The 72089-nt window shown below is 45.8% G+C and overlaps 1 protein-coding gene across 1 annotated transcript; it reads right to left on the minus strand.

The window, feature by feature from the left end:
- Nucleotides 1–8097: 8097 nt before the first annotated feature.
- LOC143219534 (uncharacterized) lies at nt 8098–23523 on the minus strand. The gene is made up of 6 exons (XM_076445470.1): nt 23379–23523; nt 9443–9719; nt 8865–9123; nt 8603–8665; nt 8317–8520; nt 8098–8211 (listed from the first exon to the last, which is right to left on the minus strand). Exons 1-6 carry the CDS (start codon nt 23521–23523, stop codon nt 8098–8100), a joined length of 1062 nt encoding a protein of 353 aa, XP_076301585.1.
- Nucleotides 23524–72089: the final 48566 nt, after the last annotated feature.

Genomic DNA, 72089 nt, shown 5'->3' on the forward strand with positions numbered 1-72089 from the left:
ATTCTATGAGGTAGCTTTAAAATTATCAATATATATTTACCTGCCAATGCACTGATTTGATTGATTTTAAAAATTGTGTCTTTATGATGAAATATATTTAAAAACTCCTCTAGAGATAATCTACAAAATCATATAAATTTATAAACATATATACAATAAAAATAATTATAAATAGAAAGAATGTTAACCTTCCAGTATCAAATTCAGCTTGAGCTTTAGCAATTTTTTTCCTTCGACTAATATTTTCACGAGTACGTGGTTTTCGAGACGCTACACCATTTTGTAGCCGATTCAAATCTAATTCTTGATCCATAAGCAAATCTCTTATTTTTTCTAAAATTTAATAACATTTAACTACATACTGCCGCATATTTAGAGTAACATGACAATGATGTAAGTATATAGTTATTAAATTATAAATAAATTGATTGCAAAAAATTAAATAATACTATACCTAGAAATGCCCAAACGTTTATGTTCTGTTTTCCTAATTTTTGACCAGCAACATTATGGAAAGACTCTGCAATATTGTTAGTGCGCACCGGACAATTGTATACGCTTACTTGCGATGCCATTTTTAACCAATTAATTCGCATGTAAGTCATAAATAAAAGAACATTGGGGAAATTACTTGCTATGTTGTCTGCCTCTTTTTGTATAATTAATAAGGCTGTAATGATTATATAAGACACGAGACATCTCTCTCATACACCAGCCGTGAGCGCGCCACGCGAAACCGCGAAGCGCGACTTCCCGCGGCGGCCGCGAGGTGGCTACCGCGACGCCGCGGATTCTCGCGAGTAAATAGATCGCGACAGGCGTATAAGTAGGGCGGCGGAGGCCGTATCAAATCGGTTCGGGCTACGATCTGGCTAATAGAGAGGATTCTCGAATGCTACGACTGTATCACGAACTATCCCAACCTTTTCCTGCGGACCACGCCAAGGCCCCAAGTGTCATACAACACGGGGAGACCCTTCCTGCGAGAGACATAAATCTCCGCCGTCCGAAGTGGCACGCACCACCGGGCATCCTCGACCCAAGTGTCACACGGCACGGGACTCTTCGCCTCAAGTGTCACGCGGCACGAGGAATCCCTAAACGCTCAGGCGGCACAAACTGCGAGCATCTCGTTCCCGAATACCTGTACCATGCGAAGCATTGTAAGGCCATAAAATGGTCACTGCGGTAACCCCGCTGCGTCGAGGTCGTTCTCGAAATCGTTAGGGAGCCGTCGAGTCACGATCGTCCGCGTTTGGACCCATGCATTATCGAGTACACTGTCTCATGTACTATCCGCTCTACTGTTCGCCGTCATACGATTAGCGCCGTTAGCTTTAAGTTGCGACCATCCGCTCCGCGTTCATCTTGCGTTCAGATTACTTTCGCGCTCCGTCATCGCGCTCACCTTGCGTTGCGATTATTTTTCGCGCTCCGATCATCCGCTCCGTCATCGCGCTCATCTTGCGTCGCGTTCCGATTATTTCGCGCTCCGATCATCCGCTCCGTCATCGCGCTCATCTTGCGTCGCGTGCCGATTATTTCGCGCTCCGATCATCCGCTCCGTCATCGCGCTCATCTTGCGTCGCGTGCCGATTATTTCGCGCTCCGATCATCCGCTCCGCGTTTCACTGTCATCGCGCTCATCTTGCGTCGCGTGCCGATTATTTCGCGCTCCGATCATCCGCTCCGCGTTTCACTGTCATCGCGCTCATCTCGCGTCCGCGACTTTAGGTTTAACTTGCGTTTTGTATTATATTAATTCACGTCGCCGATCGACGTACGTACTGTGATGAAGGACCTCGGTCCCTAATAAAGAGATCTGTTTAACCCGTATCTGCGTTGTTCATTCGTGGCTCAGAACAACCCTGGACAGCCGAGTGAGCTGGCACATTCTCCCTACGTTCGAATGTTACAAAATGGCGTCCGAACAGGTTCTATAACAGGGAGAACCACGAATGAGCACCAGCTGGATATACCGCCTACGTAAAAACGAATTAATAGAGGAAGCCCACCGACGGGGCTTAGAACAGGACGGTACTGTAGACGAATTGCGAGCAAGGATCTCCAACCACGTCCGTGCAGAGATGGACAACGCCAAGAAGGAGGACCCAACCCCACCCAATTCCCCCCCCCCCCTCCCTTTGCCAAGCACAGCCGATAATGGAGAGGGTCCGCCGTTGGGGAACACACTACGATGGTGGGAAAGGCGCAGAGGACTTCCTGGACCGCCTAAAAGACCTCCACAGAGGATTCAAAGTCAAATCAGAAGACATCTTGCCATGCCTGGCAGAAGTCTTCCGTGGCGAGGCGTTACAATGGTATTGGAATAGATCTCTAGAGTGGAAGACCTGGGACGATTTTCTCAGGGCCTTCCACAAGAACTTCCTGCCACGTAACCGACTCATCGACCTAGAGGACAATATCCGAGACAGGATACAAAAGCCAGGAGAAAAAACCCGGGCGTACGTTAGAGACCTAGAAACGATGATGCGTCGCCATGGTGGTTTCAACGAAGAACAGAAACTAGAAAGGGCATTCCGAAACCTACGAGCGGAGCTGAAAAAGTTCATTCGGAGAACAGAGGTCGACACACTAGACGACCTTTTAGAACGAGCGGAAGAACTAGAGGAAACTATAGCGGAGGAACGGAAACAGCAGCGGGCGGCGATTACAAGAGAGCCACCACTGAATACAAACAGTGCTGCCGAAATTTCCAGCTCGTACAATCGAGCGACATGCTGCTGGAGATGTGGCCAGAGAGGCCACCAGCGAACGGAGTGCCGCAGGACGCCGAAAACATTTTGCTCGTACTGCGGCACCGTTGGCATAACCACGTTCCGATGCACTTGCAACCCGGTGACGGGAAACGAGAACAGGGTCGGCGGCCGGGGCACCGTCCGACCAAACAACATGACGCCGCCGCAGAACTAGAACAAGACACGCGAATATTTATTCCCGTGACAATGTACGGCCAGCAGTTCCGGGCCCTACTCGACACAGGAGCAACACGCTCATACCTCCGCCAGGACATTGCCGAGTGGTGCCAGCAACAGGGAGCCAAAACGATTCCGAAGGAAACAACAGTCCGCGTGGCGAATGGCACCGTCGTCGAAATTCACAATGAGGTAGAAATCATGATCAACCTCTGTGGAGACACACTGGTACTCGCTTGCCCAGTACTATCAACACTATCCCAGGGAATACTAATAGGGGTAGATGCATTAACCGTTCTAGGTACCTCCATAGCCGTCGGGGAGAATACATGGAAACTCCAGGAGGAAATCAGCACCGTCGAGAGAACAGAGGGGCTCGCAGAATGTACACCGGAGCAAAAGCAACAGTTACGGGAACTGTTGGACACCGAGATACCGAAATTCCAGAAACTACAGGATACAACGCATTTGGCCACGCACCAGATTCGGCTAAAAACCAATGAGCCGATTAAACAGCGGTACACGCCGCGAAATCCAGCGACACAGCAGATAATCGACGAAGAGGTCGATCTAATGCTACAGGACGGAGTCATAGAGCCGTCTACCAGTCCATGGAGCTCGCCGGTGGTAATCGTGCGGAAGGCGAATGGCAAGCCTCGGTTCTGTATCGACTTTAGGAAAGTCAACGGTGTGACCGAAAAAGACGCATATCCGCTCCCACAGGTACAGGCCACACTGGAAAAATTACGGGGAGCGAAATACATCTCCACCATAGATCTGGCAAATGGATATTGGCAGGTACCCCTACACCCGGACAGCCGACCAATCACGGCATTTACAGTACCGGGGAGAGGCCTTTTCCAATTTAAAGTCATGCCATTCGGCCTCCATTCCGCACCAGCGACCTTCCAGCGCCTCCTCGACACGGTCATCGGGCCACAGCTAGAACCGAGGGCTTTCGCCTACCTCGACGATATAATCGTGCTGGGGAAAACGTTCGAGGAACATCTGGATAATCTGCGAGAGGTACTACAGCGGCTACAACAGGCGCGCCTCCGTATTAACAAGTGCCACTTCGGCCAAACCGAACTCCGATACCTGGGCCATCGGGTTACGAACGAGGGCGTACACACCGATCCCGAGAAGGTACAAGCAATAAGGAGCATACCAGCTCCTACATGCTTAAAAGAGCTACGTCGGTTCCTGGGAATGGTATCCTGGTACCGCCGGTACATCCCCTACTTCGCAGACACAGCCGAGCCGCTACATCGACTCCTACAAAAACGGCGAGGATGGAGTTGGGGAGAAGCCGAAAACGGTGCGTTCGAAACGTTACGCGCACAACTGGCGCAAGCTCCGGTACTGGCCTGCCCTGACTTCGACAAACCATTCGTATTACAAACCGACGCCAGCGGCCACGGCCTGGGAGTAGTCCTTACACAGGATATCAAGGGCGAAGAAAGAGTAATCGCCTACGCAAGCCGCACGTTAAACAGCGCAGAAAGAAACTACTCGGTAACGGAACAGGAATGTCTGGCGGTCGTGTGGGGCATTCGAAAAATGCGCCCATACCTAGAGGGATACCGTTTTACCGTTGTAACCGATCACCAGGCGCTACAGTGGTTGCAGAGAATAGAAAACCCGTCGGGAAGACTCGCTCGCTGGGGACTGGAACTGCAACAATACGATTTCACAGTCCAGTACCGGCGCGGCGAGCAAAACTTCGTAGCCGACGCCCTCTCACGACAACCAGATGACCTGGGGCTCCTAGAACAGCCACAAGACGCCTGGGTCCAGAAAATACAAGAAGGCATGAAACGAAATCCCGAGAAGTACCCGGAATACAAACAACACCAGGGACAACTATACCGCCGCATACCGGACACCACGGGACTACACCCAGACTGGGAATGGAAGAGATGCGTTCCATCCGCCGAGAGAGCCGAAACCCTGCGACGCATGCATGACGACCCGACCGCTGGCCACCTAGGCACCGCGAAAACAATAGCACGGCTCTCGCAACGCTTCTATTGACCGAGAATGCGGCAAGAAGCAGCAAAACATGTGCGACGCTGTTACAGCTGCCTGCAGTACAAGGCAATGCAACAAGCACCAGCGGGAAACATGTTTACCACCCCCGCCATGGGACCATGGGACGTTGCCACCGCCGATCTCGTAGGACCTCTGCCCCGCACTAACCAGGGCTACACAACACTACTGGTGCTGCAAGATAAATTCAGCAAATGGGCAGAAATACGACCACTACGACAGGCAACCGCAACAGCCGTCGCCCGGGCATTTGAGGAATTAATAATCCTCCGCCACGGATGTCCACGACTGGTAATTACGGACAACGGTCGACAATTTGAAAGCCGCGAGTTCCGAAACCTTCTGCAGCAATACAAGATCGGGCACCGGAAAACACCGCCATACACACCCCAGTGTAATCCGGTGGAACGTACAAATCGAGTACTAAAAACGATGATCGCACAGTTCGCCACCGACAACCATCGGGCCTGGGACAAAACCATAGCTGCGGCAGTATTCGCATACAACACCGCGAAACACGGGGCAACAGGAATGACACCTGCCTATCTGATATACGGTCGAGAACTCGCGACCGAGGGCACGGACCGACCCCCTGGAGACAACACAGGAGAAGAAGCAACAACGGAGGACATGCAGCATCGCAGGGCCGAAATCGCTCGCAACACGGATGCACAACAGCTCGCCCGAAACGCCCAGGGACAGGCAACGGAAACACAACGAAGGTACTACAACCTCCGCCGACGCCAATGGAAACCAAGAATCGGGGAGGAGGTTATGCGCAGAGAACACCCGTTGTCAAAAGCCACCGAGGGGTTCTGTGCCAAGCTAGCACCGAAATTCTCAGGGCCGTTCAAAATCAGTAAGATTCTCGGCCCCACCGTAGTAGAGATACAGGCCGACAGAGGGCAACGCCACCATGTACACATACAGGACCTAAAGCCCTGTGAAGAAGGAGTGGGAGAAAAAGAAGATGGCGAACCGGACGCCTATTTAAGCGACGACGAACAGAGGGCAAGCGACAGTTGTGCAAACGATGCGGAAACGACAACAGCACTCAAGCACGAGGAAAGAAGCGGTTCCACTGAGAGCAGAACACGCCAAACGACCGATGGAGGCCAGGACGAAGCCCAGCCCAACAGGCAGCCAAACAGGAGGGCCAACACCGGTACGCGGTCCACCAGCCAAGGTGCGACCCCCGCGACCGAGGCCACTGGACGAAGTGGCACCAGCAGGCCCATCCGTCACCGTGGAAGGCCACGTCGCGCGAAAAGCGACGACGTTGGAGAAGATGGAGGAGACTGTGCAGAGGAGACAAGAGCCCGGCAGCTCTCAGAAGCCGTCACAATCTTCGGCACCACCAACTACGACGTCCGTACCACAGTTCAGTGTGGAGGACGAAATGCGGGCCCTAGACGAACTGCTGGCCAACCTCGACCAGTCGAGGGCAATACAGCAGCCACTACCGCCATCACCACCGACCCAGATGGAGGTCGAGACAATCCGGGCACCGACGGAAAAGGGTCCGCAACCGATGGTGACCAGTCCGGAGCCGCCCAAACCCCCACCAGGGTCATCCGCAACAGGACCTACGCCGAAGCCCTCAAAAGCGAGGGACACAGCCACGGTGACAAAACGGCCGTACAAACGACCGTCGGCCAAACAACGGCCGGCGCCTCAAACAACGACACGACCGACACCAGGACCAGCACCGCCAAGACCATCCGAGGCGCAACCTACAGCGAGACCCTCCCTGCCAGGAGCATCACGGCCCCCCACGGCGACCTGGCTCGGATCAGGACCACCGTCGCAGCCATGGCCCGCCCCACCCTCCCACCCCAATCTCGCCAACCCTGTAATGCCGGCAGACGAGCCGGATGCCTTCCTGCTGAGATACGACAGGATGCGAGAAAGGCACCTCTACCGCCTCCCAGTAACCGGAGGTTACGTTACGATGCGGAGAAACAAGGGCGGGACGATCCACGTGCGATACCGGCCAAAGCCGCAAGAATAATTATAAGGTAACTTTAAGGCTAGGTATAAGTTGTACAGTAGCAAGTAAGGACAGTACATTGTAAGAAGTATGGTTAAGTTAGGTATAAAATTAGGTTAAGTCGATAAATCGTCAATACAGCAGGTAGAAGTCTCGTGCCTCGAAGTAGGAGGGGGATGTAATGATTATATAAGACACGAGACATCTCCCTCATACACCAGCCGCGAGCGCGCCACGCGAAACCGCGAAGCGCGACTTCCCGCGGCGGCCGCGAGGTGGCTACCGCGACGCCGCGGATTCTCGCGAGTAAATAGATCGCGACAGGCGTATAAGTAGGGCGGCGGAGGCCGTATCAAATCGGTTCGGGCTACGATCTGGCTAATAGAGAGGATTCTCGAATGCTACGACTGTATCACGAACTATCCCAACCTTTTCCTACGGACCACGCCAAGGCCCCAAGTGTCATACAACACGGGGAGACCCTTCCTGCGAGAGACATAAATCTCCGCCGTCCGAAGTGGCACGCACCACCGGGCATCCTCGACCCAAGTGTCACACGGCACGGGACTCTTCGCCTCAAGTGTCACGCGGCACGAGGAATCCCTAAACGCTCAGGCGGCACAAACTGCGAGCATCTCGTTCCCGAATACCTGTACCATGCGAAGCATTGTAAGGCCATAAAATGGTCACTGCGGTAACCCCGCTGCGTCGAGGTCGTTCTCGAAATCGTTAGGGAGCCGTCGAGTCACGATCGTCCGCGTTTGGACCCATGCATTATCGAGTACACTGTCTCATGTACTATCCGCTCTACTGTTCGCCGTCATACGATTAGCGCCGTTAGCTTTAAGTTGCGACCATCCGCTCCGCGTTCATCTTGCGTCGCGTTCCGATTATTTCGCGCTCCGATCATCCGCTCCGCGTTCATCTCGCGTCCGCGACTTTAGGTTTAACTTGCGTTTTGTATTATATTAATTCACGTCGCCGATCGACGTACGTACTGTGATGAAGGACCTCGGTCCCTAATAAAGAGATCTGTTTAACCCGTATCTGCGTTGTTCATTCGTGGCTCAGAACAACCCTGGACAGCCGAGTGAGCTGGCACATTCTCCCTACGTTCGAATGTTACAAGGCTTCTTGAAATTTTGTTTCAGGTACTAAAGCCAAAGACATTGACATACGCAGAACAGTATTAGGTACATTAGTCAAACCAAGTTTGCGCCACTTTCGCAGAATAGCCTGCGATATATCGTACATATATGTATGACAAAAAATGTAGCTTTCTATACATAGACAAAATTGTAATTTATATGATAATATATAACTTCAAACAGTATCACCAACCTGACAATAGTGAAACCAGCAACCATGTATATGCGCATTAGGGAATAACTCATTTAGAGTTGTAACAGCAGCTGCTTCATAATCACTCATTATGAATCTTATATTATTTGGTAATTCGGGTATTAAAGTAAATATTTGTTTCCATATGGCAGTATACATCGCAGCCGTCCGTGTTTCGCACAGTACAAGTATAGTTGCAATACCCTGCAGAGAAGCAATTCTTTATGTTTGTGAAGGAGCATTGGATACAATTTAAGAAGTAAATCCAATATAAATTATGTTTTACATTATCCATGTAGCGTATATGGATGGTGTAGACCTGTCCCATGTGTGGCTTCTTGGGTAAAACCTAAAATTACAGACGACTATTATTATCTACTATTATTATTATTATCTATTATTATCATATATACACAGTAAGTTTACTTTGAAAAGTCTGATATTCTTGATATAAACATTTAAGTTAAATAGCTTCTGTAATATATAGAGTTTAAGTTAATTAAATTGTTAAACAAAAACATTATATCTAAGAGTTTTATGCTACTTACTGCAAATGTTCCATCAACGAATATTTCTTTTGAATTCTTTAATCCTTCTAGCAAGCCGTCAGTTGTAATTATAACAGCAAATTCGTCTTTTAATGACTTCACAACAGATATTTTTAGTTTTTCCAATGGTTGATAAGTTTTCATCTGATCATACAAAATTTCTAAGGATTGCGGAATTGTGGGTTTGAAATTAGCTCTCTGTCTGTGCAACGTTGTTCTTAATTTTGAAAATGAACAGTAAGCTGCAGCATCTGGATGTCTTTAAATAAATATTTGTATAACATTTCAGTGAATTTATATGTATGTGACACTGTCAACAATTAATTTCAGTGATTTCTTAATATGTTTTAAAAACCCCCACACACTCTAAAAATTTAACACAAACTAACTCCATATGGTTGTTCTTTCCTGTGTACATCTGCTATTCCAAATCAATTCTACAACATATTAAAAAATCTTTGAAATCTGTAAGAGTGTCACATATCGATAGATAGATAAATATTTGTTCAAAATATTTGGAGAAAATATAAAAAAAAGTTGATAAAAGAAACACATAAGAAAAGTAAGCATAAACATACTTTCTACAAACATCATCAAATATTTGTTTAAATGGGATCAATGTCTCCCGACTCAGCTTCATCATTTCCTCTATCATAAAATGCTGCGTAGCAATATATTCTTGCCCAGGGTGGTTATGGGGTTTTAATAGCGTAATAGTCCCATCGCTGAGAACCATCACAGCCCCACAACATCGTGTGGTGCGTCGTGTGTTGCAACGATAAATATTTTCACTGCGATGATCTTTATTGTACACGTAATCGTTGTGTACAAAGACAAAAGAACCTTTCACATTACCTGCGATTTTTTCCATCTATTAACAGTATGATTACTTTGAGAGAAACAAAATATTATCGGCAATACAATGAATTTTAAACAGCCATAATTCAACATATGTAAAAAAATTGGTAAAACATTGACGACACGGTAAAATTACGATTACACATTTTATAGAACGAATATGAAAATACGATCATTACCTAGAATATAATTGATTCTAACAATATTGTATTGTAATATTCGTTAGCTACGCGTTGCGTGCGTCAGATGAAATAACAAATGGTGGTCGCTGACTAAACAAATGATTCTGAAGAACATAAAAATGAAAATATGGTCGATGATATTATCGCTGACAAAGATAGAAACTTTCCGTAAAATTAGTTCTAACAAAGAATGTTGTTAAAAATTTGTTTGAATGCTGCACCGCTCGATACACAGCATACGACGACCGAACACAGCAGGTTGGATCCTGACATTTTACTATAACTCTTGAACCATCAGAGATATCGGGATGAAATTTGCACTAAAATTTATTAAAAAATGTTTCTTATCTACTGATAATTATTATTTATTCTTCATATTATGAATATTTCAAGACATACAAAGAATAGAAAGTTAAATTATCAATGCCTTTTACCGTTAGAACATTGTCATTGCAATAATCAGGATCTGACCGTGTGTTCCAATTAAAATAGTTCAGCTAGTAATTCTGCTTCGTACACCACATGTAAAAGAAAAATATAAAAAATCACAAAGTATTGTATTCATTACTCAGAAAAATGATTATATTTTATAGGCAAAAAATACTTATCTAAATTATCTTTTTCACACAGAATTATTCCGGAGCTGTGAAAGCAATTCTACATATTCGTGTAATTTTTCAGTCCTTCGCTCTTCGTTGTCACTATTTTAATTCGCAATCACATTAATTTCAAAAATTTAATAATCCACGAATTCCGTTGCATGTCTTATATTTACATTTAATTGATGTACTCTTCTTTCATAAACTTATATATTTTAACAGAACTGTTTAGAGTTGAGATTACTATATTCCCATTTTTTATTGTTATAGAAACTTATGTACGTATCTACATATTATAATTCTACAAATACATTTGAATTCTACCCAGCACTGCTTATTTAATCTTTCCTTTAATTATTACATACAAGCTTTCTTACTTTCTATATCTACTTACTTTCCTTTACTTATTTCATACATTGGCACGCACAAATTACGGAGCGTTTATGATAATTTAAAATACAAGAATTAAAACTCAACCGCAAGGTTTACTTCTCACATTATATTATGTAGTTAAAATGACAAGTAAAAGGGATTATATATCTATATCAAAGAAGGTACATCTGATTGGGGAAATTCAGTATACATTTACAGTTATCATTCTAAACGCTGCTGTGACATTACACGCTGACTAACTGGTTTAAAACAGATTGTATAAAGCACGATCATATATGTCGCGTATAAACTTCAATTATTAATGCTTTCTATCTAAGAATATGATGGTTTTCAAGATCACAAGTTACATATTACTCACCGTGAGAACATTTTCCTTGCAATAATCAGGATCTGACCGTGCGTTCCAATTAAAATAGATCAGCTAGTAGATCTGCTTCGTACACCACATGTAAAAGAAAAATGTAAAAAATCACAAAGTATCTTATCCATTACTCAGAAAAATGATTATATTTTATAGGCAAAAAATACTTATCTAAATTATCTTTTTCACACAGAATTATTCGGGAGCTGTGAAATCAATTCTATACATTCGTGTAATTTTTCAGTCCTTCGCTCTTCGTTGTCAATATTTTAATTCACATCACATTAATATTAAAAATCGAACAATCTACTCATTTTTCCGTGGCACGTGTTATATATACATATAATTAATGTACTCTTCCTGCACAAATTTACTATCGAAACCATATATCGAGTAAAAACATTATAACCTAAAATTTATTGCACACTCCAAAAACCATTCATTTCTACACTTCAAACATTAATTGGTACCGGTACATGCGACAGACCCATCACAAGAATTCCTAACAAACATTTGGCACTTCAGATCAAGCACAGATAACACGACATTATGACAACGTGGTTGCAATTCCACGTATGTCAAACTTACAAAGACCAAAGCTTACACCACATTCGAAATCCACGAACCAGATTGTTTACTTTATAAACAAGTATTTATAAATGAAAAAAAACAGAACTGTTAAGAGTCGAGTTTTCAATATTCCCATTTTTTATTGTTATAGAAACTTATGTACGTATCTACATATTATAATTCTACAAATACCCAGACAACCAGGGCTGCACCGGGCAGCAATGTCGCGTTTTGGATCCCTGCTGCCGCGAGGCTGCACGGAAAACGGTGGGGGATTTTGCCTCACCGTAAGAGGGCAACACAGTCGCGCCAATGTTTCGAATGCCGTACGCAGCGCCATACAGGCACGTACAGGCCTTGTACTAGGGAGCAGGGGGTCTCTCGCCCCGGTAAGGTGATACAGAGCTGGTCGCGCTGATGTGGATCTTCCACATTAAGATGTCGGTAAAGTAAATGTCTATTGTACAAATGTGTAGCAGCAGCAGCAGCAGTCTTTCTTTTTACTGACAAAAATTAATATTTTTATTTAAATTACATACTACATACTATCAGGTCGTTCGGAAAGTAATTTTGTTTATCGTGTAGGGATGGCAATGCTTCTGTTTGTCATTACTAGACTGCGGATCTTTCTGCAAAATAAAAAATGTCAGCGTCGATTACAGGAAATAGAAACTAAATTGAATTGAATTATTTCTTCAGCAAAGGAGAAAACGAAATGACTTTCCGAACGAGCTAATACATTAACATATTACAATAGGAGAGCTGCATAAAGTCTAAATAAAATCCATCTCATCATTTTCATACAAAGAAACATTTACCAGTTACTTTTAAGGTTCGGTAGGTGTAGAGGGTTGAAACGTCTTCGTGCAAAAAAAAATGTGTCGTAGAAGGGAAAAGAAACTTAATTTATAATTTTCGGCTCGAGCGCGTTTCCAGCTACCCGAGTGCATCGGGCTGCCCGGGAGTGTCTCGATCTCGTCGGGCGGGTTCGGAAAGAATCGGACAAGTTCGGGCGAGCGAGTTTTCGCGCTACTCGAGATTCAATTCTGCGTTCGCACCAGTTCGCACGAACTTGTCCGCTTCTGTCTGACGTCTGAACGCGCTCGACGAAGTCGAGCCACTCTCGGGCCACCAGGCCACCCGATGGTGTGTCACGGATAGTCTGCGGATCTTTCTGCAAAATAAAAATTTACTATATCGATTGCAAGAAATAGAAATCAAATTGAATTGAATTGTTTCTTCAGCAAAGGAGAAAACGAAATGACTTTCCGAACGAGCCAATACATTATAACATATTACAAGGAGAGCTGCATAAAGTCTAAATAAAATCAATCTCATCACTTTCATACAAAGAAACATTTACCAGTTACTTTTAAGGTTCGGTAGGTGTAGAGTGTTGAAATTTATAATTTTCGGCTCGAGCGCGTTTCAAGCTACCCGAGTGCATCGGGCTGCCAAGGGGTTTCGAGCTGCCCGGGAGTGTCTCGATCTCGTCGGGCGGGTTCGGAAAGAATCGGACAAGTTCGGGCGAGCGAGTTTTCGCGCTACTCGAGATTCAATTCTGCGTTCGCACCAGTTCGCACGAACTTGTCCGCTTCTGTCTGACGTCTGAACGCGCTCGACGAAGGCGAGCCACTCTCGGGCCACCGGGCCACCCGATGGTGTGTCACGGATAGACTGCGGATCTTTCTGCAAAATAAAAATTTACTATATCGATTGCAAGAAATAGAAATCAAATTGAATTGAATTGTTTCTTCAGCAAAGGAGAAAACAAAATGACTTTCCGAACGAGCTAATACATTAACATATTACAAGGAGAGCTGCATAAAGTCTAAATAAAATCAATCTCATCACTTTCATACAAAGAAACATTTATCAGTTACTTTTAAGGTTCGGTAGGTGTAGAGTGTTGAAATTTATAATTTTCGGCTCGAGCGCGTTTCAAGCTACCCGAGTGCATCGGGCTGCCAAGGGGTTTCGAGCTGCCCGGGAGTGTTTCGATCTCGTCGGGCGGGTTCGGAAAGAATCGGACAAGTTCGGGCGAGCGAGTTTTCGCGCTACTCGAGATTCAATTCTGCGTTCGCACGAACTTGTCCGCTTAGACTGCGGATCTTTATGCAAAATAAAAAATGTCAGCGTCGATTACAGGAAATAGAAACTAAATTGAATGTCATCTCTTCCCTGAATGATTTTAATAGAGGAGAAATCATATATTGACATCTTCAATTTAAAAAATTTTCCAACAACTATCAATTTCATCTACTCAAGTTTGCTATAAATGCATAAAGATCCGCAGTCTATTCGTGACATATCAAGCGGCCCGAGAGTGGCTCGACTTCGTCGAGTGATTTGAAAATTACAGTCAAAACGTGTTGGTCGAGGAAGTGTCGACTTCCAGCTCAATAGTAATGACCTGTCATAAATCTCTCTGTAGAGAACAGCCCCGGGAACGGCACTGAAAGAAATCGAGTCTACCGGGTTGGGTCTGCCTGGGTCTGCCTAGCCCGACCCCAGCCGCGCGCCCGTGGTCTGCCTAGCCCGACCCCAGCCGCGCGCCCGTAGTCTCAATGTGTTGACTTCGATGGCGCACGCTGCGTAGTATGTGTGACCGCTGTAATAAGTATTTCAATACAGCCGAAAATGCGTGTGAAACGAGTCCTGCCTCCTCCACTCTGATCCAATCGTCCGCGCATTCGCACCTAGACACGTCACCGTAATCCTGCCTGGGAACCTTCTTCTCAGGCTTACACCAAGTACAATGTCACCAGTTCGAATCCATGCGTGTTGGCGTCTTGCCGCCATCCCCTACAATTGCGTAGTATGTAGTGGGCGGTAACGGTATCGTATCCTAACCCACTGCTGTTCCGCTGTCGCTCGTACTTACGAGGCAGTGTATTGAATCACTTGTTGGACATAGACAAATCTAAAATGTTTTTTCACTACGTGAATGAAATATGTAATTTCAGGACCGACGCTGTCGATCCTTACGTCAGAAAATGTCTGTTCCAGGGTTGTTACCTTTCACTTAAAAAGGCATCGTTGGTCAAGACTGGTTGCTAATATTATTCTCGAGGTGTAAATGGAGTTATTTAGTCGTATACAGCGTCCGTTGCCAGCTCCTTGTGACTCCAATTTTTATATTTCCATTTCTTTTGAAGGGCTCATTTTACAGTGGAAACTCCAAGGAATATAAACATATTTTGTTCAAAATTTAAATCACTGACGCACAGTGGTCTGGATTGGAAAATCGTGTGCCATTTTGTTATAACTTTTGAACCAGTAGAGATACTGCAATGAAATTTTCACTAAAAATATTTAAAAAATAGTCATTTTTAACTATAGGTAATTAAATATTTTTTGCATTTGTTAAACAATAATTTTTTATAAATTTTCATTGATATTTTTGATTTAAAAAAAAATTTTTAGAATATAATCGTACATACTATTTTTTACTTTCTAAATATGTATTTTTTATATTTATGTTTCACACATGTGTAACGTTTTATGGAATACGTAAAATATAAATTTGAGAAGTCTTGTTGCAATCAACATACACAAAAAAAATTACCGTAAAGGTAAAAACGCATTACAAGCGTGTCAAAGATATTTTTTATAATAATTTATAATGATTAAAAAACGAAACGAGCCTACTACCTTATATCTTTAGTTTACTAGAGGTGAGCGAAATATCAGAACGAAACAGAATTGAAAAACTTCTATTATATTTTAATACTAAAGAATTACCTCGGATGCAATATTTAACACTAAAATCTTACATTTTTCGCTATGTGAAGTCATCTGATAATAATTTGTACCAACAATATACCTCGCAAACATCCTATTACCAACTTTAATGGCTTTAAACAATAATAATTTGAGCGGGCGGAGAGAGGCGGAATTAATTTTTTCATGATTATTTAGAAGGAAGGTGTACTAAAAATATTCCAATTAATTAGAAAGCTAAACTCGGCTAAACTTTAAAGATATACCATCTTAAATGGAAAGGACTTCACAAATTTTTCTTAGGGCATTGAGCATTACTATATAAATAGAGTATTTACGTTAATAAATAATAGAAAGATATGATTTTTATCACAAAAGTCTGCTCTTCAATATAAAAAAAAAGCGAGAGATAATATTAAATAGGAACGTCAGGGCACCGCATCACAGAGAAGCAATTTTTCTCGTGAAAAATCCTCCTCTTAAAATGTCCTATTTTCAATGTTTATTGCAACTATTATATTTATTAAATTGTACTATTTTCTTCATTTCCGAGGTCTGTGAACATTTGGGAAGCAATGTTTATAGATATCGATACGAGAAAGTTCGTTTTTGGGCAGAAAGGCACACGATTTTCCAATCCAGACCACTGTGTGACGGCTCATCGAAAAAGACGTAAAAAACGAATTAGTTTAAATTTTTCGACTCCATACAGTTGATGGTCGAGGTTAAAAAAATAATTTTGCAATAGCCCAATCCTTTCCTAATAAAACCACCAAAAAAAAAGTGTAGCTCAATCGGATTTCAACGGAAATATGATTTCATTTGTTTCGTTGACAAAAAATTCGATTTTTTATAAAATCCTGAGGTGGTAGACAAATTCTGAGACCAGATTTGAAATAAGCGTGCAAGAATCTACGGGAAATGATGTACAGCATGTTGCAAAAAAGTTTTATTGAAATTGTGCAGGTTTAACGAATTTTGTCAAGGTTAAAAAACGTTCGTACCATCATTTCCCTACTTTCCGCATATTCTGCAAAGTTAGAGCTTTAATTTAAAAAAAAATTCATCGTTCTATCTCTTTTCTATCGAAAGTTATTCGACTTTAACACAGAAACTTGCGGCGACCCGTGCAGCGACCCTTGCAGCGACCCAATAGCTGCACGGGTCGCTGCAAGGGTCGCCGCCTGGATCGCGACGGAATGACCAAAAAAGGTGTGTCACAGCTCTGACCGACCAGTCCTGAACCGCTAGAGGACTCATCAGTAAGGCGGGCCCTGCCCGAGACGCTGCGATATCGGAAGGTGGTTTAAGACTGTATATATAGAGATCGGTGACGGATCAGGTAGCAGCGAGAAAGGTCTTTCTTTGACTATCTGTCCATCTTGTGGCAAATGTAGGAAATTAGCTGCCACAAAAGAGAGCGAGTTATTATTGTCCGCTTCTGTCCGAACGCGCCCGACGAGGTCGACCACGTTCGGGCCACCCGCCCGATGTGTTCCGGATAGACAGCGGGTCTTTATGCAAAATAAAAAACGTCAGCGTTGATTACAAGAAATAGAAACTCAAAAGAATGTCATCCCTTTCCTTAATGATTTTAATAAAGGAGAAATCATATATTGACATTTTCAATTTCAAAAATTTTCCAACAACTATCAATTTCATCTACTCAATTTTGCTATAAATGCATACAGATCCCAAGTCTATCCGTTACACATCGGGCGGCTCGAGAGCGGCTCGACATCGGCGAGTGATTTGAGGAGTTGGTGACAGATGGATAGACCGTATGGCGATTAACTTCATCAATCGATTGAATCAATTCGATCAAATTTGTAGCCGGTCAAATCTGGAGTCGGTGAAATGTCGGCGAAAACCGTGTGCGCTGTCCGGCGCAATGTTCGTCGAAATGTCATAACATCTCCAAAAATTCAAGTCTTTTAGTCTCGAATCTAATGTCGTTAATGCTTCGTACAGAGCTGAACATTTCGCTTTGAAACTTTAATTCACTGTGTGAAATCAGGGACTTAATCTCGGTAAAATATATATACATACCGAACAATACCGGTAACGGTACTATGCCAAGTGGCTGAAATAACACCGAAACCGTTAATTTACTTTTTCGAGCAAAAGCTCCTGAAAAACGAAGTTTGGGCTTTTGTTGTGCCATGGCCGAACTGCAATGTGCCACCAGCCGTACCCTTAGGAGTTAATAGCCGTAATAACCATAAAGACATTAAAGACCAAATCGGTCTAACCAGATTCCTTGGGGTTACCGTGCACTCGCTACCCCCGCCATATAAAAGATTCTGTAGACTTTTTCAAATACAGTGATATCCAATATTAATACAGTATGATTGTTTAAACATGTTTAAACAACGGTTTTGGAAACAGCGGGACAAACGATTTTTTCGAATCCATATTTATTAAGCTTAAGATTTTTAAAACTAAGAAAATGAAAAAACACTATCCGATTACCCGAAATGTCATCGAAAACGGTCAACACATAAACCAGATATACATAGTAGGCATTGAAAGATGTAAAGAAAAGAATCTTTGAATTTTTCTGCTCACGATTGATCTAAATCGCAGTTTCTTATAATTGTTTTAATTTTTAATTGTTTTCGAGTATCCATATTTCCATGCGAAATAGAACTACTGTTTCGGATTTTGTTCAAATTTGGATATGTTGCAGTCTTTAGTGAAATATGAGAAAACGTATCTCAAACAATTCCTTGAAGTCTTGAAAATTGTTGGTTTTACGGACGTGTAATATGAGGTGTCACAAGTTTTTCCTTAAATTATAACGGCCAAACTAACTGTTTACCCCGACACGAGCACTTCGTTTAAAATCAGGTATGAAGGGTTGGATCAGTCCGGTAGTGGAGGAAGTATAAGTGGGTGAATTAAAACCACTGGTTTAAACAGGGAAGCCGGGTTTCTGCGACTTCAAGATCACTTTTAATAATAATTTTAAACACGCGGTACAAATAACTGACAATTGAGATGTCGTTTCGGAGGAACGACTCACGGTTCTCGTTTCGGAGGAACAGAGATCTCTCTCAGTCATCAATCTCGACTGTTGCGGATCGGGGTCCTCGCATAATACGCGGGCATTCCCACCATACTCTCATACTGGGGAGCTCGTTAGAAATCGTTCAAATTGAACGCGAACGGTAAAGACAATAACACGGGACGAGACGGTAGCACAATGCTTTGAACGTATTTACAATCGTGTGTCAAACACTAACAAAACGATGAAAATTAGTTTTTGGTGCTCATATACAGGGTGCTCGACATAATAAAAAGAGACACCTAGCACATATTTTTAAATTTCTTATATTTAAAGGTGGAAAGTGTACACTCCGTTATGAATAAAACCACTAGAAACGGTCCTAATTCCGTCGAGTTTAGGCTTTTCTTAATCGGCAGAACGCCACGAATTGGCTCGTGTGACTTTCGTGAGGGCAGCACGGAAAATAATTATGTTCAGCATTCGCTCCTTAGCGGTTTCATGCCGAGCTACCTGGCTGGCCGGGGGATTGTCGGGCCGTGTTTATTGCACTACTATTGTGTTCTGGGCTCAGGGCTCAGGCCTCAGGGCTCGACCCTTGGGCGTCGGTCGTGTTCATTGTAGCCTCGAGTTAGCCGAAAGTATTCATGGATTTATTCATTTTCGAGAAAATAGAATAAAAATAAAATCACTAACCAGTGTTGGGCAAAAATTCAATCGACGATTGACGACTAAATTTATACTTCAATCGTTAATCGCGATTAACAATTAATATCCTCGTTTAGTCGTTAATTGTGGTTAACGAATAAATACCGATTGATCGTTATATTTGCGGATAAGATTAAATACTTATTAATCGTTAATTGCGGATAACGATTAAATTTCTACTTTAGTCGTTAATCGCGACTAACGATTATCAACCGTCAATCGGATGACCGATTAAATGCCCAACTCATCTGTCACCAACTCCTCAAATCACTCGCCGATGTCGAGCCGCTCTCGAGCCGCCCGATGTGTAACGGATAGACTTGGGATCTGTATGCATTTATAGCAAAATTGAGTAGATGAAATTGATAGTTGTTGGAAAATTTTTAAAATTGAAAATGTCAATATATGATTTCTCCTTTATTAAAATCATTAAGGAAAGGGATGACATTCTTTTGAGTTTCTATTTCTTGTAATCAACGCTGACGTTTTTTATTTTGCATAAAGACCCGCTGTCTATCCGTAACACATCGGGCGGGTGGCCCGAACGTGGTCGACCTCGTCGGGCGCGTTCGGACAGAAGCGGACAATAATAACTCGCTCTCTTTTGTGGCAGCTAATTTCCTACATTTGCCACAAGATGGACAGATAGTCAAAGAAAGACCTTTCTCGCTGCTACCTGATCCGTCACCGATCTCTATATATACAGTCTTAAACCACCTTCCGATATCGCAGCGTCTCGGGCAGGGCCCGCCTTACTGATGAGTCCTCTAGCGGTTCAGGACTGGTCGGTCAGAGCTGTGACACACCTTTTTTGGTCATTCCGTCGCGATCCAGGCGGCGACCCTTGCAGCGACCCGTGCAGCTATTGGGTCGCTGCAAGGGTCGCTGCACGGGTCGCCGCAAGTTTCTGTGTTTAAGTCGAATAACTTTCGATAGAAAAGAGATAGAACGATGAATTTTTTTTTAAATTAAAGCTCTAACTTTGCAGAATATGCGGAAAGTAGGGAAATGATGGTACGAACGTTTTTTAACCTTGACAAAATTCGTTAAACCTGCACAATTTCAATAAAACTTTTTTGCAACATGCTGTACATCATTTCCCGTAGATTCTTGCACGCTTATTTCAAATCTGGTCTCAGAATTTGTCTACCACCTCAGGATTTTATAAAAAATCGAATTTTTTGTCAACGAAACAAATGAAATCATATTTCCGTTGAAATCCGATTGAGCTACACTTTTTTTTTGGTGGTTTTATTAGGAAAGGATTGGGCTATTGCAAAATTATTTTTTTAACCTCGACCATCAACTGTATGGAGTCGAAAAATTTAAACTAATTCGTTTTTTACGTCTTTTTCGATGAGCCGTCACACAGTGGTCTGGATTGGAAAATCGTGTGCCTTTCTGCCCAAAAACGAACTTTCTCGTATCGATATCTATAAACATTGCTTCCCAAATGTTCACAGACCTCGGAAATGAAGAAAATAGTACAATTTAATAAATATAATAGTTGCAATAAACATTGAAAATAGGACATTTTAAGAGGAGGATTTTTCACGAGAAAAATTGCTTCTCTGTGATGCGGTGCCCTGACGTTCCTATTTAATATTATCTCTCGCTTTTTTTTTATATTGAAGAGCAGACTTTTGTGATAAAAATCATATCTTTCTATTATTTATTAACGTAAATACTCTATTTATATAATAATGCTCAATGCCGTAAGAAAAATTTGTGAAGTCCTTTCCATTTAAGATGGTATATCTTTAAAGTTTAGTCGAGTTTAGCTTTCTAATTAATTGGAATATTTTTAGTACACCTTCCTTCTAAATAATCATGAAAAAATTAATTCCGCCCCTCTCCGCCCGCTCAAATTATTATTGTTTAAAGCCATTAAAGTTGGTAATAGAATGTTTGCGAGGTATATTCTTGATACAAATTATTATCAGATGACTTCACATAGCGAAAAATGTAAGATTTTAGTGTTAAATACTGCATCCGAGGTAATTCTTTAGTATTAAAATATAATAGAAGTTTTTCAATTCTGTTTCGTTCTGATATTTCGCTCACCTCTAGTAAAATAAAGATATTATGTAGTAGGCTCGTTTCGTTTTTTAATCATTATAAATTATTATAAAAAATATCTTTGACACGCTTGTAATGCGTTTTTACCTTTACGTTAATTTTTTTTGTGTATGTTGATTGCAACAAGACATCTCAAATTTATATTTTACGTATTCCATAAAACGTTACACATGTGTGAAACATAAATATAAAAAATACATATTTAGAAAGTAAAAAATAGTATGTACGATTATATTCCAAAAATTTTTTTTTTAATCAAAAATATCAATGAAAATTTATAAAAAATTATTGTTTAACAAATGCAAAAAATATTTAATTACCTATAGTTAAAAATGACTATTTTTTAAATATTTTTAGTGAAAATTTCATTGCGGTATCTCTACTGGTTCAAAAGTTATAACAAAATGGCACACGATTTTCCAATCCAGACCACTGTGCGTCAGTGATTTAAAGGGCATAGCCGATTAAGATGTTCAAAACTGCCCTTAGAGGTTTTTCAATGGCTCTTGAACCATTCGAAAGCTGACCAATAAAAACCCATCTGAGTAAAATTTCAGTCCTCTAGCTTGCTCGTGAGGGTAGTTATAGGGTAAATTAGATTTCGCGCTTTTCTGCTCATTTTCCGCTCTCGGATGTTTTCTAAAATTCTAAAAAAAATGTGGCACGTGTCGGGTCTTAAGACGCATTTTATAGAATTTTTTCAGATTTTTTGGTTGCAAACTATGGTCGTGAAAAATGAAAAACACTCAAAACGTCGGAAAAATGAATATTTCTCAAAAATATGAAAACATGCTATTTTACTGTTTAGTGCCCTAATAAGCTACCATGAAAAGCAGTGTCCTCGATTTTTTTCAGATTTTTTGTTGTGGGAGATCATTGTCAAAAACAATAAAAACCAAACTGCTTCGACGTTTTTGCTGCTAGAAGGAAAGCTAGACTTGCAGGTTCTACCGTGGGGGTACATTAAGCTCTAATTAGTGTTACTACATTGAATTGGGCAATTTTTTAACCTCAGAAATGCGATTTGAGAGAGTAAACATATCGTCTCCTGTGGAATATATACCAAAATGTTCGAAGCGCTCACAACATCACAGGTTGGCGCAATGGTTAAGGCGTCGGATTACGGAGTGGATATGCTAGGGTTGAAATCCTGCCCACCACGAAGTTTTTTTTTCCATGCCTTATTTTTTATTTTCTCAATTTTTTATTATATGGTTTACATATATGATTTTAATAATATTTTTTCATGTTTTAAAAATATTTAAATAATATTTTTTAGTAAAATACATACAAAAATAATTTTGGAGTATTTAGTATTTCCGGCTGATGTGTCGTGATTTTACTTGGAATTTAATAATATTATGTTGTTGAATTAAATAATGAATAATTGTATTATTCAGTTGCATTTTCTAAAACACCTTAATATCATGTGCTGAAAACGGCTTTTTAAAAAATAGCTTCGCTTTCGACTGCCTCATAAACCGTTTGAACTATATGCACGTCAAATGTTTTATTGTGAGTGCTGTTGGCCACGGTTTACCTGAGATGTGCAAATGTTTGGAGCTATGGGATGATGATCGTCCGAAGGCTTCGATTTCAGTTTTCTGTGTGCTACCATAGAGTGAATTTCAGAAAGACATTTTACTTATTGTTAGACTTCTGAAGGATTTGAATTTAGAATGTCTAAAGTAATTTTGCAAACTATGGATAGCGATCCAAAATGTGTAAAATGTAAACGATTTATACGTAAAGTGCGAGACCAAAAAAAAGTGATCAGGACAGAAGTTCAGGCTAGAGAATATTCGGATATTTTGAAAAAAGTGGTGCAAGTTGGTGATATTTTATGTAAAAGTTGCCGTGTTTTCGTATTTTTTTGTAAAGAAAGTGTACATCAGAGAGCTTTCCGATCTCGATCTTCTGCCTCCACGTCCGCGGATATCTCCAATTCGTTTCAACCCCCTTCGATTGAGGCATCTTCAGCCTCCACGTCCGCAGACATCGCCGATTCGTTTCAACCCCCTTCAATTGAGGCACCTTCAGCCTCCACATCCGCGGATATCGCTAATTCGTTCCAACCCCCCTCTGTTGAGGCGCTTTCAGCCTCCACGTCCATGGATTTATCAGATTTGTTTCCACCCGCCTCAGTTGAGGCACCTTCAGCCTCCACATCCGCAGACATCGCCGATTCGTTTCAACCCCCTTCAATTGAGGCACCTTCAGCCTCCACATCCGCGGACATCGCTAATTCGTTCCAACCCCCCTCTGTTGAGGCGCTTTCAGCCTCCACGTCCATGGATTTATGAGATTTGTTTCCACCCGCCTCAGTTGAGGCACCTTCAGCCTCCACATCCGCAGACATCGCCGATTCGTTTCAACCCCCTTCAATTGAGGCACCTTCAGCCTCCACATCCGCGGACATCGCTAATTCGTTCCAACCCCCCTCTGTTGAGGCACTTTCAGCCTCCACGTTCATGGACTTTTCAGATTTGTTTCAACCCCCCTCGATTGAGGCACCTTCAGCCTCCACGTCCATGGACATTTCGCATTCATTTCAACCCCCCTCGGTTCAAGCATTTTCAACTTCCTCGTTTATTAACGAATCGCATTCGTCATTAGTCGAAAGTACCTCTAGTACGCACTCAACGACAGGTGACCCTACATTTACAACTTTTAACCGTCCCGTTAGACCAGATCCTCAATATATTGAAATGCCATTTTCCAGAGTAGTTTCTACGCATGCCTATTGCTTTGTGTGTGGTTCGAAAACAAATATTTCCACGATTCTACCTGAAGCTAGAAAACAGGTGTTTATTTTTAGAAGATTATACATTCCCAAAGAAAATTGGTGCTGCCCCGAACATTTAATAAAAAAACGTTTCATTCAAGACGTAATTCCAACTCTAAGAATTTATTCAAACAGTAGTTTAGTTGACGCAGATGAACTTCGCGATTATTTTGAATATCTTTCAGTTACCAACGATTCCACTATTCATGATAAAGTTGGTGATTTTACATTATCTGAAGAGAGATTCAGAATATTCACGGGGTTCACATGGGAGAATCTCATCGAACTCCGTGAAATGATGACATCAATGAGAAGCTCTCAACAGCGTGATGTAACACAAGCAATAGTTGTATTTTTATTTAAATTGCGAACGGGTAATTCTAACAATCTTATAGCGGCAACGCTTGGGTTGGATCATGAACAGAAAGTATCTCAATATTATAGTTCCGTCATAAATAGTTTTGAAAAAGATATACTTCCGTTTCATTTTGGAGTCGCAGCTTTCACCCGTGAATATCTCATAGAGAATGAAACCTCTAATATTGCAAAACGGTTACATAAAATCGGCAACCACCTAGCGTTGATTTTCGATGGGACGTATATTCGCCATCAGAAAAGTACAAACAACGAGTATCAACGTAAGTCATATTCAGGACAAAAAAAGGTACCGTTGTGTAAACCCTTTACCATCTGTACAACAAATGGTTATATTGTTGACATGGCCGGTCCATTCTATGCCAACCAGAAGGATGCCGAGATCATGAGAATTCTTCTTCGAAATCCAAATGGATTTAAATCTCTCATGAAACGGGGAGACTTTTGTATAGTCGATAGAGGTTTTCGCGATGTTGTACCCGATTTAAAAGCTCTCGGTTTTAAAGTCCTCATGCCTGCTTTAAAAGGCAATCGTTCACAACTTTCGACTAAAGAGGCCAATTATTCTCGAAAAGTGACAAAAATTCGTTGGGTTGTAGAAGCAGATCACGGTATACTAGGTCAAAAGCATCAGCTTCTGCACAAAAATCTTGATAATAAAATCCTCCCAAAAATTGGCTCTTACTTCCGGATTGCGTGCTTTTTAAACAATAGATTTGGAAAACGGCTAAACTCTGATGTTACACTTTCAGAGGAAATAATAAGCAGGATATCGAGCCAAGATAAAGTAAAAAATACGTTAGCGATACAAGTTGAAGAAAATAATTGGAACCGTAAAAAATCTCAATTTCAAATAATATCCTCGGCAGATATTCAAGATTTTCCGGAAATGACGGAAGTAGATTTGAAAATTCTTTTCACGGGATCGTATCAATTTTCTCAAGCTATCTCATATTTAGCAGAAATAATGGATGAACAGAATAACATAAATATTTATTATTTTATTCAAGAACATAGTATTATTAAATTCTTAGTAAAATCGCGACATATTAACCGGAAAACATACAGATGTTACATCCATTATACACCCAATTCAATTGGATACTCAGGTATAAAACGCTATTGTTGCGAATGTGCCAACGGTAACCGTACTATTGGGTGTTGTTCACATATAGCAGCTATTATTTATTACTTATCTCATGCTCGATATCTCCATAGTATTGTACGACCAGCAGAAATACTTAGCACCATTTTTAATCAAAACGAAGTAACGCCAATTATTAACGAGAACAGTGATGAAGATTAAAAACCATCACGTATTTTCAGCATACTGCATCAACAAATACAACGGTAAGTATTTTTATACTAATCGTCATATATGTATACATTTAGAATACAAAATATAATTAATTCTATAATTACTATTATAGAATACATGAAAACGGAAGCTGGAGGCAACAACAATAGGGAGAAGGCTGACCATCATTTGTGCAGCATCCTGCCCACAATTGAAAAAGATAAGTCTATTTCTATCAAATTCCATACACATATTTATTGTTACTAGAAATAAGTAATTCTGTATTTATAGGACATGCAGAAACAAATGCTGCGGACTGACAATGATAACTCTGAAGACCCAGCTTCTACTTCTTCCTATTCCTACATTATCATCATTATTATTATAATTATTATAATAATAATAATAATAATTATTATTATTATTATTGTTATTATTATTTAGAATCGAGGAAATATACTAAATACTCCAAAATTATTTTTGTATGTATTTTACTAAAAAATGTTATTTAAATATTTTTAAAACATGAAAAAATACTGTTAAAATCATATATGTAAACCATATAATGAAAAATTGAGAAAATAAAAAATAAGGCATGGAAAAAAAAACTTTGTGGTGGGCAGGATTTGAACCCTAGCATATCCACTCCGTAATCCGACGCCTTAACCATTGCGCCAACCTGTGATGTTGTGAGCGCTTCGAACATTTTGGTATATATTCCACAGGAGACGATATGTTTACTCTCTCAAATCGCATTTCTGAGGTTAAAAAATTGCCCAATTCAATGTAGTAACACTAATTAGAGCTTAATGTACCCCCACGGTAGAACCTGCAAGTCTAGCTTTCCTTCTAGCAGCAAAAACGTCGAAGCAGTTTGGTTTTTATTGTTTTTGACAATGATCTCCCACAACAAAAAATCTGAAAAAAATCGAGGACACTGCTTTTCATGGTAGCTTATTAGGGCACTAAACAGTAAAATAGCATGTTTTCATATTTTTGAGAAATATTCATTTTTCCGACGTTTTGAGTGTTTTTCATTTTTCACGACCATAGTTTGCAACCAAAAAATCTGAAAAAATTCTATAAAATGCGTCTTAAGACCCGACACGTGCCACATTTTTTTTAGAATTTTAGAAAACATCCGAGAGCGGAAAATGAGCAGAAAAGCGCGAAATCTAATTTACCCTATAACTACCCTCACGAGCAAGCTAGAGGACTGAAATTTTACTCAGATGGGTTTTTATTGGTCAGCTTTCGAATGGTTCAAGAGCCATTGAAAAACCTCTAAGGGCAGTTTTGACCATCTTAATCGGCTATGCCCTTTTGAACAAAATATGTTTATATTCCTTGGAGTTTCCACTGTAAAATGAGCCCTTCAAAAGAAATGGAGATATAAAAATTGGCGTCACAAGGAGCTGGCAACGGACGCTGTATACGACTAAATAACCCCATTTACACCTCGAGAATAATATTAGCAACCAGTCTTGACCAACGATGCCTTTTTAAGTGAAAGGTAACAACCCTGGAACAGACATTTTCTGACGTAAGGATCGACAGCGTCGGTCCTGAAATTACATATTTCATTCACGTAGTGAAAAAACATTTTAGATTTGTCTATGTCCAACAAGTGATCCAATACACTGCCTCGTAAGTACGAGCGATAGCGGAACAGCAGTGGGTTAGGATACGATACCGTTACCGCCCACTACATACTACGCAATTGTAGGGAATGGCGGCAAGACGCCAACACGCATGGATTCGAACTGGTGACATTGTACTTGGTGTAAGCCTGAGAAGAAGGTTCCCAGGCAGGATTACGGTGACGTGTCTAGGTGCGAATGCGCGGACGATTGGATCAGAGTGGAGGAGGCAGGACTCGTTTCACATGCATTTTCGGCTGTATTGAAATACTTATTACAGCGGTCACACATACTACGCAGCGTGCGCCATCGAAGGCAACACATTGAGACTACGGGCGCGCGGCTGGGGTCGGGCTAGGCAGACCACGGGCGCGCGGCTGGGGTCGGGCTAGGCAGACCCAGGCAGACCCAACCCGGTAGACTCGATTTCTTTCAGTGCCGTTCCCGGGGCTGTTCTCTACAGGGAGATTTATGACAGGTCATTACTATTGAGCTGGAAGTCGACACTTCCTCGACCAACACGTTTTGACTGTAATTTTCAAATCACTCGACGAAGTCGAGCCACTCTCGGGCCGCTTGATATGTCACGAATAGACTGCGGATCTTTATGCATTTATAGCAAACTTGAGTAGATGAAATTGATAGTTGTTGGAAAATTTTTTAAATTGAAGATGTCAATATATGATTTCTCCTCTATTAAAATCATTAAGGGAAGAGATGACATTCAATTTAGTTTCTATTTCCTGTAATCGACGCTGACATTTTTTATTTTGCATAAAGATACGCACTCTATCCGTGACACACTATCAGGTTGCCCGGTGGCCCGAGAGTGGCTCGACTTCGTCGAGCGCGTTCAGACGTTAGACAGAAGCGGACAAGTTCGTGCGAACGCAGAATTGAATCTCGAGTAGCGCGAAAACTCGCTCGCCCGAACTTGTCCGATTCTTTCCGAACCCGCCCGACGAGATCGAGACACTCCCGGGCAGCTCGAAACCCCTTGGCAGCCCGATGCACTCGGGTAGCTTGAAACGCGCTCGAGCCGAAAATTATAAATTTCAACACTCTACACCTACCGAACCTTAAAAGTAACTGGTAAATGTTTCTTTGTATGAAAGTGATGAGATTGATTTTATTTAGACTTTATGCAGCTCTCCTTGTAATATGTTATAATGTATTAGCTCGTTCGGAAAGTCATTTCGTTTTCTCCTTTGCTGAAGAAACAATTCAATTCAATTTGATTTCTATTTCTTGCAATCGATATAGTAAATTTTTATTTCGCAGAAAGATCCGCAGTCTATCCGTGACACACCATCGGGTGGCCCGGTGGCCCGAGAGTGGCTCGCCTTCGTCGAGCGCGTTCAGACGTCAGACAGAAGCGGACAAGTTCGTGCGAACGCAGAATTGAATCTCGAGTAGCGCGAAAACTCGCTCGTCCGATTCTTTCCGAACCCGCCCGACGAGATCGAGACACTCCCGGGCAGCCCGATGCACTCGGGTAGCTGGAAACGCGCTCGAGCCGAAAATTATAAATTAAGTTTCTTTTCCCTTCTACGACACATTTTTTTATCACGAAGACGTTTCAACCCTCTACACCTACCGAACCTTAAAAGTAACTGGTAAATGTTTCTTTGTATGAAAATGATGAGATTGATTTTATTTAGACTTTATGCAGCTCTCCTATTGTAATATGTTAATGTATTAGTTCGTTCGGAAAGTCATTTCGTTTTCTCCTTTGCTGAAGAAATAACATTCAATTTGATTTCTATTTCTTACAATCGATGTAGTCAATTTCTACTTCGCAGAAAGATTCGCAGTCTAGTAATGACAAACGGAAGCATTGCCATCCCTACACGATAAACGAAATTACTTTCCGAACGACCTGATAGTATGTAGTATGTAATTTAAATAAAAATATTAATTTTGTCAGTAAAAAGAAAGACTGCTGCTGCTACACATTTGTATAATAGACATTTACTTTAGCGACATCTACCACATAGCACGTCCTACATTAATGCGACCTGGCGCGACCGTGTTGCCCTCTTACGGCGAGGCAAAATCGAGCCCCGTTCTCCGTGCAGTGGCGCGGCAGCAGGGATCCAAAACGCGACATAGCTGCGGTGCAGTACAGCTGCAGAACGGAGCAGTTGGTTGTCTGGGATATATCGAGTAAAAACATTATAACCTAAAATTTATTGCACACTCCAAAAACCATTCATTTCTACACTTCAAACATTAATTGGTCCCGGTACATGCGACAGACCCATCACAAGAATTCCTAACAAACATTTGGCACTTCAGATCAAGCACAGATAACACGACATTATGACAACGTGGTTGCAATTCCACGTATGTCAAACTTACAAAGTCCAATGCTTACACCACATTCGAAATCCACGAACCAGATTGTTTACTTTATAAACAAGTATTTATAAATGAAAAAAAAACAGAACTGTTAAGAGTCGAGTTTACAATATTCCCATTTTTTATTGTTATAGAAACTTATGTACGTATCTACATATTATAATTCTACAAATATATTTGAATTCTACCCAGCACTGCTTATTTAATCTTTCCTTTAATTATTACATGCATGCTTTCTTACTTTCTATATCTACTTACTTTCCTTTACTTATTTCATACATTGGCACGCACAAATTACGGAGCGGTTATGATAATTTAAAATACAAGAATTAAAACTCAACCGCAAGGTTTACTTCTCACATTATATTATGTAGTTAAAATGACAAGTAAAAGGGATTATGTATCTATATCAAAGAAGGTACATCTGATTGGGGAAATTCAGTATACATTTACAGTTATCATTCTAAACGCTGCTGTGACATTACACGCTGATTAACTGGTTTAAAAAAGATTGTATAAAGCACGATCATATATGTCGCGTATAAACTTCAATTATTAATGCTTTCTATCTAAGAATATGATGGTTTTCAAGATCACAAGTTACATATTACTCACCGTGAGAACATTTTCCTTGCAATAATCAGGATCTGACCGTGCGTTCCAATTAAAATAGTTCAGCTAGTAGATCTGCTTCGTACACCACATGTAAAAGAAAAATATAAAAAATCACAAAGTATCGTATTCATAACTCAGAAAAATGATAATATTTTATAGGCAAAAAATACTTATCTAAATTATCTTTTTCACACAGAATTATTCGGGAGCTGTGAAATCAATTCTATACATTCGTGTAATTTTTCAGTCCTTCGCTCTTCGTTGTCAATATTTTAATTCACAATCACATTAATATTAAAAATCGAACAATCTACTCATTTTTCCGTGGCACGTGTTATATCTACATATAATTAATGTACTCTTCCTGCACAAATTTTATCTCTTAATGAGTAAAAACTTTATAACCTAAAATTTATTGCACACACCAAAAACCATTCGTTTCTACACTTCAAAAATTAATTCGTCAAGGTGTATTTGGCAGATCCTTCACAAGAATTCATAAACCTAGATATGCACTTCCATCATTTCCATCTGCCATCGGCCGCATTTCCATCTGCGTTCAAAATTACTGTAAGCAATTCTATTTGTGCACGATTCGCGTGTGTGCAATTTTACATTTTATGTGTGCCCAATAAAGATGAATCCAATTCTATTTGTGCGCAATCGAGATGTGTCCGATTCTTCTAGTGCGCAATCGAGATGTGTCCGATTCTTCTTGTGCGCAATCGAGATGTGTCCGATTCTCCTTGTGCGCAATCGAGATGTGTCCGATTGTACTTGTGCCCAATCATGCTGTGTCCAAAAGATATGTGCGCAATGTGCATGTGGGCAATCGTATTGTGGGCAACTGAGCGCCTCCCACCCAATATTGCACCAACACAGAGTGGAACCACGCGCACGATCTCGTTCTGCAACCGTAGCAGAGATGGACCCGTTCGAAGAATACGCGACCATCCACAAAGGGTATTTCGATTCGTCGGAGCACGACGTGATGAAGTAAAATTGGAATTTATTCTGCGAGGCTCACCGTCTCACCGGCGAGAAGTGGTCGAAGCCACCGTAACAATAGAAACAATTGACGCCCCCCCCTCATCGAGGCGCCGTAAAATTATCAAACGTTGCCCTGTCCGCGGCTATAAAATGGTTGGGGAGCACTGCTGTTAAGCACAAGTGAAAGCTTTTGGATTCGAAGAATTGCATGCTCGAATTTTCACCACAGGTCTAGCGAAACCTGAGAATAAAGCTGTGCAGCCCAATATTGCACCAACACAGAGTGGATCCACGCGCAGGATCTCGTTCTCCAACCGAAGCTGAGATGGTCGCGTTCGAAGAATACGCGGCCATCAACAAAGGGTACTTCGATTCGTCGGAGGACGACGTGATGAATTATAATAGGAATTTATTCTGCGCGGCTCACCGTCTCACCGGCGAGAAGTGGTCGAAGACACCGCAACAATATAAACAATTAACGCCCCCCATCTCATCGAGGCGCCGTAAAATTATGGAACGTTGCCCGGTCCGCGGCTGTAAAATGGTTGGGGAGCACTGCTGTAAAGCACAAGTGAAAGCTTTTTGATTCGAAGAATTGCAAGCTCATATTATCACCACAGGTCTAGCGATAGCTGAGAATAAACCTGTGCAGCCCAATATTGCACCAACGCAGAGTGGATCCACGCGCAGGATCTCGTTCTCCAAACGAAGCTGAGATGGTCGCGTTCGAAGAATACGGAGCCATCAACAAAGGGTATTTCGATTCGTCGGAGGACGACGTGATGAATTATAATAGGAATTTATTCTGCGCGGCTCACCGTCTCACCGGCGAGAAGTGGTCGAAGCCACCGCAACAATATAAACAATTAACGCCCCCCATCTCATCGAGGCGCCGTGAAATTATGAAACGTTGCCCGGTCCGCGGCTATAAAATGGTTGGGGTGCACTGCTGTAAAGCACAAGTGAAATCTTTTTGATTCGAAGAATTGCAAGCTCATATTATCACCACTGGTCTAACGAAATGAGCGAATTAAGCTGAACAACCCAATATTGCACCAACACAGAGTGGAACCACGCGCACGATCTCGTTCTGCAACCGTAGCAGAGATGGACCCGTTCGAAGAATACGCGACCATCCACAAAGGGTATTTCGATTCGTCGGAGGACGACGTGATGTATTATAATAGGAATTTATTCTGCGCGGCTCACCGTCTCACCGGCGAGAAGTGGTCGAAGCCACCGTAACAATAGAAACAATTGCCGCCCCCCCCTCATCGAGGCGCCGTAAAATTATCAAACGTTGCCCTGTCCGCGGCTATAAAATGGTTGGGGAGCACTGCTGTTAAGCACAAGTGAAAGCTTTTGGATTCGAAGAATTGCATGCTCGAATTTTCACCACAGGTCTAGCGAAACCTGAGAATAAAGCTGTGCAGCCCAATATTGCACCAACACAGAGTGGATCCACGCACAGGATCTCGTTCTCCAACCGAAGCTGAGATGGTCGCGTTCGAAGAATACGCGGCCATCAACAAAGGGTACTTCGATTCGTCGGAGGACGACGTGATGAATTATAATAGGAATTTATTCTGCGCGGCTCACCGTCGCACCGGCGAGAAGTGGTCGAAGACACCGCAACAATATAAACAATTAACGCCCCCCCATCTCATCGAGGCGCCGTAAAATTATGGAACGTTGCCCGGTCCGCGGCTATAAAATGGTTGGGGAGCACTGCTGTAAAGCACAAGTGAAAGCTTTTTGATTCGAAGAATTGCAAGCTCATATTATCACCACAGGTCTAGCGAAAGCTGAGAATAAACCAGTGCAGCCCAATATTGCACCAACGCAGAGTGGATCCACGCGCAGGATCTCGTTCTCCAAACGAAGCTGAGATGGTCGCGTTCGAAGAATACGGGGCCATCAACAAAGGGTATTTCGATTCGTCGGAGGACGACGTGATGAATTATAATAGGAATTTATTCTGCGCGGCTCACCGTCTCACCGGCGAGAAGTGGTCGAAGCCACCGCAACAATATAAACAATTAACGCCCCCCATCTCATCGAGGCGCCGTGAAATTATGAAACGTTGCCCGGTCCGCGGCTATAAAATGGTTGGGGAGCACTGCTGTAAAGCACAAGTGAAAGCTTTTTGATTCGAAGAATTGCAAGCTCATATTATCACCACAGGTCTAGCGAAAGCTGAGAATAAACCTGTGCAGCCCAATATTGCACCAACGCAGAGTGGATCCACGCGCAGGATCTCGTTCTCCAAACGAAGCTGAGATGGTCGCGTTCGAAGAATACGGGGCCATCAACAAAGGGTATTTCGATTCGTCGGAGGACGACGTGATGAATTATAATAGGAATTTATTCTGCGCGGCTCACCGTCTCACCGGCGAGAAGTGGTCGAAGCCACCGCAACAATATAAACAATTAACGCCCCCCATCTCATCGAGGCGCCGTGAAATTATGAAACGTTGCCCGGTCCGCGGCTATAAAATGGTTGGGGAGCACTGCTGTAAAGCACAAGTGAAATCTTTTTGATTCGAAGAATTGCAAGCTCATATTATCACCACTGGTCTAACGAAATGAGCGAATTAAGCTGAACAACCCAATATTGCACCAACACAGAGTGGAACCACGCGCACGATCTCGTTCTGCAACCGTAGCAGAGATGGACCCGTTCGAAGAATACGCGACCATCCACAATGGGTATTTCGATTCGTCGGAGCACGACGTGATGAAGTAAAATTGGAATTTATTCTGCGAGGCTCACCGTCTCACCGGCGAGAAGTGGTCGAAGCCACCGTAACAATAGAAACAATTGCCGCCCCCCCCCTCATCGAGGCGCCGTAAAATTATCAAACTTTGCCCTGTCCGCGGCTATAAAATGGTTGGGGAGCACTGCTGTTAAGCACAAGTGAAAGCTTTTGGATTCGAAGAATTGCATGCTCGAATTTTCACGACAGGTCTAGCGAAACCTGAGAATAAAGCTGTGCAGCCCAATATTGCACCAACACAGAGTGGATCGAAGCGCACGATCTCGTTCTGCAACCGTAGCAGAGATGGACCCGTTCGAAGAATACGCGACCATCCACAAAGGGTATTTCGATTCGTTGGAGGACGACCTGATGTATTATAATAGGAATTTATTCTGCGCGGCTCACCGTCTCACCGGCGAGAAGTGGTCGAAGCCACCGCAACAATATAAACAATTAACGCCCCCCATCTCATCGAGGCGCCGTGAAATTATGAAACGTTGCCCGGTCCGCGGCTATAAAATGGTTGGGGAGCACTGCTGTAAAGCACAAGTGAAAGCTTTTTGATTCGAAGAATTGCAAGCTCATATTATCACCACAGGTCTAGCGAAAGCTGAGAATAAACCTGTGCAGCCCAATATTGCACCAACGCAGAGTGGATCCACGCGCAGGATCTCGTTCTCCAAACGAAGCTGAGATGGTCGCGTTCGAAGAATACGGGGCCATCAACAAAGGGTATTTCGATTCGTCGGAGGACGACGTGATGAATTATAATAGGAATTTATTCTGCGCGGCTCACCGTCTCACCGGCGAGAAGTGGTCGAAGCCACCGCAACAATATAAACAATTAACGCCCCCCATCTCATCGAGGCGCCGTGAAATTATGAAACGTTGCCCGGTCCGCGGCTATAAAATGGTTGGGGAGCACTGCTGTAAAGCACAAGTGAAATCTTTTTGATTCGAAGAATTGCAAGCTCATATTATCACCACTGGTCTAACGAAATGAGCGAATTAAGCTGAACAACCCAATATTGCACCAACACAGAGTGGAACCACGCGCACGATCTCGTTCTGCAACCGTAGCAGAGATGGACCCGTTCGAAGAATACGCGACCATCCACAATGGGTATTTCGATTCGTCGGAGCACGACGTGATGAAGTAAAATTGGAATTTATTCTGCGAGGCTCACCGTCTCACCGGCGAGAAGTGGTCGAAGCCACCGTAACAATAGAAACAATTGCCGCCCTCCCCCTCATCGAGGCGCCGTAAAATTATCAAACTTTGCCCTGTCCGCGGCTATAAAATGGTTGGGGAGCACTGCTGTTAAGCACAAGTGAAAGCTTTTGGATTCGAAGAATTGCATGCTCGAATTTTCACGACAGGTCTAGCGAAACCTGAGAATAAAGCTGTGCAGCCCAATATTGCACCAACACAGAGTGGATCGAAGCGCAGGATCTCGTTCGCCAACCGAAGCTGAGATGGTCGCGTTCGAAGAATACGCGGCCATCAACAAAGGGTATTTCGATTCGTCGGAGGACGACGTGATGAATTATAATAGGAATTTATTCTGCGCGGCTCACCGTCTCACCGGCGAGAAGTGGTCGAAGCCACCGCAACAATATAAACAATTAACGCCCCCCATCTCATCGAGGCGCCGTGAAATTATGAAACGTTGCCCGGTCCGCGGCTATAAAATGGTTGGGGAGCACTGCTGTAAAGCACAAGTGAAATCTTTTTGATTCGAAGAATTGCAAGCTCATATTATCACCACTGGTCTAACGAAATGAGCGAATTAAGCTGAACAACCCAATATTGCACCAACACAGAGTGGAACCACGCGCACGATCTCGTTCTGCAACCGTAGCAGAGATGGACCCGTTCGAAGAATACGCGACCATCCACAATGGGTATTTCGATTCGTCGGAGCACGACGTGATGAAGTAAAATTGGAATTTATTCTGCGAGGCTCACCGTCTCACCGGCGAGAAGTGGTCGAAGCCACCGTAACAATAGAAACAATTGCCGCCCCCCCCTCATCGAGGCGCCGTAAAATTATCAAACTTTGCCCTGTCCGCGGCTATAAAATGGTTGGGGAGCACTGCTGTTAAGCACAAGTGAAAGCTTTTGGATTCGAAGAATTGCATGCTCGAATTTTCACGACAGGTCTAGCGAAACCTGAGAATAAAGCTGTGCAGCCCAATATTGCACCAACACAGAGTGGATCGAAGCGCAGGATCTCGTTCGCCAACCGAAGCTGAGATGGTCGCGTTCGAAGAATACGCGGCCATCAACAAAGGGTATTTCGATTCGTCGGAGGACGACGTGATGAATTATAATAGGAATTTATTCTGCGCGGCTCACCGTCTCACCGGCGAGAAGTGGTCGAAGCCACCGCAACAATATAAACAATTAACGCCCCCCATCTCATCGAGGCGCCGTGAAATTATGAAACGTTGCCCGGTCCGCGGCTATAAAATGGTTGGGGAGCACTGCTGTAAAGCACAAGTGAAATCTTTTTGATTCGAAGAATTGCAAGCTCATATTATCACCATTGGTCTAACGAAATGAGCGAATTAAGCTGAACAACCCAATATTGCACCAACACAGAGTGGAACCACGCGCACGATCTCGTTCTGCAACCGTAGCAGAGATGGACCCGTTCGAAGAATACGCGACCATCCACAATGGGTATTTCGATTCGTCGGAGCACGACGTGATGAAGTAAAATTGGAATTTATTCTGCGAGGCTCACCGTCTCACCGGCGAGAAGTGGTCGAAGCCACCGTAACAATAGAAACAATTGCCGCCCCCCCCCTCATCGAGGCGCCGTAAAATTATCAAACTTTGCCCTGTCCGCGGCTATAAAATGGTTGGGGAGCACTGCTGTTAAGCACAAGTGAAAGCTTTTGGATTCGAAGAATTGCAAGCTCGCGTTTTCACCACTGGTCTAGCGAAACCTGAGAATAAAGCTGTGCAGCCCAATATAGCACCAACACAGAGTGGATCCACGCACAGGATCTCGTTCTCCTACCGAAGCTGAGATGGTCGCGTTCGAAGAATACGCGGCCATCAACAAAGGGTATTTCGATTCGTTGGAGGACGACCTGATGTATTATAATAGGAATTTATTCTGCGCGGCTCACCGTCTCACCGGCGAGAAGTGGTCGAAGCCACCGCAACAATATAAACAATTAACGCCCCCCATCTCATCGAGGCGCCGTGAAATTATGAAACGTTGCCCGGTCCGCGGCTATAAAATGGTTGGGGAGCACTGCTGTAAAGCACAAGTGAAAGCTTTTTGATTCGAAGAATTGCAAGCTCATATTATCACCACAGGTCTAGCGAAAGCTGAGAATAAACCTGTGCAGCCCAATATTGCACCAACGCAGAGTGGATCCACGCGCAGGATCTCGTTCTCCAAACGAAGCTGAGATGGTCGCGTTCGAAGAATACGGGGCCATCAACAAAGGGTATTTCGATTCGTCGGAGGACGACGTGATGAATTATAATAGGAATTTATTCTGCGCGGCTCACCGTCTCACCGGCGAGAAGTGGTCGAAGCCACCGCAACAATATAAACAATTAACGCCCCCCATCTCATCGAGGCGCCGTGAAATTATGAAACGTTGCCCGGTCCGCGGCTATAAAATGGTTGGGGAGCACTGCTGTAAAGCACAAGTGAAATCTTTTTGATTCGAAGAATTGCAAGCTCATATTATCACCACTGGTCTAACGAAATGAGCGAATTAAGCTGAACAACCCAATATTGCACCAACACAGAGTGGAACCACGCGCACGATCTCGTTCTGCAACCGTAGCAGAGATGGACCCGTTCGAAGAATACGCGACCATCCACAATGGGTATTTCGATTCGTCGGAGCACGACGTGATGAAGTAAAATTGGAATTTATTCTGCGAGGCTCACCGTCTCACCGGCGAGAAGTGGTCGAAGCCACCGTAACAATAGAAACAATTGCCGCCCCCCCCTCATCGAGGCGCCGTAAAATTATCAAACTTTGCCCTGTCCGCGGCTATAAAATGGTTGGGGAGCACTGCTGTTAAGCACAAGTGAAAGGTTTTGGATTCGAAGAATTGCAAGCTCGCGTTTTCACCACTGGTCTAGCGAAACCTGAGAATAAAGCTGTGCAGCCCAATATAGCACCAACACAGAGTGGATCCACGCACAGGATCTCGTTCTCCTACCGAAGCTGAGATGGTCGCGTTCGAAGAATACGCGGCCATCAACAAAGGGTATTTCGATTCGTTGGAGGACGACCTGATGTATTATAATAGGAATTTATTCTGCGCGGCTCACCGTCTCACCGGCGAGAAGTGGTCGAAGCCATCGCAACAATATAAACAATTAACGCCCCCCATCTCATCGAGGCGCCGTAAAATTATGGAACGTTGCCCGGTCCGCGGCTATAAAATGGTTGGGGAGCACTGCTGTAAAGCACAAGTGAAAGCTTTTTGATTCGAAGAATTGCAAGCTCATATTATCACCACAGGTCTAGCGAAAGCTGAGAATAAACCTGTGCAGTCCAATATTGCACCAACGCAGAGTGGATCCACGCGCAGGATCTCGTTCTCCAAACGAAGCTGAGATGGTCGCGTTCGAAGAATACGGGGCCATCAACAAAGGGTATTTCGATTCGTCGGAGGACGACGTGATGAATTATAATAGGAATTTATTCTGCGCGGCTCACCGTCTCACCGGCGAGAAGTGGTCGAAGCCACCGCAACAATATAAACAATTAACGCCCCCCATCTCATCGAGGCGCCGTGAAATTATGAAACGTTGCCCGGTCCGCGGCTATAAAATGGTTGGGGAGCACTGCTGTAAAGCACAAGTGAAATCTTTTTGATTCGAAGAATTGCAAGCTCATATTATCACCACTGGTCTAACGAAATGAGCGAATTAAGCTGAACAACCCAATATTGCACCAACACAGAGTGGAACCACGCGCACGATCTCGTTCTGCAACCGTAGCAGAGATGGACCCGTTCGAAGAATACGCGACCATCCACAATGGGTATTTCGATTCGTCGGAGCACGACGTGATGAAGTAAAATTGGAATTTATTCTGCGAGGCTCACCGTCTCACCGGCGAGAAGTGGTCGAAGCCACCGTAACAATAGAAACAATTGCCGCCCCCCCCCCCTCATCGAGGCGCCGTAAAATTATCAAACTTTGCCCTGTCCGCGGCTATAAAATGGTTGGGGAGCACTGCTGTTAAGCACAAGTGAAAGCTTTTGGATTCGAAGAATTGCATGCTCGAATTTTCACGACAGGTCTAGCGAAACCTGAGAATAAAGCTGTGCAGCCCAATATTGCACCAACACAGAGTGGATCGAAGCGCAGGATCTCGTTCGCCAACCGAAGCTGAGATGGTCGCGTTCGAAGAATACGCGGCCATCAACAAAGGGTATTTCGATTCGTCGGAGGACGACGTGATGAATTATAATAGGAATTTATTCTGCGCGGCTCACCGTCTCACCGGCGAGAAGTGGTCGAAGCCACCGCAACAATATAAACAATTAACGCCCCCCATCTCATCGAGGCGCCGTGAAATTATGAAACGTTGCCCGGTCCGCGGCTATAAAATGGTTGGGGAGCACTGCTGTAAAGCACAAGTGAAATCTTTTTGATTCGAAGAATTGCAAGCTCATATTATCACCATTGGTCTAACGAAATGAGCGAATTAAGCTGAACAACCCAATATTGCACCAACACAGAGTGGAACCACGCGCACGATCTCGTTCTGCAACCGTAGCAGAGATGGACCCGTTCGAAGAATACGCGACCATCCACAAAGGGTATTTCGATTCGTCGGAGCACGACGTGATGAAGTCAAATTAGAATTTATTCTGCGAGGCTCACCGTCTCACCGGCGAGAAGTGGTCGAAGCCACCGTAACAATAGAAACAATTGCCGCCCCCCCCTCATCGAGGCGCCGTAAAATTATCAAACTTTGCCCTGTCCGCGGCTATAAAATGGTTGGGGAGCACTGCTGTTAAGCACAAGTGAATGCTTTTGGATTCGAAGAATTGCAAGCTCGCGTTTTCACCACTGGTCTAGCGAAACCTGAGAATAAAGCTGTGCAGCCCAATATAGCACCAACACAGAGTGGATCCACGCACAGGATCTCGTTCTCCTACCGAAGCTGAGATGGTCGCGTTCGAAGAATACGCGGCCATCAACAAAGGGTATTTCGATTCGTTGGAGGACGACCTGATGTATTATAATAGGAATTTATTCTGCGCGGCTCACCGTCTCACCGGCGAGAAGTGGTCGAAGCCACCGCAACAATATAAACAATTAACGCCCCCCATCTCATCGAGGCGCCGTGAAATTATGAAACGTTGCCCGGTCCGCGGCTATAAAATGGTTGGGGAGCACTGCTGTAAAGCACAAGTGAAAGCTTTTTGATTCGAAGAATTGCAAGCTCATATTATCACCACAGGTCTAGCGAAAGCTGAGAATAAACCTGTGCAGCCCAATATTGCACCAACGCAGAGTGGATCCACGCGCAGGATCTCGTTCTCCAAACGAAGCTGAGATGGTCGCGTTCGAAGAATACGGGGCCATCAACAAAGGGTATTTCGATTCGTCGGAGGACGACGTGATGAATTATAATAGGAATTTATTCTGCGCGGCTCACCGTCTCACCGGCGAGAAGTGGTCGAAGCCACCGCAACAATATAAACAATTAACGCCCCCCATCTCATCGAGGCGCCGTGAAATTATGAAACGTTGCCCGGTCCGCGGCTATAAAATGGTTGGGGAGCACTGCTGTAAAGCACAAGTGAAATCTTTTTGATTCGAAGAATTGCAAGCTCATATTATCACCACTGGTCTAACGAAATGAGCGAATTAAGCTGAACAACCCAATATTGCACCAACACAGAGTGGAACCACGCGCACGATCTCGTTCTGCAACCGTAGCAGAGATGGACCCGTTCGAAGAATACGCGACCATCCACAATGGGTATTTCGATTCGTCGGAGCACGACGTGATGAAGTAAAATTGGAATTTATTCTGCGAGGCTCACCGTCTCACCGGCGAGAAGTGGTCGAAGCCACCGTAACAATAGAAACAATTGCCGCCCCCCCTCATCGAGGCGCCGTAAAATTATCAAACTTTGCCCTGTCCGCGGCTATAAAATGGTTGGGGAGCACTGCTGTAAAGCACAAGTGAAAGCTTTTGGATTCGAAGAATTGCATGCTCGAATTTTCACGACAGGTCTAGCGAAACCTGAGAATAAAGCTGTGCAGCCCAATATTGCACCAACACAGAGTGGATCGACGCGCAGGATCTCGTTCGCCAACCGAAGCTGAGATGGTCGCGTTCGAAGAATACGCGGCCATCAACAAAGGGTATTTCGATTCGTCGGAGGACGACGTGATGAATTATAATAGGAATTTATTCTGCGCGGCTCACCGTCTCACCGGCGAGAAGTGGTCGAAGCCACCGCAACAATATAAACAGTTAACGCCCCCCATCTCATCGAGGCGCCGTGAAATTATGAAACGTTGCCCGGTCCGCGGCTATAAAATGGTTGGGGAGCACTGCTGTAAAGCACAAGTGAAATCTTCTTGATTCGAAGAATTGCAAGCTCATATTATCACCACTGGTCTAACGAAATGTGCGAATTAAGCTGAACAACCCAATATTGCACCAACACAGAGTGGAACCACGCGCACGATCTCGTTCTGCAACCGTAGCAGAGATGGACCCGTTCGAAGAATACGCGACCATCCACAAAGGGTATTTCGATTCGTCGGAGCACGACGTGATGAAGTAAAATTGGAATTTATTCTGCGAGGCTCACCGTCTCACCGGCGAGAAGTGGTCGAAGCCATCGTAACAATAGAAACAATTGCCGCCCCCCCCCTCATCGAGGCGCCGTAAAATTATCAAACTTTGCCCTGTCCGCGGCTATAAAATGGTTGGGGAGCACTGCTGTTAAGCACAAGTGAAAGCTTTTGGATTCGAAGAATTGCAAGCTCGCGTTTTCACCACTGGTCTAGCGAAACCTGAGAATAAAGCTGTGCAGCCCAATATTGCACCAACACAGAGTGGATCCACGCACAGGATCTCGTTCTCCAAACGAAGCTGAGATGGTCGCGTTCGAAGAATACGCGGCCATCAACAAAGGGTATTTCGATTCGTTGGAGGACGACGTGATGTATTATAATAGGAATTTATTCTAAGCGGCTCACCGTCTCACCGGCGAGAAGTGGTCGAAGCCACCGCAACAATATAAACAATTAACGCCCCCCATCTAATCGAGGCGCCGTAAAATTATGGAACGTTGCCCGGTCCGCGGCTATAAAATGGTTGGGGAGCACTGCTGTAAAGCACAAGTGAAAGATTTTTGATTCGAAGAATTGCAAGCTCATATTATCAGCACTGGTCTAGCGAAACCAGAGAATTAAGCTGTACAATCCAATATTGCACCAACACAGAGTGGAACCCGCGCACGATTTCGTTCTCCAACCGAAGCTGAGATGGTCGCGTTCGAAGAATACGCGGCCATCAATAAACGGTATTTCGATTCGTCGGAGGACGACGTGATGATGTATAATAGGAATTTATTTTGCGAGGCTCACCGTCTCACCGGCGAGAAGTGGTCGAAGCCACCGCAACAATATAAACAATTAACGCCCCCCATCTCATCGAGGCGCCGTAAAATTATGGAACGTTGCCCGGTCCGCGGCTGTAAAATGGTTGGGGAGCACTGCTGTAAAGCACAAGTGAAAGCTTTTTGATTCGAAGAATTGCAAGCTCATATTATCACCACAGGTCTAGCGAAAGCTGAGAATAAACCTGTGCAGCCCAATATTGCACCAACGCAGAGTGGATCCACGCGCAGGATCTCGTTCTCCAAACGAAGCTGAGATGGTCGTGTTCGAAGAATACGGGGCCATCAACAAAAGGTATTTCGATTCGTCGGAGGACGACGTGATGAATTATAATAGGAATTTATACTGCGCGGCTCACCGTCTCACCGGCGAGAAGTGGTCGAAGCCACCGCAACAATATAAACAATTAACGCCCCCCATCTCATCGAGGCGCCGTGAAATTATGAAACGTTGCCCGGTCCGCGGCTATAAAATGGTTGGGGAGCACTGCTGTAAAGCACAAGTGAAATCTTTTTGATTCGAAGAATTGCAAGCTCATATTATCACCACTGGTCTAACGAAATGAGCGAATTAAGCTGAACAACCCAATATTGCACTAACACAGAGTGGAACCACGCGCACGATCTCGTTCTGCAACCGTAGCAGAGATGGACCCGTTCGAAGAATACGCGGCCATCCACAAAGGGTATTTCGATTCGTCGGAGCACGACGCGATGAAGTAAAATTGGAATTTATTCTGCGAGGCTCACCGTCTCACCGCCGAGAAGTGGTCGAAGCCACCGTAACAATAGAAACAATTGCCGCCCCCCCCCTCATCGAGGCGCCGTAAAATTATCAAACTTTGCCCTGTCCGCGGCTATAAAATGGTTGGGGAGCACTGCTGTTAAGCACAAGTGAAAGCTTTTGGATTCGAAGAATTGCATGCTCGAATTTTCACCACAGGTCTAGCGAAACCTGAGAATAAAGCTGTGCAGCCCAATATTACACCAACACAGAGTGGATCGACGCGCAGGATCTCGTTCGCCAACCGAAGCTGAGATGGTCGCGTTCGAAGAATACGCGGCCATCAACAAAGGGTACTTCGATTCGTCGGAGGATAACATGATGAATTATAATAGGAATTTATTCTGCGCGGCTCACCGTCTCACCGGCGAGAAGTGGTTGAAGCCACCGCAACAATATAAACAATTAACGCCCCCCATCTCATCGAGGCGCCGTGAAATTATGAAACGTTGCCCGGTCCGCGGCTATAAAATGGTTGGGGAGCTCTGCTGTAAAGCACAAGTGAAATCTTTTTGATTCGAAGAATTGCAAGCTCATATTATCACCACTGGTCTAACGAAATGTGCGAATTAAGCTGAACAACCCAATATTGCACCAACACAGAGTGGAACCACGCGCACGATCTCGTTCTGCAACCGTAGCAGAGATGGACCCGTTCGAAGAATACGCGACCATCCACAAAGGGTATTTCGATTCGTCGGAGCACGACGTGATGAAGTAAAATTGGAATTAATCTGCGAGGCTCACCGTCTCACCGGCGAGAAGTGGTCGAAGCCACCGCAACAATATAAACAATTAACGCCCCCCATCTCATCGAGGCGCCGTAAAATTATGGAACGTTGCCCGGTCCGCGGCTATAAAATGGTTGGGGCGCACTGCTGTAAAGCACAAGTGAAAGCTTTTTGATTCGAAGAATTGCAAGTTCATATTATCGCCACAGGTCTAGCGAAAGCTGAGAATAAAGCTGTGCAGCCCAATATTGCACCAACACAGAGTGGATCCACGCGCAGGATCTCGTTCTCCAACCGAAGCTGAGATGGTCGCGTTCGAAGAATACGCGGCCATCAACAAAGGGTATTTCGATTCGTTGGAGGACGACGTGATGTATTATAATAGGAATTTATACTGCGCGGCTCACCGTCTCACCGGCGAGAAGTGGTCGAAGCCACCGTAACAATAGAAACAATTGCCGCCCCCCCCCTCATCGAGGCGCCGTAAAATTATCAAACTTTGCCCTGTCCGCGGCTGTAAAATGGTTGGCGAGCACTGCTGTTAAGCACAAGTGAAAGCTTTTGGATTCGAAGAATTGCAAGCTCGCGTTTTCACCACTGGTCTAGCGAAACCTGATAATAAAGCTGTGCAGCCCAATATTAAACCAACACAGAGTGGATCCACGCGCAGGATCTCGTTCTCCAACCGAAGCTGAGATGGTCGCGTTCGAAGAATACGCGGCCATCAACAAAGGGTACTTCGATTCGTCGGAGGACGACGTGATGAATTATAATAGGAATTTATTCTGCGCGGCTCACCGTCTCACCGGCGAGAAGTGGTCGAAGCCACCGCAACAATATAAACAATTAACGCCCCCCCATCTCATCGAGGCGCCGTAAAATTATGGAACGTTGCCCGGTCCGAGGCTATAAAATGGTTGGGGAGCACTGCTGTCAAGCACAAGTGAAAGCTTTTTGATTCGAAGAATTGCAAGCTCATATTATCACCACTGGTCTAACGAAATGAGCGAATTAAGCTGAACAACCCAAGATTGCACCAACACAGAGTGGAACCACGCGCACGATCTCGTTCTGCAACCGTAGCAGAGGTGGACCCGTTCGAAGAATACGCGACCATCCACAAAGGGTATTTCGATTCGTCGGAGCACGACGTGATGAAGTAAAATTGGAATTTATTCTGCGAGGCTCACCGTCTCACCGGCGAGAAGTGGTCGAAGCCACCGTAACAATAGAAACAATTGCCGCCCCCCCCCCTCATCGAGGCGCCGTAAAATTATCAAACTTTGCCCTGTCGGCGGCTATAAAATGGTTGGGGAGCACTGCTGTTAAGCACAAGTGAAAGCTTTTGGATTCGATGAATTGCAAGCTCGCGTTTTCACCACTGGTCTAGCGAAACCTGACAATAAAGCTGTGCAGCCCAATATTAAACCAACACAGAGTGGATCCACGCGCAGGATCTCGTTCTTCAACCGAAGCTGAGATGGTCGCGTTCGAAGAATACGCGGCCATCAACAAAGGGTACTTCGATTCGTCGGAGGACGACGTGATGAATTATAATAGGAATTTATTCTGCGCGGCTCACCGTCTCACCGGCGAGAAGTGGTCGAAGCCACCGCAACAATATAAACAATTAACGCCCCCCATCTCATCGAGGCGCCGTAAAATTATGGAACGTTGCCCGGTCCGCGGCTATAAAATGGTTGGGGAGCACTGCTGTAAAGCACAAGTGAAAGCTTTTTGATTCGAAGAATTGCAAGCTCATATTATCACCACAGGTCTAGCGAAAGCTGAGAATAAACCAGTGCAGCCCAATATTGCACCAACGCAGAGTGGATCCACGCGCAGGATCTCGTTCTCCAAACGAAGCTGAGATGGTCGCGTTCGAAGAATACGGGGCCATCAACAAAGGGTATTTCGAATCGTCGGAGGACGACGTGATGAATTATAATAGGAATTTATTCTGCGCGGCTCACCGTCTCACCGGCGAGAAGTGGTCGAAGCCACCGCAACAATATAAACAATTAACGCCCCCCATCTCATCGAGGCGCCGTGAAATTATGAAACGTTGCACGGTCCGCGGCTGTAAAATGGTTGGGGAGCACTGCTGTAAAGCACAAGTGAAAGCTTTTTGATTCGAAGAATTGCAAGCTCATATTATCACCACAGGTCTAGCGAAAGCTGAGAATAAACCAGTGCAGCCCAATATTGCACCAACGCAGAGTGGATCCACGCGCAGGATCTCGTTCTCCAAACGAAGCTGAGATGGTCGCGTTCGAAGAATACGGGGCCATCAACAAAGGGTATTTCGATTCGTCGGAGGACGACGTGATGAATTATAATAGGAATTTATTCTGCGCGGCTCACCGTCTCACCGGCGAGAAGTGGTCGAAGCCACCGCAACAATATAAACAATTAACGCCCCCCATCTCATCGAGGCGCCGTAAAATTATGGAACGTTGCCCGGTCCGCGGCTATAAAATGGTTGGGGAGCACTGCTGTAAAGCACAAGTGAAAGCTTTTTGATTCGAAGAATTGCAAGCTCATATTATCACCACAGGTCTAGCGAAAGCTGAGAATAAACCAGTGCAGCCCAATATTGCACCAACGCAGAGTGGATCCACGCGCAGGATCTCGTTCTCCAAACGAAGCTGAGATGGTCGCGTTCGAAGAATACGGGGCCATCAACAAAGGGTATTTCGAATCGTCGGAGGACGACGTGATGAATTATAATAGGAATTTATTCTGCGCGGCTCACCGTCTCACCGGCGAGAAGTGGTCGAAGCCACCGCAACAATATAAACAATTAACGCCCCCCATCTCATCGAGGCGCCGTGAAATTATGAAACGTTGCACGGTCCGCGGCTGTAAAATGGTTGGGGAGCACTGCTGTAAAGCACAAGTGAAAGCTTTTTGATTCGAAGAATTGCAAGCTCATATTATCACCACAGGTCTAGCGAAAGCTGAGAATAAACCAGTGCAGCCCAATATTGCACCAACGCAGAGTGGATCCACGCGCAGGATCTCGTTCTCCAAACGAAGCTGAGATGGTCGCGTTCGAAGAATACGGGGCCATCAACAAAGGGTATTTCGATTCGTCGGAGGACGACGTGATGAATTATAATAGGAATTTATTTTGCGCGGCTCACCGTCTCACCGGCGAGAAGTGGTCGAAGCCACCGCAACAATATAAACAATTAACGCCCCCCATCTCATCGAGGCGCCGTGAAATTATGGAACGTTGCCCGGTCCGCAGATATAAAATGGTTGGGGAGCACTGCTGTAAAGCACAAGTGAAATCTTTTTGATTCGAAGAATTGCAAGCTCATATTATCACCATTGGTCTAACGAAATGAGCGAATTAAGCTGAACAACCCAATATTGCACCAACACAGAGTGGAACCACGCGCACGATCTCGTTCTGCAACCGTAGCAGAGATGGACCCGTTCGAAGAATACGCGACCATCCACAAAGGGTATTTCGGTTCGTCGGAGCACGACGTGATGAAGTCAAATTAGAATTTATTCTGCGAGGCTCACCGTCTCACCGGCGAGAAGTGGTCGAAGCCACCGTAACAATAGAAACAATTGCCGCCCCCCCCCCTCATCGAGGCGCCGTAAAATTATCAAACTTTGCCCTGTCGGCGGCTATAAAATGGTTGGGGAGCACTGCTGTTAAGCACAAGTGAAAGCTTTTGGATTCGATGAATTGCAAGCTCGCGTTTTCACCACTGGTCTAGCGAAACCTGACAATAAAGCTGTGCAGCCCAATATTAAACCAACACAGAGTGGATCCACGCGCAGGATCTCGTTCTTCAACCGAAGCTGAGATGGTCGCGTTCGAAGAATACGCGGCCATCAACAAAGGGTACTTCGATTCGTCGGAGGACGACGTGATGAATTATAATAGGAATTTATTCTGCGCGGCTCACCGTCTCACCGGCGAGAAGTGGTCGAAGCCACCGCAACAATATAAACAATTAACGCCCCCCATCTCATCGAGGCGCCGTAAAATTATGGAACGTTGCCCGGTCCGCGGCTATAAAATGGTTGGGGAGCACTGCTGTAAAGCACAAGTGAAAGCTTTTTGATTCGAAGAATTGCAAGCTCATATTATCACCACAGGTCTAGCGAAAGCTGAGAATAAACCAGTGCAGCCCAATATTGCACCAACGCAGAGTGGATCCACGCGCAGGATCTCGTTCTCCAAACGAAGCTGAGATGGTCGCGTTCGAAGAATACGGGGCCATCAACAAAGGGTATTTCGAATCGTCGGAGGACGACGTGATGAATTATAATAGGAATTTATTCTGCGCGGCTCACCGTCTCACCGGCGAGAAGTGGTCGAAGCCACCGCAACAATATAAACAATTAACGCCCCCCATCTCATCGAGGCGCCGTGAAATTATGAAACGTTGCACGGTCCGCGGCTGTAAAATGGTTGGGGAGCACTGCTGTAAAGCACAAGTGAAAGCTTTTTGATTCGAAGAATTGCAAGCTCATATTATCACCACAGGTCTAGCGAAAGCTGAGAATAAACCAGTGCAGCCCAATATTGCACCAACGCAGAGTGGATCCACGCGCAGGATCTCGTTCTCCAAACGAAGCTGAGATGGTCGCGTTCGAAGAATACGGGGCCATCAACAAAGGGTATTTCGATTCGTCGGAGGACGACGTGATGAATTATAATAGGAATTTATTCTGCGCGGCTCACCGTCTCACCGGCGAGAAGTGGTCGAAGCCACCGCAACAATATAAACAATTAACGCCCCCCATCTCATCGAGGCGCCGTAAAATTATGGAACGTTGCCCGGTCCGCGGCTATAAAATGGTTGGGGAGCACTGCTGTAAAGCACAAGTGAAAGCTTTTTGATTCGAAGAATTGCAAGCTCATATTATCACCACAGGTCTAGCGAAAGCTGAGAATAAACCAGTGCAGCCCAATATTGCACCAACGCAGAGTGGATCCACGCGCAGGATCTCGTTCTCCAAACGAAGCTGAGATGGTCGCGTTCGAAGAATACGGGGCCATCAACAAAGGGTATTTCGAATCGTCGGAGGACGACGTGATGAATTATAATAGGAATTTATTCTGCGCGGCTCACCGTCTCACCGGCGAGAAGTGGTCGAAGCCACCGCAACAATATAAACAATTAACGCCCCCCATCTCATCGAGGCGCCGTGAAATTATGAAACGTTGCACGGTCCGCGGCTGTAAAATGGTTGGGGAGCACTGCTGTAAAGCACAAGTGAAAGCTTTTTGATTCGAAGAATTGCAAGCTCATATTATCACCACAGGTCTAGCGAAAGCTGAGAATAAACCAGTGCAGCCCAATATTGCACCAACGCAGAGTGGATCCACGCGCAGGATCTCGTTCTCCAAACGAAGCTGAGATGGTCGCGTTCGAAGAATACGGGGCCATCAACAAAGGGTATTTCGATTCGTCGGAGGACGACGTGATGAATTATAATAGGAATTTATTTTGCGCGGCTCACCGTCTCACCGGCGAGAAGTGGTCGAAGCCACCGCAACAATATAAACAATTAACGCCCCCCATCTCATCGAGGCGCCGTGAAATTATGGAACGTTGCCCGGTCCGCAGATATAAAATGGTTGGGGAGCACTGCTGTAAAGCACAAGTGAAATCTTTTTGATTCGAAGAATTGCAAGCTCATATTATCACCATTGGTCTAACGAAATGAGCGAATTAAGCTGAACAACCCAATATTGCACCAACACAGAGTGGAACCACGCGCACGATCTCGTTCTGCAACCGTAGCAGAGATGGACCCGTTCGAAGAATACGCGACCATCCACAAAGGGTATTTCGGTTCGTCGGAGCACGACGTGATGAAGTCAAATTAGAATTTATTCTGCGAGGCTCACCGTCTCACCGGCGAGAAGTGGTCGAAGCCACCGTAACAATAGAAACAATTGCCGCCCCCCCCCCTCATCGAGGCGCCGTAAAATTATCAAACTTTGCCCTGTCCGCGGCTATAAAATGGTTGGGGAGCACTGCTGTTAAGCACAAGTGAAAGCTTTTGGATTCGAAGAATTGCAAGCTCGCGTTTTCACCACTGGTCTAGCGAAACCTGAGAATAAAGCTGTGCAGCCCAATATAGCACCAACACAGAGTGGACCCACGCACAGGATCTCGTTCTCCTACCGAAGCTGAGATGGTCGCGTTCGAAGAATACGCGGCCATCAACAAAGGGTATTTCGATTCGTTGGAGGACGACCTGATGTATTATAATAGGAATTTATTCTGCGCGGCTCACCGTCTCACCGGCGAGAAGTGGACGAAGCCACCGCAACAATATAAACAATTAACGCCCCCCATCTCATCGAGGCGCCGTAAAATTATGGAACGTTGCCCGGTCCGCGGCTATAAAATGGTTGGGGAGCACTGCTGTTAAGCACAAGTGAAAGCTTTTGGATTCGAAGAATTGCAAGCTCGCGTTTTCACCACTGGTCTAGCGAAACCTGAGAATAAAGCTGTGCAGCCCAATATTGCACCAACACAGAGTGGACCCACGCACAGGATCTCGTTCTCCAAACGAAGCTGAGATGGTCGCGTTCGAAAAATACGCGGCCATCAACAAAGGGTATTTCGATTCGTTGGAGGACGACGTGATGTATTATAATAGGAATTTATTCTAAGCGGCTCACCGTCTCACCGGCGAGAAGTGGTCGAAGCCACCGTAACAATAGAAACAATTGCGCCCCCCCCCCTCATCGAGGCGCCGTAAAATTCTCAAACTTTGCCCTGTCCGCGGCTATAAAATGGTTGGGGAGCACTGCTGTTAAGCACAAGTGAAAGCTTTTGGATTCGAAGAATTGCATGCTCGAATTTTCACCACAGGTCTAGCGAAACCTGAGAATAAAGCTGTGCAGCCCAATATTACACCAACACAGAGTGGATCGACGCGCAGGATCTCGTTCGCCAACCGAAGCTGAGATGGTCGCGTTCGAAGAATACGCGGCCATCAACAAAGGGTACTTCGATTCGTCGGAGGATAACATGATGAATTATAATAGGAATTTATTCTGCGCGGCTCACCGTCTCACCGGCGAGAAGTGGTCGAAGCCACCGCAACAATATAAACAATTAACGCCCCCCATCTCATCGAGGCGCCGTGAAATTATGAAACGTTGCCCGGTCCGCGGCTATAAAATGGTTGGGGAGCTCTGCTGTAAAGCACAAGTGAAATCTTTTTGATTCGAAGAATTGCAAGCTCATATTATCACCACTGGTCTAACGAAATGTGCGAATTAAGCTGAACAACCCAATATTGCACCAACACAGAGTGGAACCACGCGCACGATCTCGTTCTGCAACCGTAGCAGAGATGGACCCGTTCGAAGAATACGCGACCATCCACAAAGGGTATTTCGATTCGTCGGAGCACGACGTGATGAAGTAAAATTGGAATTAATCTGCGAGGCTCACCGTCTCACCGGCGAGAAGTGGTCGAAGCCACCGTAACAATAGAAACAATTGCCGCCCCCCCCCCCCTCATCGAGGCGCCGTAAAATTATCAAACTTTGCCCTGTCCGCGGCTGTAAAATGGTTGGGGAGCACTGCTGTAAAGCACAAGTGAAAGCTTTTTGATTCGAAGAATTGCAAGCTCATATTATCACCACAGGTCTAGCGAAAGCTGAGAATAAACCAGTGCAGCCCAATATTGCACCAACGCAGAGTGGATCCACGCGCAGGATCTCGTTCTCCAAACGAAGCTGAGATGGTCGCGTTCGAAGAATACGGGGCCATCAACAAAGGGTATTTCGATTCGTCGGAGGACGACGTGATGAATTATAATAGGAATTTATTCTGCGCGGCTCACCGTCTCACCGGCGAGAAGTGGTCGAAGCCACCGCAACAATATAAACAATTAACGCCCCCCATCTCATCGAGGCGCCGTGAAATTATGAAACGTTGCCCGGTCCGCGGCTGTAAAATGGTTGGGGAGCACTGCTGTAAAGCACAAGTGAAAGCTTTTTGATTCGAAGAATTGCAAGCTCATATTATCACCACAGGTCTAGCGAAAGCTGAGAATAAACCAGTGCAGCCCAATATTGCACCAACGCAGAGTGGATCCTCGCGCAGGATCTCGTTCTCCTACCGAAGCTGAGATGGTCGCGTTCGAAGAATACGCGGCCATCAACAAAGGGTATTTCGATTCGTCGGAGGACGACGTGATGAATTATAATAGGAATTTATTTTGCGCGGCTCACCGTCTCACCGGCGAGAAGTGGTCGAAGCCACCGCAACAATATAAACAATTAACGCCCCCCATCTCATCGAGGCGCCGTGAAATTATGGAACGTTGCCCGGTCCGCGGCTATAAAATGGTTGGGGAGCACTGCTGTTAAGCACAAGTGAAAGCTTTTGGATTCGAAGAATTGCAAGCTCGCGTTTTCACCACTGGTCTAGCGAAACCTGAGAATAAAGCTGTGCAGCCCAATATAGCACCAACACAGAGTGGATCCACGCACAGTATCTCGTTCTCCTACCGAAGCTGAGATGGTCGCGTTCGAAGAATACGCGGCCATCAACAAAGGGTATTTCGATTCGTTGGAGGACGACCTGATGTATTATAATAGGAATTTATTCTGCGCGGCTCACCGTCTCACCGGCGAGAAGTCGTCGAAGCCACCGCAACAATATAAACAATTAACGCCCCCCATCTCATCGAGGCGCCGTAAAATTATGGAACGTTGCCCGGTCCGCGGCTATAAAATGGTTGGGGAGCACTGCTGTAAAGCACAAGTGAAAGCTTTTTGATTCGAAGAATTGCAAGCTCATATTATCACCACAGGTCTAGCGAAAGCTGAGAATAAACCTGTGCAGCCCAATATTGCACCAACGCAGAGTGGATCCACGCGCAGGATCTCGTTCTCCAAACGAAGCTGAGATGGTCGCGTTCGAAGAATACGGGGCCATCAACAAAGGGTATTTCGATTCGTCGGAGGACGACGTGATGAATTATAATAGGAATTTATTCTGCGCGGCTCACCGTCTCACCGGCGAGAAGTGGTCGAAGCCACCGCAACAATATAAACAATTAACGCCCCCCATCTCATCGAGGCGCCGTGAAATTATGAAACGTTGCCCGGTCCGCGGCTATAAAATGGTTGGGGAGCACTGCTGTAAAGCACAAGTGAAATCTTTTTGATTCGAAGAATTGCAAGCTCATATTATCACCACTGGTCTAACGAAATGAGCGAATTAAGCTGAACAACCCAGTATTGCACCAACACAGAGTGGAACCACGCGCACGATCTCGTTCTGCAACCGTAGCAGAGGTGGACCCGTTCGAAGAATACGCGACCATCCACAAAGGGTATTTCGATTCGTCGGAGCACGACGTGATGAAGTAAAATTGGAATTTATTCTGCGAGGCTCACCGTCTCACCGGCGAGAAGTGGTCGAAGCCACCGTAACAATAGAAACAATTGCCGCCCCCCCCCCTCATCGAGGCGCCGTAAAATTATCAAACTTTGCCCTGTCGGCGGCTATAAAATGGTTGGGGAGCACTGCTGTTAAGCACAAGTGAAAGCTTTTGGATTCGAAGAATTGCAAGCTCGCGTTTTCACCACTGGTCTAGCGAAACCTGAGAATAAAGCTGTGCAGCCCAATATTAAACCAACACAGAGTGGATCCACGCGCAGGATCTCGTTCTCCAACCGAAGCTGAGATGGTCGCGTTCGAAGAATACGCGGCCATCAACAAAGGGTACTTCGATTCGTCGGAGGACGACGTGATGAATTATAATAGGAATTTATTCTGCGCGGCTCACCGTCTCACCGGCGAGAAGTGGTCGAAGCCACCGCAACAATATAAACAATTAACGCCCCCCCATCTCATCGAGGCGCCGTAAAATTATGGAACGTTGCCCGGTCCGAGGCTATAAAATGGTTGGGGGGCACTGCTGTCAAGCACAAGTGAAAGCTTTTTGATTCGAAGAATTGCAAGCTCATATTATCACCACTGGTCTAACGAAATGAGCGAATTAAGCTGAACAACCCAAGATTGCACCAACACAGAGTGGAACCACGCGCACGATCTCGTTCTGCAACCGTAGCAGAGGTGGACCCGTTCGAAGAATACGCGACCATCCACAAAGGGTATTTCGATTCGTCGGAGCACGACGTGATGAAGTAAAATTGGAATTTATTCTGCGAGGCTCACCGTCTCACCGGCGAGAAGTGGTCGAAGCCACCGTAACAATAGAAACAATTGCCGCCCCCCCCCTCATCGAGGCGCCGTAAAATTATCAAACTTTGCCCTGTCGGCGGCTATAAAATGGTTGGGGAGCACTGCTGTTAAGCACAAGTGAAAGCTTTTGGATTCGAAGAATTGCAAGCTCGCGTTTTCACCACTGGTCTAGCGAAACCTGAGAATAAAGCTGTGCAGCCCAATATTAAACCAACACAGAGTGGATCCACGCGCAGGATCTCGTTCTCCAACCGAAGCTGAGATGGTCGCGTTCGAAGAATACGCGGCCATCAACAAAGGGTACTTCGATTCGTCGGAGGACGACGTGATGAATTATAATAGGAATTTATTCTGCGCGGCTCACCGTCTCACCGGCGAGAAGTGGTCGAAGCCACCGCAACAATATAAACAATTAACGCCCCCCATCTCATCGAGGCGCCGTAAAATTATGGAACGTTGCCCGGTCCGCGGCTATAAAATGGTTGGGGAGCACTGCTGTAAAGCACAAGTGAAAGCTTTTTGATTCGAAGAATTGCAAGCTCATATTATCACCACAGGTCTAGCGAAAGCTGAGAATAAACCAGTGCAGCCCAATATTGCACCAACGCAGAGTGGATCCACGCGCAGGATCTCGTTCTCCAAACGAAGCTGAGATGGTCGCGTTCGAAGAATACGGGGCCATCAACAAAGGGTATTTCGATTCGTCGGAGGACGACGTGATGAATTATAATAGGAATTTATTTTGCGCGGCTCACCGTCTCACCGGCGAGAAGTGGTCGAAGCCACCGCAACAATATAAACAATTAACGCCCCCCATCTCATCGAGGCGCCGTGAAATTATGGAACGTTGCCCGGTCCGCGGCTATAAAATGGTTGGGGAGCACTGCTGTTAAGCACAAGTGAAAGCTTTTGGATTCGAAGAATTGCAAGCTCGCGTTTTCACCACTGGTCTAGCGAAACCTGAGAATAAAGCTGTGCAGCCCAATATAGCACCAACACAGAGTGGATCCACGCACAGTATCTCGTTCTCCTACCGAAGCTGAGATGGTCGCGTTCGAAGAATACGCGGCCATCAACAAAGGGTATTTCGATTCGTCGGAGGACAACGTGATGAATTATAATAGGAATTTATTCTGCGCGGCTCACCGTCTCACCGGCGAGAAGTGGTCGAAGCCACCGCAACAATATAAACAATCAACGCCCCCCATCTCATCGAGGCGCCGTGAAATTATGAAACGTTGCCCGGTCCGCGGCTATAAAATGGTTGGGGAGCACTGCTGTAAAGCACAAGTGAAAGCTTTTTGATTCGAAGAATTGCAAGCTCATATTATCACCACAGGTCTAGCGAAAGCTGAGAATAAACCTGTGCAGCCCAATATTGCACCAACGCAGAGTGGATCCACGCGCAGGATCTCGTTCTCCAAACGAAGCTGAGATGGTCGCGTTCGAAGAATACGGGGCCATCAACAAAGGGTATTTCGATTCGTCGGAGGACGACGTGATGAATTATAATAGGAATTTATTCTGCGCGGCTCACCGTCTCACCGGCGAGAAGTGGTCGAAGCCACCGCAACAATATAAACAATTAACGCCCCCCATCTCATCGAGGCGCCGTGAAATTATGAAACGTTGCCCGGTCCGCGGCTATAAAATGGTTGGGGAGCACTGCTGTAAAGCACAAGTGAAATCTTTTTGATTCGAAGAATTGCAAGCTCATATTATCACCACTGGTCTAACGAAATGAGCGAATTAAGCTGAACAACCCAATATTGCACCAACACAGAGTGGAACCACGCGCACGATCTCGTTCTGCAACCGTAGCAGAGGTGGACCCGTTCGAAGAATACGCGACCATCCACAAAGGGTATTTCGATTCGTCGGAGCACGACGTGATGAAGTAAAATTGGAATTTATTCTGCGAGGCTCACCGTCTCACCGGCGAGAAGTGGTCGAAGCCACCGTAACAATAGAAACAATTGCCGCCCCCCCCCCTCATCGAGGCGCCGTAAAATTATCAAACTTTGCCCTGTCGGCGGCTATAAAATGGTTGGGGAGCACTGCTGTTAAGCACAAGTGAAAGCTTTTGGATTCGAAGAATTGCAAGCTCGCGTTTTCACCACTGGTCTAGCGAAACCTGAGAATAAAGCTGTGCAGCCCAATATTAAACCAACACAGAGTGGATCCACGCGCAGGATCTCGTTCTCCAACCGAAGCTGAGATGGTCGCGTTCGAAGAATACGCGGCCATCAACAAAGGGGACTTCGATTCGTCGGAGGACGACGTGATGAATTATAATAGGAATTTATTCTGCGCGGCTCACCGTCTCACCGGCGAGAAGTGGTCGAAGCCACCGCAACAATATAAACAATTAACGCCCCCCCATCTCATCGAGGCGCCGTAAAATTATGGAACGTTGCCCGGTCCGAGGCTATAAAATGGTTGGGGGGCACTGCTGTCAAGCACAAGTGAAAGCTTTTTGATTCGAAGAATTGCAAGCTCATATTATCACCACTGGTCTAACGAAATGAGCGAATTAAGCTGAACAACCCAAGATTGCACCAACACAGAGTGGAACCACGCGCACGATCTCGTTCTGCAACCGTAGCAGAGGTGGACCCGTTCGAAGAATACGCGACCATCCACAAAGGGTATTTCGATTCGTCGGAGCACGACGTGATGAAGTAAAATTGGAATTTATTCTGCGAGGCTCACCGTCTCACCGGCGAGAAGTGGTCGAAGCCACCGTAACAATAGAAACAATTGCCGCCCCCCCCCTCATCGAGGCGCCGTAAAATTATCAAACTTTGCCCTGTCGGCGGCTATAAAATGGTTGGGGAGCACTGCTGTTAAGCACAAGTGAAAGCTTTTGGATTCGAAGAATTGCAAGCTCGCGTTTTCACCACTGGTCTAGCGAAACCTGAGAATAAAGCTGTGCAGCCCAATATTAAACCAACACAGAGTGGATCCACGCGCAGGATCTCGTTCTCCAACCGAAGCTGAGATGGTCGCGTTCGAAGAATACGCGGCCATCAACAAAGGGTACTTCGATTCGTCGGAGGACGACGTGATGAATTATAATAGGAATTTATTCTGCGCGGCTCACCGTCTCACCGGCGAGAAGTGGTCGAAGCCACCGCAACAATATAAACAATTAACGCCCCCCCATCTCATCGAGGCGCCGTAAAATTATGGAACGTTGCCCGGTCCGAGGCTATAAAATGGTTGGGGGGCACTGCTGTCAAGCACAAGTGAAAGCTTTTTGATTCGAAGAATTGCAAGCTCATATTATCACCACTGGTCTAACGAAATGAGCGAATTAAGCTGAACAACCCAAGATTGCACCAACACAGAGTGGAACCACGCGCACGATCTCGTTCTGCAACCGTAGCAGAGATGGACCCGTTCGAAGAATACGCGACCATCCACAAAGGGTATTTCGATTCGTCGGAGCACGACGTGATGAAGTAAAATTGGAATTAATCTGCGAGGCTCACCGTCTCACCGGCGAGAAGTGGTCGAAGCCACCGTAACAATAGAAACAATTGCCGCCCCCCCCCCCTCATCGAGGCGCCGTAAAATTATCAAACTTTGCCCTGTCCGCGGCTGTAAAATGGTTGGGGAGCACTGCTGTAAAGCACAAGTGAAAGCTTTTTGATTCGAAGAATTGCAAGCTCATATTATCACCACAGGTCTAGCGAAAGCTGAGAATAAACCAGTGCAGCCCAATATTGCACCAACGCAGAGTGGATCCACGCGCAGGATCTCGTTCTCCAAACGAAGCTGAGATGGTCGCGTTCGAAGAATACGGGGCCATCAACAAAGGGTATTTCGATTCGTCGGAGGACGACGTGATGAATTATAATAGGAATTTATTCTGCGCGGCTCACCGTCTCACCGGCGAGAAGTGGTCGAAGCCACCGCAACAATATAAACAATTAACGCCCCCCATCTCATCGAGGCGCCGTGAAATTATGAAACGTTGCCCGGTCCGCGGCTGTAAAATGGTTGGGGAGCACTGCTGTAAAGCACAAGTGAAAGCTTTTTGATTCGAAGAATTGCAAGCTCATATTATCACCACAGGTCTAGCGAAAGCTGAGAATAAACCAGTGCAGCCCAATATTGCACCAACGCAGAGTGGATCCTCGCGCAGGATCTCGTTCTCCTACCGAAGCTGAGATGGTCGCGTTCGAAGAATACGCGGCCATCAACAAAGGGTATTTCGATTCGTCGGAGGACGACGTGATGAATTATAATAGGAATTTATTTTGCGCGGCTCACCGTCTCACCGGCGAGAAGTGGTCGAAGCCACCGCAACAATATAAACAATTAACGCCCCCCATCTCATCGAGGCGCCGTGAAATTATGGAACGTTGCCCGGTCCGCGGCTATAAAATGGTTGGGGAGCACTGCTGTTAAGCACAAGTGAAAGCTTTTGGATTCGAAGAATTGCAAGCTCGCGTTTTCACCACTGGTCTAGCGAAACCTGAGAATAAAGCTGTGCAGCCCAATATAGCACCAACACAGAGTGGATCCACGCACAGTATCTCGTTCTCCTACCGAAGCTGAGATGGTCGCGTTCGAAGAATACGCGGCCATCAACAAAGGGTATTTCGATTCGTTGGAGGACGACCTGATGTATTATAATAGGAATTTATTCTGCGCGGCTCACCGTCTCACCGGCGAGAAGTCGTCGAAGCCACCGCAACAATATAAACAATTAACGCCCCCCATCTCATCGAGGCGCCGTAAAATTATGGAACGTTGCCCGGTCCGCGGCTATAAAATGGTTGGGGAGCACTGCTGTAAAGCACAAGTGAAAGCTTTTTGATTCGAAGAATTGCAAGCTCATATTATCACCACAGGTCTAGCGAAAGCTGAGAATAAACCTGTGCAGCCCAATATTGCACCAACGCAGAGTGGATCCACGCGCAGGATCTCGTTCTCCAAACGAAGCTGAGATGGTCGCGTTCGAAGAATACGGGGCCATCAACAAAGGGTATTTCGATTCGTCGGAGGACGACGTGATGAATTATAATAGGAATTTATTCTGCGCGGCTCACCGTCTCACCGGCGAGAAGTGGTCGAAGCCACCGCAACAATATAAACAATTAACGCCCCCCATCTCATCGAGGCGCCGTGAAATTATGAAACGTTGCCCGGTCCGCGGCTATAAAATGGTTGGGGAGCACTGCTGTAAAGCACAAGTGAAATCTTTTTGATTCGAAGAATTGCAAGCTCATATTATCACCACTGGTCTAACGAAATGAGCGAATTAAGCTGAACAACCCAGTATTGCACCAACACAGAGTGGAACCACGCGCACGATCTCGTTCTGCAACCGTAGCAGAGGTGGACCCGTTCGAAGAATACGCGACCATCCACAAAGGGTATTTCGATTCGTCGGAGCACGACGTGATGAAGTAAAATTGGAATTTATTCTGCGAGGCTCACCGTCTCACCGGCGAGAAGTGGTCGAAGCCACCGTAACAATAGAAACAATTGCCGCCCCCCCCCCCTCATCGAGGCGCCGTAAAATTATCAAACTTTGCCCTGTCGGCGGCTATAAAATGGTTGGGGAGCACTGCTGTTAAGCACAAGTGAAAGCTTTTGGATTCGAAGAATTGCAAGCTCGCGTTTTCACCACTGGTCTAGCGAAACCTGAGAATAAAGCTGTGCAGCCCAATATTAAACCAACACAGAGTGGATCCACGCGCAGGATCTCGTTCTCCAACCGAAGCTGAGATGGTCGCGTTCGAAGAATACGCGGCCATCAACAAAGGGTACTTCGATTCGTCGGAGGACGACGTGATGAATTATAATAGGAATTTATTCTGCGCGGCTCACCGTCTCACCGGCGAGAAGTGGTCGAAGCCACCGCAACAATATAAACAATTAACGCCCCCCCATCTCATCGAGGCGCCGTAAAATTATGGAACGTTGCCCGGTCCGAGGCTATAAAATGGTTGGGGGGCACTGCTGTCAAGCACAAGTGAAAGCTTTTTGATTCGAAGAATTGCAAGCTCATATTATCACCACTGGTCTAACGAAATGAGCGAATTAAGCTGAACAACCCAAGATTGCACCAACACAGAGTGGAACCACGCGCACGATCTCGTTCTGCAACCGTAGCAGAGGTGGACCCGTTCGAAGAATACGCGACCATCCACAAAGGGTATTTCGATTCGTCGGAGCACGACGTGATGAAGTAAAATTGGAATTTATTCTGCGAGGCTCACCGTCTCACCGGCGAGAAGTGGTCGAAGCCACCGTAACAATAGAAACAATTGCCGCCCCCCCCCTCATCGAGGCGCCGTAAAATTATCAAACTTTGCCCTGTCGGCGGCTATAAAATGGTTGGGGAGCACTGCTGTTAAGCACAAGTGAAAGCTTTTGGATTCGAAGAATTGCAAGCTCGCGTTTTCACCACTGGTCTAGCGAAACCTGAGAATAAAGCTGTGCAGCCCAATATTAAACCAACACAGAGTGGATCCACGCGCAGGATCTCGTTCTCCAACCGAAGCTGAGATGGTCGCGTTCGAAGAATACGCGGCCATCAACAAAGGGTACTTCGATTCGTCGGAGGACGACGTGATGAATTATAATAGGAATTTATTCTGCGCGGCTCACCGTCTCACCGGCGAGAAGTGGTCGAAGCCACCGCAACAATATAAACAATTAACGCCCCCCATCTCATCGAGGCGCCGTAAAATTATGGAACGTTGCCCGGTCCGCGGCTATAAAATGGTTGGGGAGCACTGCTGTAAAGCACAAGTGAAAGCTTTTTGATTCGAAGAATTGCAAGCTCATATTATCACCACAGGTCTAGCGAAAGCTGAGAATAAACCAGTGCAGCCCAATATTGCACCAACGCAGAGTGGATCCACGCGCAGGATCTCGTTCTCCAAACGAAGCTGAGATGGTCGCGTTCGAAGAATACGGGGCCATCAACAAAGGGTATTTCGATTCGTCGGAGGACGACGTGATGAATTATAATAGGAATTTATTTTGCGCGGCTCACCGTCTCACCGGCGAGAAGTGGTCGAAGCCACCGCAACAATATAAACAATTAACGCCCCCCATCTCATCGAGGCGCCGTGAAATTATGGAACGTTGCCCGGTCCGCGGCTATAAAATGGTTGGGGAGCACTGCTGTTAAGCACAAGTGAAAGCTTTTGGATTCGAAGAATTGCAAGCTCGCGTTTTCACCACTGGTCTAGCGAAACCTGAGAATAAAGCTGTGCAGCCCAATATAGCACCAACACAGAGTGGATCCACGCACAGTATCTCGTTCTCCTACCGAAGCTGAGATGGTCGCGTTCGAAGAATACGCGGCCATCAACAAAGGGTATTTCGATTCGTCGGAGGACAACGTGATGAATTATAATAGGAATTTATTCTGCGCGGCTCACCGTCTCACCGGCGAGAAGTGGTCGAAGCCACCGCAACAATATAAACAATTAACGCCCCCCATCTCATCGAGGCGCCGTGAAATTATGAAACGTTGCCCGGTCCGCGGCTATAAAATGGTTGGGGAGCACTGCTGTAAAGCACAAGTGAAAGCTTTTTGATTCGAAGAATTGCAAGCTCATATTATCACCACAGGTCTAGCGAAAGCTGAGAATAAACCTGTGCAGCCCAATATTGCACCAACGCAGAGTGGATCCACGCGCAGGATCTCGTTCTCCAAACGAAGCTGAGATGGTCGCGTTCGAAGAATACGGGGCCATCAACAAAGGGTATTTCGATTCGTCGGAGGACGACGTGATGAATTATAATAGGAATTTATTCTGCGCGGCTCACCGTCTCACCGGCGAGAAGTGGTCGAAGCCACCGCAACAATATAAACAATTAACGCCCCCCATCTCATCGAGGCGCCGTGAAATTATGAAACGTTGCCCGGTCCGCGGCTATAAAATGGTTGGGGAGCACTGCTGTAAAGCACAAGTGAAATCTTTTTGATTCGAAGAATTGCAAGCTCATATTATCACCACTGGTCTAACGAAATGAGCGAATTAAGCTGAACAACCCAATATTGCACCAACACAGAGTGGAACCACGCGCACGATCTCGTTCTGCAACCGTAGCAGAGGTGGACCCGTTCGAAGAATACGCGACCATCCACAAAGGGTATTTCGATTCGTCGGAGCACGACGTGATGAAGTAAAATTGGAATTTATTCTGCGAGGCTCACCGTCTCACCGGCGAGAAGTGGTCGAAGCCACCGTAACAATAGAAACAATTGCCGCCCCCCCCCCTCATCGAGGCGCCGTAAAATTATCAAACTTTGCCCTGTCGGCGGCTATAAAATGGTTGGGGAGCACTGCTGTTAAGCACAAGTGAAAGCTTTTGGATTCGAAGAATTGCAAGCTCGCGTTTTCACCACTGGTCTAGCGAAACCTGAGAATAAAGCTGTGCAGCCCAATATTAAACCAACACAGAGTGGATCCACGCGCAGGATCTCGTTCTCCAACCGAAGCTGAGATGGTCGCGTTCGAAGAATACGCGGCCATCAACAAAGGGGACTTCGATTCGTCGGAGGACGACGTGATGAATTATAATAGGAATTTATTCTGCGCGGCTCACCGTCTCACCGGCGAGAAGTGGTCGAAGCCACCGCAACAATATAAACAATTAACGCCCCCCCATCTCATCGAGGCGCCGTAAAATTATGGAACGTTGCCCGGTCCGAGGCTATAAAATGGTTGGGGGGCACTGCTGTCAAGCACAAGTGAAAGCTTTTTGATTCGAAGAATTGCAAGCTCATATTATCACCACTGGTCTAACGAAATGAGCGAATTAAGCTGAACAACCCAAGATTGCACCAACACAGAGTGGAACCACGCGCACGATCTCGTTCTGCAACCGTAGCAGAGGTGGACCCGTTCGAAGAATACGCGACCATCCACAAAGGGTATTTCGATTCGTCGGAGCACGACGTGATGAAGTAAAATTGGAATTTATTCTGCGAGGCTCACCGTCTCACCGGCGAGAAGTGGTCGAAGCCACCGTAACAATAGAAACAATTGCCGCCCCCCCCCCTCATTGAGGCGCCGTAAAATTATCAAACTTTGCCCTGTCGGCGGCTATAAAATGGTTGGGGAGCACTGCTGTTAAGCACAAGTGAAAGCTTTTGGATTCGAAGAATTGCAAGCTCGCGTTTTCACCACTGGTCTAGCGAAACCTGAGAATAAAGCTGTGCAGCCCAATATTAAACCAACACAGAGTGGATCCACGCGCAGGATCTCGTTCTCCAACCGAAGCTGAGATGGTCGCGTTCGAAGAATACGCGGCCATCAACAAAGGGTACTTCGATTCGTCGGAGGACGACGTGATGAATTATAATAGGAATTTATTCTGCGCGGCTCACCGTCTCACCGGCGAGAAGTGGTCGAAGCCACCGCAACAATATAAACAATTAACGCCCCCCATCTCATCGAGGCGCCGTAAAATTATGGAACGTTGCCCGGTCCGCGGCTATAAAATGGTTGGGGAGCACTGCTGTAAAGCACAAGTGAAAGCTTTTTGATTCGAAGAATTGCAAGCTCATATTATCACCACAGGTCTAGCGAAAGCTGAGAATAAACCAGTGCAGCCCAATATTGCACCAACGCAGAGTGGATCCACGCGCAGGATCTCGTTCTCCAAACGAAGCTGAGATGGTCGCGTTCGAAGAATACGGGGCCATCAACAAAGGGTATTTCGATTCGTCGGAGGACGACGTGATGAATTATAATAGGAATTTATTTTGCGCGGCTCACCGTCTCACCGGCGAGAAGTGGTCGAAGCCACCGCAACAATATAAACAATTAACGCCCCCCATCTCATCGAGGCGCCGTGAAATTATGGAACGTTGCCCGGTCCGCGGCTATAAAATGGTTGGGGAGCACTGCTGTTAAGCACAAGTGAAAGCTTTTGGATTCGAAGAATTGCAAGCTCGCGTTTTCACCACTGGTCTAGCGAAACCTGAGAATAAAGCTGTGCAGCCCAATATAGCACCAACACAGAGTGGATCCACGCACAGTATCTCGTTCTCCTACCGAAGCTGAGATGGTCGCGTTCGAAGAATACGCGGCCATCAACAAAGGGTATTTCGATTCGTCGGAGGACAACGTGATGAATTATAATAGGAATTTATTCTGCGCGGCTCACCGTCTCACCGGCGAGAAGTGGTCGAAGCCACCGCAACAATATAAACAATTAACGCCCCCCATCTCATCGAGGCGCCGTGAAATTATGAAACGTTGCCCGGTCCGCGGCTATAAAATGGTTGGGGAGCACTGCTGTAAAGCACAAGTGAAAGCTTTTTGATTCGAAGAATTGCAAGCTCATATTATCACCACAGGTCTAGCGAAAGCTGAGAATAAACCTGTGCAGCCCAATATTGCACCAACGCAGAGTGGATCCACGCGCAGGATCTCGTTCTCCAAACGAAGCTGAGATGGTCGCGTTCGAAGAATACGGGGCCATCAACAAAGGGTATTTCGATTCGTCGGAGGACGACGTGATGAATTATAATAGGAATTTATTCTGCGCGGCTCACCGTCTCACCGGCGAGAAGTGGTCGAAGCCACCGCAACAATATAAACAATTAACGCCCCCCATCTCATCGAGGCGCCGTGAAATTATGAAACGTTGCCCGGTCCGCGGCTATAAAATGGTTGGGGAGCACTGCTGTAAAGCACAAGTGAAATCTTTTTGATTCGAAGAATTGCAAGCTCATATTATCACCACTGGTCTAACGAAATGAGCGAATTAAGCTGAACAACCCAATATTGCACCAACACAGAGTGGAACCACGCGCACGATCTCGTTCTGCAACCGTAGCAGAGATGGACCCGTTCGAAGAATACGCGACCATCCACAATGGGTATTTCGATTCGTCGGAGCACGGCGTGATGAAGTAAAATTGGAATTTATTCTGCGAGGCTCACCGTCTCACCGGCGAGAAGTGGTCGAAGCCACCGTAACAATATAAACAATTAACGCCCCCCCCCTCATCGAGGCGCCGTAAAATTATCAAACTTTGCCCTGTCCGCGGCTATAAAATGGTTGGGGAGCACTGCTGTTAAGCACAAGTGAAAGCTTTTGGATTCGAAGAATTGCATGCTCAAATTTTCACGACAGGTCTAGCGAAACCTGAGAATAAAGCTGTGCAGCCCAATATTGCACCAACACAGAGTGGATCGACGCGCAGGATCTCGTTCGCCAACCGAAGCTGAGATGGTCGCGTTCGAAGAATACGCGGCCATCAACAAAGGGTATTTCGATTCGTCGGAGGACGACGTGATGAATTATAATAGGAATTTATTCTGCGCGGCTCACCGTCTCACCGGCGAGAAGTGGTCGAAGCCACCGCAACAATATAAACAATTAACGCCCCCCATCTCATCGAGGCGCCGTGAAATTATGAAACGTTGCCCGGTCCGCGGCTGTAAAATGGTTGGGGAGCACTGCTGTAAAGCACAAGTGAAAGCTTTTTGATTCGAAGAATTGCAAGCTCATATTATCACCACAGGTCTAGCGAAAGCTGAGAATAAACCTGTGCAGCCCAATATTGCACCAACGCAGAGTGGATCCACGCGCAGGATCTCGTTCTCCAAACGAAGCTGAGATGGTCGCGTTCGAAGAATACGGGGCCATCAACAAAGGGTATTTCGATTCGTCGGAGGACGACGTGATGAATTATAATAGGAATTTATTCTGCGCGGCTCACCGTCTCACCGGCGAGAAGTGGTCGAAGCCACCGCAACAATATAAACAATTAACGCCCCCCATCTCATCGAGGCGCCGTGGAATTATGAAACGTTGCCCGGTCCGCGGCTATAAAATGGTTGGGGAGCACTGCTGTAAAGCACAAGTGAAATCTTTTTGATTCGAAGAATTGCAAGCTCATATTATCACCACTTGTCTAACGAAATGAGCGAATTAAGCTGAACAACCCAATATTGCACCAACACAGAGTGGAACCACGCGCACGATCTCGTTCTGCAACCGTAGCAGAGATGGACCCGTTCGAAGAATACGCGACCATCCACAATGGGTATTTCGATTCGTCGGAGCACGACGTGATGAAGTAAAATTGGAATTTATTCTGCGAGGCTCACCGTCTCACCGGCGAGAAGTGGTCGAAGCCACCGTAACAATAGAAACAATTGCCGCCCCCCCCTCATCGAGGCGCCGTGAAATTATCAAACTTTGCCCTGTCCGCGGCTATAAAATGGTTGGGGAGCACTGCTGTTAAGCACAAGTGAAAGCTTTTGGATTCGAAGAATTGCATGCTCGAATTTTCACCACAGGTCTAGCGAAACCTGAGAATAAAGCTGTGCAGCCCAATATTGCACCAACGCAGAGTGGATCCACGCGCAGGATCTCGTTCTCCAAACGAAGCTGAGATGGTCGCGTTCGAAGAATACGGGGCCATCAACAAAGGGTATTTCGATTCGTCGGAGGACGACGTGATGAATTATAATAGGAATTTATTCTGCGCGGCTCACCGTCTCACCGGCGAGAAGTGGTCGAAGCCACCGCAACAATATAAACAATTAACGCCCCCCCATCTCATCGAGGCGCCGTAAAATTATGGAACGTTGCCCGGTCCGAGGCTATAAAATGGTTGGGGAGCACTGCTGTCAAGCACAAGTGAAAGCTTTTTGATTCGAAGAATTGCAAGCTCATATTATCACCACTGGTCTAACGAAATGAGCGAATTAAGCTGAACAACCCAAGATTGCACCAACACAGAGTGGAACCACGCGCACGATCTCGTTTTGCAACCGTAGCAGAGGTGGACCCGTTCGAAGAATACGCGACCATCCACAAAGGGTATTTCGATTCGTCGGAGCACGACGTGATGAAGTAAAATTGGAATTTATTCTGCGAGGCTCACCGTCTCACCGGCGAGAAGTGGTCGAAGCCACCGTAACAATAGAAACAATTGCCGCCCCCCCCCCCTCATCGAGGCGCCGTAAAATTATCAAACTTTGCCCTGTCCGCGGCTATAAAATGGTTGGGGAGCACTGCTGTTAAGCACAAGTGAAAGCTTTTGGATTCGAAGAATTGCAAGCTCGCGTTTTCACCACTGGTCTAGCGAAACCTGAGAATAAAGCTGTGCAGCCCAATATAGCACCAACACAGAGTGGATCCACGCACAGGATCTCGTTCTCCTACCGAAGCTGAGATGGTCGCGTTCGAAGAATACGCGGCCATCAACAAAGGGTATTTCGATTCGTTGGAGGACGACCTGATGTATTATAATAGGAATTTATTCTGCGCGGCTCACCGTCTCACCGGCGAGAAGTGGTCGAAGCCACCGCAACAATATAAACAATTAACGCCCCCCATCTCATCGAGGCGCCGTAAAATTATGGAACGTTGCCCGGTCCGCGGCTATAAAATGGTTGGGGAGCACTGCTGTTAAGCACAAGTGAAAGCTTTTGGATTCGAAGAATTGCAAGCTCGCGTTTTCACCACTGCTCTAGCGAAACCTGAGAATAAAGCTGTGCAGCCCAATATTGCACCAACACAGAGTGGATCCACGCACAGGATCTCGTTCTCCAAACGAAGCTGAGATGGTCGCGTTCGAAGAATACGCGGCCATCAACAAAGGGTATTTCGATTCGTTGGAGGACGACGTGATGTATTATAATAGGAATTTATTCTAAGCGGCTCACCGTCTCACCGGCGAGAAGTGGTCGAAGCCACCGTAACAATAGAAACAATTGCGGCCCCCCCCTCATCGAGGCGCCGTAAAATTATCAAACTTTGCCCTGTCCGCGGCTATAAAATGGTTGGGGAGCACTGCTGTTAAGCACAAGTGGAAGCTTTTGGATTCGAAGAATTGCATGCTCGAATTTTCACCACAGGTCTAGCGAAACCTGAGAATAAAGCTGTGCAGCCCAATATTACACCAACACAGAGTGGATCGACGCGCAGGATCTCGTTCGCCAACCGAAGCTGAGATGGTCGCGTTCGAAGAATACGCGGCCATCAACAAAGGGTACTTCGATTCGTCGGAGGATAACATGATGAATTATAATAGGAATTTATTCTGCGCGGCTCACCGTCTCACCGGCGAGAAGTGGTCGAAGCCACCGCAACAATATAAACAATTAACGCCCCCCATCTCATCGAGGCGCCGTGAAATTATGAAACGTTGCCCGGTCCGCGGCTATAAAATGGTTGGGGAGCTCTGCTGTAAAGCACAAGTGAAATCTTTTTGATTCGAAGAATTGCAAGCTCATATTATCACCACTGGTCTAACGAAATGTGCGAATTAAGCTGAACAACCCAATATTGCACCAACACAGAGTGGAACCACGCGCACGATCTCGTTCTGCAACCGTAGCAGAGATGGACCCGTTCGAAGAATACGCGACCATCCACAAAGGGTATTTCGATTCGTCGGAGCACGACGTGATGAAGTATAATTGGAATTAATCTGCGAGGCTCACCGTCTCACCGGCGAGAAGTGGTCGAAGCCACCGTAACAATAGAAACAATTGCCGCCCCCCCCCTCATCGAGGCGCCGTAAAATTATCAAACTTTGCCCTGTCCGCGGCTGTAAAATGGTTGGCGAGCACTGCTGTAAAGCACAAGTGAAAGCTTTTTGATTCGAAGAATTGCAAGTTCATATTATCGCCACAGGTCTAGCGAAAGCTGAGAATAAAGCTGTGCAGCCCAATATTGCACCAACACAGAGTGGATCCACGCGCAGGATCTCGTTCTCCAACCGAAGCTGAGATGGTCGCGTTCGAAGAATACGCGGACATCAACAAAGGGTATTTCGATTCGTTGGAGGACGACGTGATGTATTATAATAGGAATTTATTCTGCGCGGCTCACCGTCTCACCGGCGAGAAGTGGTCGAAGCCACCGCAACAATATAAACAATTAACGCCCCCCATCTCATCGAGGCGCCGTAAAATTATATAACGTTGCCCGGTCCGCGGCTATAAAATGGTTGGGGCGCACTGCTGTAAAGCACAAGTGAAAGCTTTTTGATTCGAAGAATTGCAAGCTCATATTATCAGCACTGGTCTAGCGAAAGCTGAGAATAAAGCTGTGCAGCCCAATATTGCACCAACACAGAGTGGATCCACGCGCAGGATCTCGTTCTCCAACCGATGCTGAGATGGTCGCGTTCGAAGAATACGCGGCCATCAACAAAGGGTACTTCGATTCGTCGGAGGACGACGTGATGAATTATAATAGGAATTTATTCTGCGCGGCTCACCGTCTCACCGGCGAGAAGTGGTCGAAGCCACCGCAACAATATAAACAATTAACGCCCCCCCATCTCATCGAGGCGCCGTAAAATTATGGAACGTTGCCCGGTCCGAGGCTATAAAATGGTTGGGGAGCACTGCTGTCAAGCACAAGTGAAAGCTTTTTGATTCGAAGAATTGCAAGCTCATATTATCACCACTGGTCTAACGAAATGAGCGAATTAAGCTGAACAACCCAAGATTGCACCAACACAGAGTGGAACCACGCGCACGATCTCGTTCTGCAACCGTAGCAGAGGTGGACCCGTTCGAAGAATACGCGACCATCCACAAAGGGTATTTCGATTCGTCGGAGCACGACGTGATGAAGTAAAATTGGAATTTATTCTGCGAGGCTCACCGTCTCACCGGCGAGAAGTGGTCGAAGCCACCGTAACAATAGAAACAATTGCCGCCCCCCCCTCATCGAGGCGCCGTAAAATTATCAAACTTTGCCCTGTCGGCGGCTATAAAATGGTTGGGGAGCACTGCTGTTAAGCACAAGTGAAAGCTTTTGGATTCGAAGAATTGCAAGCTCGCGTTTTCACCACTGGTCTAGCGAAACCTGAGAATAAAGCTGTGCAGCCCAATATTAAACCAACACAGAGTGGATCCACGCGCAGGATCTCGTTCTCCAACCGAAGCTGAGATGGTCGCGTTCGAAGAATACGCGGCCATCAACAAAGGGTACTTCGATTCGTCGGAGGACGACGTGATGAATTATAATAGGAATTTATTCTGCGCGGCTCACCGTCTCACCGGCGAGAAGTGGTCGAAGCCACCGCAACAATATAAACAATTAACGCCCCCCATCTCATCGAGGCGCCGTAAAATTATGGAACGTTGCCCGGTCCGCGGCTATAAAATGGTTGGGGAGCACTGCTGTAAAGCACAAGTGAAAGCTTTTTGATTCGAAGAATTGCAAGCTCATATTATCACCACAGGTCTAGCGAAAGCTGAGAATAAACCAGTGCAGCCCAATATTGCACCAACGCAGAGTGGATCCACGCGCAGGATCTCGTTCTCCAAACGAAGCTGAGATGGTCGCGTTCGAAGAATACGGGGCCATCAACAAAGGGTATTTCGATTCGTCGGAGGACGACGTGATGAATTATAATAGGAATTTATTCTGGGCGGCTCACCGTCTCACCGGCGAGAAGTGGTCAATGCCACCGCAACAATATAAACAATTAACGCCCCCCATCTCATCGAGGCGCCGTGAAATTATGAAACGTTGCCCGGTCCGCGGCTATAAAATGGTTGGGGAGCTCTGCTGTAAAGCACAAGTGAAATCTTTTTGATTCGAAGAATTGCAAGCTCATATTATCACCACTGGTCTAACGAAATGTGCGAATTAAGCTGAACAACCCAATATTGCACCAACACAGAGTGGAACCACGCGCACGATCTCGTTCTGCAACCGTAGCAGAGATGGACCCGTTCGAAGAATACGCGACCATCCACAAAGGGTATTTCGATTCGTCGGAGCACGACGTGATGAAGTAAAATTGGAATTAATCTGCGAGGCTCACCGTCTCACCGGCGAGAAGTGGTCGAAGCCACCGCAACAATATAAACAATTAACGCCCCCAATCTCATCGAGGCGCCGTAAAATTATGGAACGTTGCCCGGTCCGCGGCTATAAAATGGTTGGGGCGCACTGCTGTAAAGCACAAGTGAAAGCTTTTTGATTCGAAGAATTGCAAGTTCATATTATCGCCACAGGTCTAGCGAAAGCTGAGAATAAAGCTGTGCAGCCCAATATTGCACCAACACAGAGTGGATCCACGCGCAGGATCTCGTTCTCCAACCGAAGCTGAGATGGTCGCGTTCGAAGAATACGCGGCCATCAACAAAGGGTATTTCGATTCGTTGGAGGACGACGTGATGTATTATAATAGGAATTTATTCTGCGCGGCTCACCGTCTCACCGGCGAGAAGTGGTCGAAGCCACCGCAACAATATAAACAATTAACGCCCCCCATCTCATCGAGGCGCCGTAAAATTATGGAACGTTGCCCGGTCCGCGGCTATAAAATGGTTGGGGCGCACTGCTGTAAAGCACAAGTGAAAGCTTTTTGATTCGAAGAATTGCAAGTTCATATTATCGCCACAGGTCTAGCGAAAGCTGAGAATAAAGCTGTGCAGCCCAATATTGCACCAACACAGAGTGGATCCACGCGCAGGATCTCGTTCTCCAACCGAAGCTGAGATGGTCGCGTTCGAAGAATACGCGGCCATCAACAAAGGGTATTTCGATTCGTTGGAGGACGACGTGATGTAT

Source organism: Lasioglossum baleicum, unplaced genomic scaffold (genome assembly GCF_051020765.1).
Source record: "Lasioglossum baleicum unplaced genomic scaffold, iyLasBale1 scaffold0047, whole genome shotgun sequence".
NCBI lineage: Eukaryota > Metazoa > Arthropoda > Insecta > Hymenoptera > Halictidae > Lasioglossum > Lasioglossum baleicum.

What these genes read in the sequence shown, in the direction of transcription:
- LOC143219534 (XM_076445470.1), bottom strand. Translation starts at nt 23,523, where the DNA reads ATGTCTGCGGATGTGGAGGCTGAAGGTGCCTCAACTGAGGCGGGTGGA. An exon ending in CGCGGATGTGGAGGCTGAAG is followed by an intron (nt 9,720 to 23,378) that starts GTGCCTCAATTG and finishes AAAAAATCGCAG; the next exon opens with GTAATGTGAAAGGTTCTTTT. An exon ending in GCTGGTTTCACTATTGTCAG is followed by an intron (nt 8,212 to 8,316) that starts GTTGGTGATACT and finishes GATATATCGCAG; the next exon opens with GCTATTCTGCGAAAGTGGCG.